The sequence below is a fragment of the Leptodactylus fuscus genome, chromosome 7 (assembly GCF_031893055.1).
Source record: "Leptodactylus fuscus isolate aLepFus1 chromosome 7, aLepFus1.hap2, whole genome shotgun sequence".
NCBI lineage: Eukaryota > Metazoa > Chordata > Amphibia > Anura > Leptodactylidae > Leptodactylus > Leptodactylus fuscus.
In genome coordinates, this window is record NC_134271.1 from 86,473,112 (window position 1) to 86,545,200 (window position 72,089).

Genomic DNA, 72,089 nt, shown 5'->3' on the forward strand with positions numbered 1-72,089 from the left:
AGTTATTATTCTTATTAATATCAGGCATTTGGGGTTATTAATTTAGTTTCAGTAACTCCATGTGCCTCACATTAATAGCAGTTAACCCCATCATGTCCGTCATATTAACCCGTGTGCCCCATATAAGGGTTACTAATATGTGAGACACATGAGGGTACTAATGAAGGACCTTAATTATGAAGATACTTAATTATTACCTCCATATGTCCCACATATCATTAACTCTTATGTGAGGCACACAGGGGGTTAATGTGAGGGACATGATGAGGTTAACTGCTATTACTATGATCCCCATGGAGTTACTAAGCTGCAATGCACATGACCAGACTTTTTATCTGCAATGGTGGATTTTTCCCCCTCGGCTTATACTCGAGTGAATAAGTTTTCCCAGTTTTTTGTGGTAAAATTAGGGGCCTCGGCTTATATTCGGGTCGGCTTATACTCGAGTGTATATGGTAATTCAGAGCAAAAAAACAAACAAACAAACAAAAAAAAAAAACTAAAGTGTCGATCCAAAAAAAGTAGTCCAACAATGTTTCAACAACCAGAACATAACTTTATTGGAGATATATTCAGCTACAGTTATTACAAAAACTATTAAAAGTATTTGTGATCCATAAGGTGCAGACTGCAAATTCCTGCAGTACGATTACAGTATGAAAGTCATTGAGACAGCTGCAGCATGTGACACTGACAATTTCACGTCCAGATTACAATTTCGCTCTTTTCAACCCTCCCCTTATGCTATTTACAATAGGACTGCCTGCAAATTCTCATTATCTTGCTCAAAAAACATTTCCCGGAGAGTTTGCCGCTGTATAAAGATGACAATGCACAGATTGGCTGGTCTGTGGTTGACCTTTATATAGAATTTTATATTAGAAAAAAAAATCCTCCCCTGGAAAAATGTTGAAAACTTATTAATGCATATATTTGTAATCTAATTTTTTTTTTTTTTTTTTTGCTGCAATTTGTGATCAACCAGAAATCTCAGGAAAGAACTGGTTTACTTCCCCCCAAAAAAAATATAATATGACAAGCGCCACCGGGTTAAACACATAGCAACAAATGCAGATAAAAATACGTAATTTCATGTTCATGTGCACAACCACAAAAAAAAAAAAAAATATCACATTTGAAAAAGGAATGTTACATATATAGGGTTTGCATTTTTTTTTTCCTTTTTTTCCTTTTTTTTTTTTTGCACGAATGGAAAAAAAAAATCACGACATTCAGAATTTAATAACACAATAACCAGATGTTTTAGTGAACAAAAATATGCCACAAACCAGGGGAAATACACAACATTACATAATGTACTGGGTTGTTTGCTGTGCAAGAATATGACACAATGCAGGCATAAAAATGATCCTATTTACTGATCAAAATGACAGCGAAATCCAAACCATATTATTCCCCCCTCCCTGTTAAGCATATAGTCATTCTGAAATGAGGTAAAGCACGGTACCAAGTGCAAGGCTTATTTGTGCTACATAAAACAAAAAACAGCATAAAGAATTTAAAAAAAAAAAAAAAGCTTTAAAAACACACATATATGCAGCATAGTTAGGTCTAGTCAAAATACAGTATTGTAAATCTAAGATGGTCAAAAAATATACACTTTACCAAATAACATCTTCAGAATGCTGTTGGGTCAGTTACTTATTCACGGATGTAACAAAAGGCTTCTATGTATTTTTTTTTTTTCTTGCAATGAAATTGTTTAAATATATTTTTCATCCCTTTCCCCTGAAAACCTAAGAACTGCGATCGCTACACAGCTTGAATAGAAAAGGGCACAAAATAAGGTTTGCAAAAACACTGAAGTGTTCACAAAAAATAAATAGATAGAATGTAATAGAAGGGATGAGGGAAAAAATGTAAAGATTTTTCTTAACCCGTTTGAATTCGAGACAATCCTTTATGTAAATCTAAATTTACTTTTTTTTTTTTTTTATACAACTGCTATACAAGTAATAAAAAAAAATTCTCAAGAATGGGCATTGTTTTGTGCAAGATAGATTTTAATCTACTGAAATTTTCCTTATTAGGATTTTTTTTTAATTATTACAGAAATATCTGTATAATCTCCCAATTTTGTACTTTTACAGTACAGTTATACTTTTAGTATTGATATTTTCTTAATTTGTCAAATTAGGTATTTAGGATTGCTCTGTAAAAGGTGGATCTTTGAAGAAAAAGTTACTCATGAGTGTCTTCAATTTTGGCACCTGGGAAAAAGTACTGGTAAAGCAAAAAAAAAAAATGAAAATGAAAAAAAAAAACTTCAGTATAAAAAGAAATTAGGCTTAAAAATTTTTGAACAAAATCAGAAAAACCATAAAACCACTGAAAGATTTGCCAAAGAGAGGCAAAATCTGTAAGGCTATGGTTAGCAAGTGTAAGCCTACATTCACATCTGTGCCAGAGACTCAGTTGCAGTGTCTGCCGAAAATGGGAAGAAAAAGTCCTGCACAAAAGACTCACTCCACCACCGGTTTCAGTTTTAAAATGACAGATACCCGACGGACCCCATTATAGACAATGGGGTGTGTTGGGGTCCATGTGTAACCACTATTTTACCGGTTCACCTATAGAGCGCTAAATGTGAACCTAGTGTAATCAGAACACTTAATAAATGCAACATAATCATTCTTATGTCATTCTGAAAATGGTGGTGAAAATAACCTATTCAAAGCAAAAAAAAAAAATTGTGAATAAGCGGGACTTTTCTCCTAGAAAAAAGAAATTGCCTTTTGGATTATAATATACAAGTGACTAAACTACTCTTGGCTTTTATAAAGTAGTTATACACTAAAAAGGTGAATTACACAAACCATATTAAAGAACAGGTTATACACTAACCATATTAAAAGTAAATTCCAAATTTTTAAAAATGAAAAAAAAAAAAGAATAAAAAAAAATTAAAAATTAGAAGGATGACTAAAGAGGGATATCAGTACAGAAAGCAGTATTCTAACATCTAAGATTTTTGTAATATGTGGTGCCACATAAAGCATGTTAGATTTTAAAAAAAGGAAACAAAAAAAAAAAAAAGATCCTATGTTGACAACTGAAGGGCAGCAGATGCATCTCCATTGGTAACAGTCTCCCTTCCCACTTGCCTTAATCTATGCAAAACCCTTTGATTTGTTTCAAGGCTTCAAGCATCAGTAGAAAAGAACAATTGCAGCAAACCTCTGATGATGTGACTGTGGCTGAAAGCATCCCACTTTTTTTCTCTTTTGAAAGAAACACGAGAAACACGTAAAATTAAAGAGGTAATATAGTTACAGTGCAAATAAAAATACGCATTTCAAGCTTAATACATCAACATAGCACCGAGACAAATGAGAAAGCATGCAGGGAAGAGGAAGAAAAAAAAAAAAAAAAAAAAAAGGATAAATGAGGTATTCAAGTGAAGACTGCCTACATAAGATTAGAAATTTAGGCAAAACCCCCAACCCATAATAATAAAAAAAAAAAACAGACATAAAAAAGCCCCCCTCTAAACTAAAAGACATAGTTTTGATGAAATCACTGAAACAGCAGTCTCGTTCAGGTCACAATTTGTTTTTCTTTCGACAAAATCCTGCAAAGTTTTGGTGGCAAATATGAGTGGCAGCAAATACAACTTAACAAAGCAAAGACAGGCAAGGAGACTCTTCCACGTCTTCTCATATGTCAATAAAAAAAAAAAAAAAAGTTACATTGTGACGCCCAACACATCTTGGTATATGCAGCATTCACATGAAGATGTCAGAGGTCAGGAAATCCATCTGGGTGAATAGATTTATTTCCATTCCAATGTTTCTCCCCATGGAAAAATTAATAAAATTCTGTTATAAACTAATTTCCATTGCCACCTTACAAACATGTCGGGGAAGAAGAAAAATAAATTTTACAAGAATTACTGCATTTGCATTGCATCCAGAAATTACTAGACCTGCTTGAATGAACACAAAGGTTTGTTGTCTCTAAGGCAGTAGGAATTATTGTTAGAAATGTTGTGGGGGGATAATTACAAAAAAAAAAAATAACCATCTGTAACGCTCATCCTTTCACTCGCTTTTTGACACAAAATGGTGTCCTTCTATAAGTGCAATGTAAATGGTAAGGTTTTCTTGCATGACACTCAGTGAGGAAAACCTGGGAAATCCCATCAGACCAGATAACCCCAATAAAACTTCTATAAAACCCCAAAAACAAACAAACAGAAAACAGCCCTCAAAATGTGGATAAAATATTTAACGTATGTGAATATATATCTATAGATTTCATTCACAGGTACATAAACTTTTCTTAACTCTTTTCAAGAGCCCAAAATCTGATCTTGAACCCTTTCACCCTAAAGTGGAAATCTTCTAAGACAATATGGAGACCATTTTCATAACTTGCTATATCATGGTTAAAGCACTCTTGTGATTAGACAAAGCAGACGTTGCGACAGGTGACCAGATTGTGTTTGCACGCTATATCTTTCCCTGCGATGCACTGCAGGGTGCTTGCAGAAAGGCCCGGACTGGGGGATCCCTCAAAGCAGGTGTTTGAGTTATGTGCTCCACACTGATATTCTGTGATTGGTTCCTCTGGATGCCATTTGTTTTCATAGGGTTACATATCTGTTTTGTTGATGGGCATTGGCCATGGCAGCGGACAATGAGATCTCTCAGCTGCTCGCGACCTGAGGTTGATTTGCTTTGAGGCTTCTGAGGGCTCGTCTAGCAGCTGCCGATTTGGCAATTCTGTAACTCCTGCCAACCCCTTTGAATTTGCCTTTTCCTACGACTTCCACGGTGACACGTACTTTGCCATCGTAAGTCCTCTCGGCCGGACTAAGAAAGAGAAAATTGATTTAATGGATATCAAAACAAGCCTCATATATTTGGTGCAGAGCTTCATGAAGGATGCTAGCACTCACCTGAATTTGGCAGTCTCCGGCTCCATTTCCAATAATTCTCGAACAGGGGATCGGGGAACATTAGCTGAAAACTTTTCTGTAACAAAAAGGTTATTAATTCAGTAAGTATTTGGAGTCCACAATGCTCCTCAGCTTAAATGTAAAACCTGTTGCAATCACTGGTTAAATATAATATATATATATATATATATATATATATATATATACATACATATACACATATACACACACATACATATATACACACACAAACAAAATTGTTGGTACCCCTCATTTAATGAAAGAAAAACCCACAATGGTCACAGAAATAACTTGAATCTGACAGTAATAATAAATAAAAATTCTATGAAAATGAACAGGTGAAAGTCAGACATTGCTTTTCGCATCAACAGAATTAAAAAAAAATAAAATAAAACTCATGAAAGAGGCCTGGACAGAAATGATGGTTCTCTTGTTGCACAACCTTTTGAGGCAATCGCTACCATCAAAGGATTCATGGGTCAGAGCTCATAGGAGGCCACTTCAGAATAGTCCAATGTTTTCCTCTTAGCCATTCTTGGGTGTTTTTAGCTGTGTGTTTTGGGTCATTATCCTGTTGCAAGACCCATGACCTGTGACTGAGACCAAGCTTTCTGACACTGGGCAGCACATTTCTCTCTAGAATCCCTTGATAGTCTTGAGATATCATTGTGCCCTGCACAGATTCAAGATACCCTGTACCAGATGCAGCAAAGCAGCCCCAGAACATAACAGAGCCTCCTCCATGTTTCATAGTAGAGACAGTGATCGTTTCAAGATATGCTTCATTTTTCCGTAGTGTGAACATTGTGAACATAGAGATAATGAGCCTTGCCAAACAGTTCAATTTTTGTCTCATCTGTCCATAGAACATTCTCCCAGAAGCTTTGTGGCTTGTCAAGAATTATTAATTATTACTTTTGTCAGATTCAAGTTATTTCTGTGACCATTGTGGGTTTTTCTTTCATTAAACGAGGGGTTCCACCAACAACTTAGTGTATGTATGTATGTATGTATGTATATATATATATATATATATATATATATATATATATATATAATATCTATATCTATATATATATCTCTCTATATATATATATATATATATATATATATATATATATATACCATATTTTTTGGACTATAAGACGCAGGTTTTAGAGGAGGAAAATAGGGAAAAAAAATTTTGAAGCAAAAACTGGTAAAATAATTAATATATGGGAGTTGTAGTTTTGCAACAGCTGCAAGGCCACATTAACAGGTGACCCTGCAGCTGTACGGGGATGCATAGAGCGTTTTTTTTGCGGGGCCAGCTGTACTTTTTAGTTATACCATTTTGGGGGATATCTATTGCTTAGATCACCTTGTATTGAAAAAAAAAGAGGAGGTGATTTAGAACTTTTATTTATTTCATATTTTTAAAGCTTTTTTTTTTTTTTTTTTTTAACTATTTTATTCCCCCCCGGGGGCTTGAACCTGCGGTCACTTGATCGCAAGTCCCATAGACGGCAATACAACTGTATTGCCGTCTATGGGACATTCTGTGTATTAGTATTACGGCTGGTCATAGACCCAGCCGCAATACTAATATAGCAGTGACAGGCCTGGGAGCCTCATTAGGCTCCCGGCTGTCACCCGAACAGGTCGGCTCCTGCGATATCGCCGCGCAGGAGCCGGCCTGCAACTTTACAGGTACGGGGCCGGTGGGGACCGGCCCCGGGGGAGAAGAGACCGCTGATACTGACCCGGCATCCGCTGTACTAGAGAAGCGGATGCCGGGGAGGGATAGACGCCGGGGCCTGAGACATCGCTACGATCCTCTCCCCTGCATGAAGCCAGCGGCGGGGGCACGGAGGAGCCCCTGCCGCTGCTGGCTTCATGCGGGGCAGAGGAGCGCAGCGATGTCGCAGGCCCCGGCACCTGTAATGGCGTCTATCACTTACCGGCTTCCGCTTCTCTATTACAGCGGATGCCAGGCGCCACCTTCAGACTATAAGACGCACCCTTCTTTTCCCCAAAAATTTTGGGGAAAAAAAGTGCGTCTTATAGTCCGAAAAATACGGTATATACACATACACACAAATATATTCAGATATTAAAATTAAAATATATTATATAACAAAGGGAAAATCGTTTAATTATTCTTGAAGCTTCCTCACCAGCTAATTTTGTACTGTATCTCCACAATACATGGCCTACAGAGTCACAGCTTACCATATTCTGTTTAATTTGCCAAACTGTACTTCCCCACTTAGAGGAGCCCTGGTCACGCGTTTAGAGGTTTTCTGAGATGATTATGTTGATAAACTATCCTCAGAATAGGACATCAATATCAGATCCAACAACCCCTGCTCACCAGCTGAATAGATAGCAGATTTTGGACAAGTACTACAGTGCCATATGTTGTAAAGCAGCGGTGCTTGGTATTGCAGCTCTACCCCATTCACTTAAACTGGAGTGAGCCGTACACTGGTAAAGTGATGAACAACAGCAAGGTCACTGGCCTATTAAGCAGACGCTGATCTGTGGGGGATCGTGCAGAAAATAAAAATCAATCAATCATTGTCAGGGTCGATAGAGATCTTGAAACTAGAAGTTGGCTCCATCGTATCATAATTTTGTAAGACTGAAATACGTCCTTTAATAGGCATCCTAGAGAAAATTAACCTGACTCCCCATAGACCTGCACATGAGTTTGACCTCCTGTTCATATAAGAAACACTGTGTGCATCAGAGAACTAGAGAGGAGATCAGTCTTCTGGAGACAAGCACTTCCCAATAAAGCAGTCAGTAAGTTACTGAACAGTACACTATATACAGGATCATTTTTAAACAGGTAAATAGAGTTTTCACTGGAGTGATTCTTTATATGTTACTTGCATGAAATATACTTCCGTTGAGAATATATATATATATATATATATATAAATACCTATTAACGGTCTCATCATGGGGTAATACACCTGCCATACAGTTTCCAGGGACATTCCACTGTCCATATAAATCGCTCCCGCAAGGGACTCAAATATATCGCCCATGGCTTTCGGAACCTCAATGTCTTCTTCTTTCTCCTCATCCTCTTCTGATCTTCTCAGCTAGTCATTATAAAAACAGGATGAAAGGTTATTATGGAAGGCAGAGGTTGGTGTTCTTAAGACAATGGCTGCTAGCTGCAAGCTCAACGCTGGGACTTCAGCTCAAGATGGTACAGGTAAAATGGGCACACCACGTTAATATGGTGCAGAAAATGCCATAATGTCCAGAGGTCTATCATTCTATATATATGTCGAATTCTAAAAAAAAACGACCATTAGGGCCCACCCATCATCTACTAACAGAGGGGTGGAGATATTGGGGAAACATGAACTGCATCAAATTCCACACAGGAGATAAATGACTCCATTACCTCGGAGTCCATCCCCTGCATCTCGTTCTTCTCCAGCTGAAACTGCACAAAGTCATCTATGACGTGGAACAACTCTGGAGAGACAGCCTTGAAGTATTTGTGGTAGTCATACTTAACAGCAAGTGACGCAAAAATGGTGTTGTTGACTAGAGCCGAGCGCAGGTCAGTGAGAACTCCTGGGGAGTGCTGGCGGGGGTCTTCATAAAGGTGCTTAGTAATGAGGTAGTCCAAAATTGCATCTCCAAGGAATTCTAAGCGCTGGTAGCAGTCTTAAAGAAAAAAATGAAATGAAAAAATAGCATAGGAAACCATGTTGCTCATATACAGGTAACTTGCAATTTACTGCACACAACAAGAGCCTAACTTAGCGTAACCACTTAGCTTTACTCCTGACAGATAGAAAACATCAGATGGGGAAGGGGAGCAACTACTATTGGTTGGAGTAGGTAAGCTACATATCCTTACTAAGCCAACAACTACCTACAGTATTAGCTTATAAGCAGTTACATACTGGAGCGACGCTGACATGAAGGGTTTGGGGAAGGGCGGCGGGAGCGAGTGTGAAAGGAGGAACACTGGTGCGGGATTTGAGAAGGGGGAAAAGGGGCCCCTAGAAGGTGGGTGTGAGCACATAGACAGATGTACCACAGCTGAGACGCGGGTGCAGGCATATCGTCCACAACAACGACACGCGGACAAAGTCACGGGCAAATGCTAGTTACAATATATATATTCTTGAACATTGAGGCAGTATTATAGTAGTTATTTTCGTGTACATAGGGGGCATTCCCTTACTTACCAGTTATGGTATTGTAGTGGTAGGAGGCATGAGTGAAAGCCTGGAGGAGGTAAGCCTTATTCTTAAATTGATAATTAATTCTCTTTTCAAAATTTTCAAATCCAGATATCAGGTGGTCAAGAGTTTTCTCTGCATCTGGGTGGTCGAACATGCATCTGGGGGGTATTTGCAAATAACCGTACTCTATCCCTTTGCAGGTTGAAAGGTCAGAATTTATTGTCTTATTGTTGCGTTTGCTTAAGTCTACACAGTTGCCATGTTTTTTAATCTCTGGGAGAACTTTTAGACCAAGAGAACAGAGGAAGAGCTGGGCAGCCCGCTCACCGCAGCTTGTCAAGTAGCAGCCCAACAAGGCTTCCACACAATCGGCTATACTCTTATCAGCAATGCACTGCTCAGTGTGCAGGTCATAAGAGATTGACTGCTTCCCAGCATCTACTCCACAGTTTTCTTCAGATGGGTTCCAAAAACCCACCACAAAGTCATCTTCTTCGACAGCTTTGCTGGGATCAAGGTAGCACATGGCATCCCATGAGCTATAATCAAAGTCATCAAGATCGGGTGAGAATTGGGAGTTTTCCAGAGAGCTTTTCTTTGGGGTCCTCCATTCAAAGCTTGGGTCAGGTGCAGAAAAGGTTGAAAGAGGAATCTTCTTCACGAAGGCACCAGACCCCATCAGCATACTGTCAATGAATTTTATGTGCTCCTGGTCATACTCCAGAAAGTCATCATCAAAGTCTGCCTCCTCCTTAGGATTTCTCCACATCAGATCTTCATCCTCTTCATCATCAAAATCATCATCCATCTTTCCATTAGCAGTGACGCTGTCGCTGGCCTGTAGATACATAAAACATGGTTACTAAACAGTGCTGTTTATTTCAGGCATTGGTAACTGAATCTCAAACACAATGTGACATTAACGCACAGCCTGAGACTGTATAGCTGCATTATAGTCAATGGGGACCATCAAGCTTGAATGATGTTTTAGCAGTCTGTTGTTCTGGTCTTTCACTTGTCATCCTGACACTAGTGTGAACCTAGCGTAATATAAATCTCAGACTAAGTAGGAGTTTGACAAAGCGGATCCCCCCCCCCCCCACAATCCCCAATGATCTGCTGTCTGAACAGACTGCATCATCTGGGTGAGAGCTATTCACTAAATTCAAAGAGTGCCATACACTGCATGGGGGCTGTGACAGGTATTGCAGCTTTGCTCTATTTACTTCAGGCATGTCAAACATGCGGCCCTTTACAGGCATATCTGCGGCCCACACAAAAGTCTCAAACTTTGTCCCTAAACTTTAGAGACGAAGTTTGAGACTTTTGTGCGGGCCGCAGATGTACAAGGAAAGTAAGCGGTGGATTGGGGCGGCCCTGCTGGACGCAGCGCTGCTCCAGCGGCCGACCCTCACCCTTCGCAGAGAGCAGGTCTCCCTGCCTGCTCCGCTCTGCCAACTCCTCCCTCCGCTCCGCCCCCATCTCCCTCCACTCCGCCCCCTCCTCCCCACACGCTGGGTGACGTGGCCACGTAATCAGGCCCGCACCCGACGTGTGCCTGCATCCTACACAGTCTCACAAGACCGCTGCGCAGGCTGAAGAGCAGAAGCAGGTAAGCTTCTGCAGAAGAAATAGTGATTTTTCAAGTATTACAGTCTGTAGTGCTCCTATTAACCCCCAAGTGCAAGAATTGCAAGTGGGTGGGAAAAAACAGTCCTCAGGCCCAAGGAAGGGCCAGACATCCAGAAGCCCCCCTCCCCCAGCACCCCCTTCCCCATCACTCCAACACAATAATGGTGTCTGCCAGCTTTAACTGAGGTGCCATTTTACCGGCAATCGTAGGCACCCGGAGCAAAATTCGGGGCCTGCGTGCATTTTTATGGCAGCCGGGAGCCTTGTGAGGCTCCAGCCTGTCATTCTATACTTTCTATTGTAGGCTACTCTACATGCATGCGATGCATGGTATTAGTGATCAGTCCCCTAGGCCCTAGCCATTAGCTGCTGTGTGCGGCCCTCGCAACAACCTCTTGTTACTTATGTGGCCCTCGGGGTACCCTGAGTTTGACATGCCTGATTTACTTGATACAAACTAAACTGCAAGCAAGCCACATAATGAATGAACATGACGTCACAGGTCTATGAAGCGTAGCGGTCTGTTCAAGCAGCTAAGTGATAGGGATCCCTGGTATGCAGCCCCCTTCTACTGGATTTTGATGACCTATTGTAATGAGTAACTCAGGTTATCAGTATTAAAATGCCAAAAACCCTTTTAAGGCTCATTTAGGAGCTCAAACATCTTCCTGCGCTGACCAGCAACATAAGAAATGGTGTTAATGCAATGCCTTCCCCTCCCTAGAAAACCTGAAAGAAGAAAACCACTCAAAAATATGTTAGAAGTATCTTTTTCTTAATCCATTGTGCTATGCTCCTTAGGTATTTGGTCTAATCTGAAAATACGCCTGCTTTCCAGTCCATCATAAATGACGGCAGACTTCACACAATGGAGACTTTCCTGTCAGTTTTCTCCACAGAACGAGATGTAATTAACTTGGGGCAAGTGCTGGACTAACCTGCTCAATACGAGGTGTGGGGTCTCCAGGGGCCACACACGTGTTACATTTCATATTACATGGCCTGTTTTAGCGATTCATACAATATTTTGACTCTTACTCACAGTTTCATTACTTTCCCACTTCTCAGAGGAACTTTTATCCTGGTTCACAACGTATCCAGGAGGGAGCCAATTCACGGGTGGATCAAATATGGACACGACCATACGGCTTGGAGAACCTTTCTTCTTCCCGAGACGGTAAAGATTGCAGTTACTCACCTATGACGAGGGGGACAAACAAAAAACCTCTATTTTTTATTTTTGAAAGGTTCTGTAATTTCTAATACAATTTTGTTAGAACAGCATTTCTTGCTACAATTTTCAGGCATAGCGCCGACCTGCCAATGAACAGTGAACTGTAGCGCAGCACATTCAAGTGCGTCAGGCCAGATGCAGTTCCCTGTATAGTTGGTGGCTACAGCACTAGTGTGTAGGATGAAATTGTGAAGAAGCTGAAGAACTACATTGGTGTTGTGGGAACCTACATTCTCAGGATTTGAAGGGGTCCTAGAGATCTCAGCCAGTCATAGAGTAATAGTATATCCTAGAGATATGCCATCACTACATAAGATGGGTATAATCACTATGGAGTTAGCAAGTACAAGAATTGCTAATCTTTTGTTAATTTGGCATAGACCAGATAACAGAACTATTAGACCACAAAGTAACAGATCAAGAGACTTAGGATATATCTAGGACTCCAATCCATTTGTCTTTTCTACTGCTGTCCTTAGATTACCTAAACTGCTTTATCAGCCTGTAGCCATGGAGAAACAGGTCTGCACACAGTGTGAACAAACAAAACAAGACGACTTTCATCATAATGCATCAAAATGCAAAAAAAAATGATTCACATTTTTGGGAGTCTTGCAGCTTAATAATTAAGAATAACTAACCTTCTTGCTTCTCATATAAGACAGTCGACCCTCATGAGCATCAGGGTAAGTGCAGAAAAGATAGGTGGTGATGGCATGTTTCAAAAAGGAGTCACCCAGCATTTCAAGACGCTCCAGGTTAAACCCATCACTGGCATTAGACAATGTCAAAGCTTGTAGGATAAGACCAGGGTTTGGCCCAAGAGTCTTTGAGGAGTACCCGTTGGAAGTCCCATGTTCGCATTTTACACCTTCTACACTAACCGATGGGCTGGGACTCCCACCTGAGGTAGGTTTGGTAGCGTTATTGTCACTCACAGTACATTCAATGCTCGCTGCGGGCTGGTTCTCATTAGGTATATTCTCAAGGGGAAATGAGGTAGAGGATTGAACAGGTAGTTGTTTGCAGCAAGTTGACAGACTCCGTGGGCAAATGTCACCATCACCATTAGTAAGACCGTTACAGGAGACTCCATTAAACACTTTGAGAACGTCTGACGCATGAGCCGCTTGGAGAATACTGGGAGATTTCAGACAGGGCACAGAATAGTTCACAGACATTTGGTCATGGTTTACTGCAGGGACCTCCAGTTTGGCACCATGGTCAAGGATTGCAGCTGCACCCAGTTTACAGTCGCTTACTGGGTCAGATGTCAAGGAATTGAGGCTCGAGATGAAAGTCTTGCTATCGATGGACCTTTTCCACCCAAAATCCAAGTTGGGATAACTGCAAAAAAGGAGGGAAAAAACCCCAAAACACTAAAATTATTATCGGATCAGTGAGACTTCGGAAACCTTTTTTGAACATCTGATTAAGAGGGATGGAATGCAATCGATATGTCACTTTCATGGTTTACTAAACACTGTGCCATACCATTTGAGTGTGACTGTTCCCACAGGCATGAAAACTAACTGTAAATCCAGGCACAACCACTATCAACTGTATGGTACTGTGGGGCTATTAGACAACACAGGTAATGTGATGTGAACTAAAGCACTGTGGCCCCATGATTTTGGCGATTTGCTGGGAGGCAAGAGTTAGATGCCCATTGATCCAATATAGCTGGATAAACTCAATTCTGTAGAGCTGGGGAAAACCTCTTCAAAATTTAAGCACCAGGCACAGCTGCTCTTACAGAGACATCACTGACTGGATAAAAACTGAAGGGGTCAGAGCACTCACTGTGTTCTGATTGGGGTCAGACATGACACATTGATGGCCTATTTTTGTTTTTATGGAAAATCCCATTTAAGAAATAGCTAGAAACCTTCGCCCAGAAGGATTAGGTAGAGTACAACAATGCATAAAGCCATCTAAGCAAATCTTACCGGAAATCCTCAGGAAGGGATTTCACTCCAACACCAGCATCAATTGCTGTCTGGGCTCTTAGCTCCTCTGCTGTCAGGAGACAATGCAAGCGATACAGAATGCTTGGCAAGCACACCGCTTTCCTCCATAAGGATGCTGGGATGGGATGAATAGCACAGAGCTCTGGAACCAAGATCTTTGCAATAAAAGAAAGGAGAAGCGTTTACTGGAGGTGGTGATTGACGAGACTGCACTTCCATACTTGCAATGCTATGGAAATCTACCTGCTTGTTCTGTAAACTTTCCCACTTAGCTTTCCGCTTTTCTGCACTGCTTAAAGGAAGAGCCTTTCCCTTCTGATTTAGGTGCCGTGGAGTCAGCAGGTTAAGTCTAAAGCAATAAATTAACAAGTTATTTTGCATAACAGTTTACAATATCAGTGAAAGGAAACATTGTTATAACCATGAAGGGCTTCAGTCAGAGGCATTCTCATCTTCTAACGTAATAGCAGCAGACATCACCAATCTATGATCTGTGAGCATCTGAACTTTGGGACCTCAGCTCATCCCAAGAATGCAGGGCTGAGTCACGGTCTAGGTTTATCCTGCACAGCATGCTAGTCACCCACTGTACAAAGAACTGAAGTCCGCCCCATTAGAGTGTAAATAAGAATGCCTCTATTCACTACCAGCAAGGAGACAGAAAACAGACATGCTGAGATTATAGCCACAGAAAGTCACAGATCCCATTGCATCACATCTTGCGTGTTTCACATACCGTGACGAAGTGTGGTCAACGTCCAAGAGTGGCTGGTTGAGGTTTGTCAAGTCGAGGTTGTACTTTGTTTTATAATATTCAGCAAACGTTTCATATTCAGGGGAAGGGAATTTACTGAGTGGAGTCAGGTCAGTGTATACATCAGCAACATAGAAACGGTGAGGCTGGTCAAAATTGCGATATCTAGCAAGTGGAGGAATTTAAAAAAAAACAAAAAAAAAAAACGTTTTGGTTAAAATACATTCTGAAATACAGGACCAGGGACACATAGCATAGTTACAGCACATTTGCCACCATTGAGTCACAGGCAGCTAAACAACTGTGATATACATTACCATATACATGGGATTAAAGTCACATCTACAAACTGCCGAAAAAACTGCAGCACAGAGTGTCCATGGTTTTGAACCCACATGAGACATATTTCTTGGACCGGTTACGTGTTGCCTTACCCTAACGAGATTTTATCAATTACGAAATATGACTTTGCTGCCAGATCAGTGGTTACCACAGCACAATCTTATCCAATGCAATGTAAATCTCATGGTGATGTTACTATAGACTTAATTGTGGTCTCAGCTACATAGCACTAGACAAAATCAAACAGGAAAGGCGTGGGGTCAACACTAAAAATATCAAGCAAAAAAAATAAAATGATGCTATATTTCTGTTGCATTAAATGAGTTCTGGAAGTGTGGTTAGAAAAGCCTTTACATTGTAGAATAACTGTATCTGAATGCAAAGAGATATCTTAGATTAGTGGTATGGGTTTGCTCTAGAGCCACAAGTTGGAGGTCCATAACTTAAAGAGGACCTTTCATGTCCTTGGGCACCTGCGGGTTTATATACTGCTAGAAAGCAGACAGTGGGCTGAGTTCAGCTCACTATTGGCTTTCCCGTTATGTGCCCCTGGTGAAGCGCTATCGGTGCCGTTACCGTAGCTGTTTAGTGTCATAAGGGCGTTTCTGACAGTCTGTGAGGAACACCCCTCCTGACAGTAGAGCCCATATGTAAATTGCCTCAATAGATTTTGAATATGTCAGTTTTTATTCATATGTTAATGAGCTTCCACCGTTCACTGGAAGTGTCTGTTCTATGTGTATGTACAGCAGAGATGAGCCATTAGCACAGCAGCCTCTGCTGTACATACACGTAGAGCAGACAGTACACACAGACACTTCCAGTGAACGGTGGAAGCTCATTAGCATATGAAGAAAAACGAACTAACTCAAAATCTACTGAGGCAATTTACATACAAAAGGTAGGTGTGGAATAGCCTTTCTAAAGGCTATGGAAGGATGTGCTTATCTAAAAATAACTTTTCTCAATGATAGAGCCCCTTTAAGTATCAGCTATACACTGTATGTAAAGAAAAGGAGACGCCTGTAGGATATCTCCTTGGAGAGCTTATGTGGTCATCTGCTGCCTGCATGCACTGCTGCTATGGAGTAGTCAAAGCCTACAGTGGATAGGTTAAAGTTAAAAGCCATTGCATTGGAGTCATTCGGGTCACATGGGACCTCTTTGGACTGTGTAACCGAATACACAAGAGATACACAATACAGTTCATTACAAACAGGCGGCGGGCCTACCTTGGAATGATAACTGCATCCTGGTAGTCTTCTAGTTTGAAAATGAAAGGATTCTCGGCTGAATACTGTGTACTAGGAATGCCAGTACGAGCTTCTGATTTCTCAATATCTTCCACAAACTTAAAATCTATATCCAAAGTGCCGCAGTCATTAACTAAGAGGAGAACACAGATCACAAAGGCATATTATAAGAGTTGTATTAGTTAGTTACCTACTTTACGACAGAGTCATTTTCCCTGGTTCATGACTGAATACATTTTCACATTTTTGGACATATGGTCGCAGGCTCCAGGACCTGGCAACAACTGCATATAGCTACACCCCTACCTCTGCGCTATACTGCAGTACTTCATAGGTTTTACTACTTACATTTCTGCCCTGCTTGTCAGGGATTTCTAACGGCTGGCAAAGAAAAAAGGCTCACTATACAGACACCTGGAAGTGGGAAGAGTGACTGAGTATGTGCGCCCACCAGCTGAAATTGCCTTTTGTATCTCTCTGTAATGCTGCCTCAAATTAAAGGCCTGTAATACCAAACAATAAGCTAGTAGGTGCATCTGTTAGAACTTAATAATGTCCCTGTGCATATCAGGAGCTGAAATGAACACAAATGGCATGAAACACCTAACAACGCAGCTTACCAACATTGAGAGGTAGAACACAATAAGCAGCATCGGCTGCTGTGGGTTTGAATTCTAGTGCAGGTTTCTCAAGACGAAGGATGTGTGAGAATATGTACTGGTGCAGTCGAGTGATGAGCTCAAGTTGCTGCAATGTTAAGGTAAATCCAGACTTCTTTAGCTCAATCGATATCGTCACTTCTCCAGAACGGGTGTAGACAGGGAAGTGTGGAATCTAGAAACAAATAAAATATGCACTTAGGCTAGGCTCACATCTGTGTGCAGGTTTCCGTTCAGAGGTCGTCCTTTCCCCCCTTTGAACAGAAACCTAATCTACATAAAAAAGCGGTTACTTTATGAAATCCGCGGACCCCATAGACTATAATGGGGTCCACAAGGTTTCCGCTCAAAAAGGGTGAAAAACGAGGAGAGGGGAACTGATTTCCCATACGGAGTACAAGCGCTAAATGTGAACCAAGCCTTAGTCTCTACAGAGTACAAGGTACAGAAAACAACACGGTCTTGGACAATTCAATGTTCTGTACATCAATAGATAGCTTTGCTAAGCTTTTGTAATGTGAATGAATGTTTGATTGTTTTTTGTATCAGATAATTGTACAGTGACTGGCCTTTTACCATTCAATTTGCTACTTATAGTCAGTTAGAAAACCCTATATAAAAACAACAATGTACCCCTATTTAGGGAAGTATAGATTTATTAAAGGGAGATCAGATAGCTCAGAATCCTCATCTTTATGGCCAAAGTGAAGGGCAGCTACGAAGAGCACCTCAATCTTTACAGGACCCGTCCTGTCCTCTATCCTACATTACACAGGCAACACAGGATATAAGTGGTAATAATGCTTTATTTACCCTGTGGCATGAAACACTTACTACTAAGTTACATACAGATGAAAGGGGTTACCCACTTTCTACAATATATGTTCTATGCTTAGGATAGACCATCAATATTAGATCTGTGGGGATCTGAAACCTGGGACCCTGCAGACACTAGTACCAAGGTAGTGCGACTTACCACGCTACCTCTGTAGCAGTGATCTTTGGGTGTCCCAGATAGGCCAACGTTTGTAGAAAGCTAACAACCCCTTTTAAGCAGAAAGATGGGGGGGCCTGGCACTGGTGCAGTTTGTAATCAGCATTTTCTTAAGGAACCTTTCTAGCAATTGGGAAGGGGGGTTGTCCAAAGTCAAGAATCCCTTTAACCTCTTGCCTTGATAGGTCGTCTGGTTTTTACCTGAGGTATAGGTTTGGCAGTCAGGATGCCGAAGCATCTAGTTGTGTCTTCAGGGGGGTAGAGCTTACGTCTCCTGAAGTTCAGTTCGTCTGGTAGAGGTGTTGTCAATACCATTCCTATTACATATAGGTAACATGGCTGTCCAGGCTTCGGATAACTGTTTCTCAGACACTCTGGGATCTGTAAAAATAGGCAGAGTCAAAATAAAAAATGTTCTCTACGATTGTATTCATCCATAAGAGGGTTGTGCCACCAAGACCTATATAAAAAGTACACAAGACCCCACTGTTACTACTGCCCACAGCACAGAAATTAAAAGGAGTTTGCTACAAGAAACATTATTAAAGAAAGAACAAGTTATTATGGGGAGGGGAACGTACAGCTTTAGGGTAGCATTGCCTCCTCTTGGTTGAACCTGGTCGGCCTGGGACGCTGGTCTCTTCCTCATCATGTAGATCAAGCTCCTCTTCGTACTTAACTGTTTCCTTACCAACTGGCATTAAATGGTCATCCAGTTCACCTGGAGAAAATAAGTGAACATTTACAAGGCTTTCTTTCACAAGACTGAAATTTAGAAATGATTACTAAATAATGTATAACTCTATTAAATCATTGTTAAAGAAGCATTCTTATTTTATATTTTTATGGCATATCCACTGGAATAAGTGTCTTAAAGCTGTGGATCCCAGAGGTGGGAACAGAATTTCCTGACCCACCATTCTATCTGGAGCTGTAGCTTCTCTCAGTAGTATTCTGTATTTAGAGCTCCCACACAGGGGGAACAGCATCCATCTGACATTTATGGCATATTCTGTGGATACATCATAAATGTCTTAGAATAAAGTATACATAAAAAAAAAAAAAAAAAAAAAAAAAAAAAATTCTACGCTGCACATCTTCAGACATCACTGGACAGGCATGGACACCCTGAATAGTTTGCCGTTTTGTTTAACCAGTCCCTTTCAGTGTTTGACGCAAATTAGGGAATACCAGCCAAGTGGTATGCTGGGGATGGGGTCTTGGTGTACTGTATTTCCTGTATAGCTAGCATACTCTAATTTGCATCAACATCTAAGTAGCTTATATCTTTGGAATGGCTGAATGGATTTGGATACACAAAGCACCAAAATGCTCAGGATGAAAGCTCCAATCATATGATGTATGTCACTGGGCTTTTTAGATGTGCTGACAGCTCCTCTTTAATAGATGTGCAGTCAGCCTGCAGAGCCCGAATCCCCCTAGTAGTATCATAGGGACATTAGGTAGATTCAAAGTGTCATTGTCAAACTGAAAAGTAACAGCTTTGTGCAGACATTAGTAAAATGTCCCTATAACAAGATTACCAGAAAAATGTACAAGTAGTGTTTAATTAATGTACAAGTTTAATAAGGAATTGCCATTCTATATAGAATAGACACCTACCGATCTGATGCAGCATCTTGCAGCATATGAGAGCCACTGCTCGTTCGGCAAGCCTGGCACAGTTCATGGATGGGCCCTGGCATAAACAAGTAGCACAGTGAGAAAAACCAAGTAAATGACTGCATTGAATTTGAGTGGTCTTTGACCCAAATGTTTGTTGTTTAAAGGACAAGAAAGAGGAAAGATCTCACTGGCAAGGAGCCTCATCAGTGACACTCATTTCTTACCAAGTACTTACAACAATGGGAGCTCTGAGCGGGGAGTTGATTGGCAGGTAAAGGGTTGATTGGTAGAGACCGCTGTGCACCTCTCGAGATTTACATTTTGGAGCAAGGTGAGTGAATGGGTCACTGGGCAGCCGGGCACAATACCTGTGTATAGAGGGATGACAGCATGACTGAAAAGTAAAATCTCGGAAAAGGTTAGCCTCTTCACATTGCATTCCCCACCTTGTAGGTTTAAGATATATTATTGATGGATGCGATTGAGATCCGTGGGATCACCTGCAAGTAACGGTTGCGAGTGGTGCCCGCACTGATCATGGTTGTTAGTCACTTAGATACCATGGTCAATTGCAACTGTGCCACTCAAGCCATCGCAATTCATGTGCACCAGCATTTTGGACTCATTTGCTGTACCACACACTATGTCAAAGGGAGTAGGGATCGGTTGCTATGATAGTTAGCCATCACAGATCTTCTATTTTACCCTGCCACAGGTAATAGAAAAGTGGTCTAAATACACAAACACAATATAATGCAATGCAGAAGAAATGCAGTACACTATATAACATCCAATCCATGAAATAGAAAAAAGTATGACAGCGCAGCTTTACAAGGATTTTAGCAAGAATTGTAAAAATAAGAATGTGTTTCTTCTTTTCTTCTCTTCCACTATATGAAATTCCTGGAAAGTGGCTAGCTTGCTGGATTAAGAAGAAAAAAAAAAAAAAAAAGGGGGACACAGCAACACGGATATAGATCTGGGCACTAGGAGGCTGACACTAGGAATAACCAAAGATGTCGGATCCACCTCTTGGCTACACCCTCTCACAAACACTGTGCTAGCCAGTTGGTAACACAGCAGTAGGAGAGAGACACATTTATTACTAAAAAAACAAAAACAAAACAAGCGCACAGAACCTTATGAACCCAAGCTTGCATCGGCAGAGACCACAGAATGGATCTGGTAGAACTTGGTGAAAGTGTGGACAAAGGTCCAGGTGGCAGCCTTGCAGACCTGGCTGTTGGAAACCTGATGCCGAACAGCCCAAGAGGTTCTGACAACTCTCGTCGAATGAGCAGTCACATGGAGAGGCGGTGGCCAACCCTTGAGCCAGTCTGCTATCAGGCAGGCCTAATTCATCTGGAGATTTAAGCCTTGGAAGCAGTCAGGCCCTTGTGAGGTACCTCAAAAGAAAAAAAAGGTGTGTTAACGACAGGAAGGGCCAAGTGAGACAAACAGACCCGGATTGCCCAGACCACATCCAGGCAGTGAAGAAAGTGCTCATGCCTTCGTTAATGTGACAATAAGAAACCACCTTGGGCAGGAAAGACAGTGGCGGACAAAGGACAACCTTGTCCTTGTGGAGAAGAAAAGGAGGTTTCCGGGACAGTGCAGCCATTTCAGAGACCCTGCAGAAGGAAATAACGGCCAATAGGAAGGCAAGAGAGAATGGAATAGGAGAAGGAAAGGCTCAAAGGGAGGAGCCTGAAGCGCCAAAAAGGACGAGATTGAGGTCTTCTGAAAAAAAAATGGAAATGGCAGACACTTGCCGCTTAAGAGAAGACAGACCAAATCCCTGGTGCAGACCAGATTGGAGAAAATCTGGAATCCAGGGGAGAGAAAAGGATAGCTGATCATAGCTCTCATAGGAAGTCATAGCTCTTGAACCACAGCATGTATGCTTTCCACATGCAATGATAGATCTTAGACTGGGGTTTTCAGTACTTGAGTATGGTCTGGATAACAACATCTGTAAAATTGTGAGGTCTTAGGACTTCGGCTTCAATAGCCATACTGTTAAACACAGCTGAAGTAAGGTGTGGAGGAAAAGCAGCCCCTGAGACAGAAGGTCGACTTACTGTGGAAAAAGCCAAGGAGCACCCACCAACAGGAACATGAGATCCATGTACCAGGTCCCTTGGGTCCAATCAGGAGCCACAAGGATGACTGGAACCCCCTTGGTCTTGAGTTTCTTGAGAATCCGAGGGAAAAGAGAAGGAAGAGGAAACAGATACAGAAGGCACAAGACTGAGGAGGAGATCACAAAAGCGGTGGCGGTGATGGTTTGAGGGTCCTAGGCCCTGGCCACGTAGTGGCAGAGTTTTTTGTTTAGATTGGAGGACCCCACCGAGAGCACAACAGGAGAACTTCTGATGAATTAACCAACCAGCGAGGTTGAGCTTTTCTCTGGTTAGCTAGTCTACTTCCCAGTTGTCAACGCCTGGAATATAGAGCACTGACAGGGCCAGGACATGACACACCGCTCAAAGAAGAGAGCAAGAGGCTTATTGCATGGCCGCTCAGTTCCTGATGCAAATTGATCTGGAGGGAGAACTGTAGCTTAGACCACAGGCCCTGAACAGTCAAGGCACCGAAGCCTGCTTCCCAATGGGAAAGACTGGAGTTAGTGGAAATCACCTGCCAACAGAGGGGGAGAAAAGACTTCCCCTGGGGAGGAGAACCACCAAGAAGCTCTCACAAACATGAGGAGTCAGGAGGATCAGGTCGCTGAGGATGGACAAAGACTTGTCCCAGCAGGCCAAAATTGATTATTAGGGAGGACACAAAGTGAATTGAGCATAAAAGGACAGCCTCAAAGGTTGAGACCATCGTGCCCAGGACCCGCATTCAGAACCGAAGTGAAAACCACCAGGCTAAAACTGGCTAGGATAGTGTCTGTGGAGAGAGTACAGCCCAAAGGCGGAGCTAACGTCTTTTGCTTTTCCTGGTCAGCCTCCTACTGGCCCCCAATGAAATTAACAAAAAGATGAAAACTCGCTACAGAAAGGGTTTTAAAAGAGGTGCTGAGTGTAACAAACCTTAAGCTGTTAAAAGTACTAGGTGTGTACAGGTTTTCAGCCCTTGAATACAAGCCATATTCCCATTCCCTTATAGTAAGTATAGATCTTGATAAATGAATAAACTAAGTATGGCATACGGCTGCATTATTTTTAACTCTACAATAAGTTTCTCCTACAAAAAGCTGAGAAAAAAAATAATACTTTAGTCAGTGTAATACATACCGATTAATGTGACCAATGGCGTTGTTTAAGGTAACCCTTGGGCTGCCATCATCTTGCCTTAACACGTATGGCGGGAAGATCCCATCATCATCCACAATGGCATCAGACTCCATGTCCCCACCATCCATAGACTTGGAACATTTATTCCTCAGGATCTGTAATGCAAGTTAATGTGAACCCCTAGAGCTATTCTTTTGGTCTATATACAAGTATTGTTATTTAGGTCATACCTTCTCGATAGCTTTATAAGTTTTCAGATCCTCCTCAAAGCCCTTTATCCTGTCTGTGTCTGCCAACATGATGTAGTTTGAGATGGGGGCCCGGGCACGACCTTTAGATTGAACGTAAGACCTGTACTCTGCTGGAAGGTCAAAGCGCACAACCAAGTTGCATTTTGGGATGTCCACGCCCTCCTCCACGATGCTGGTGGCAATGAGCAGGTTGGTTTCATGAGCTCGGAACTTTCGGAGAACCTAAAAGGGAAGTCAAGGGATTGTTAATGGACTCAATACCATACACATAGATGGAGTGAAAATTTATTGAGATTAAAAACCCATCCTGACCTAGTACTGTCATTGGCCTGGAGAAAGATTTATGCTGCAGTGTTAATATACTCAAAATACTCAGCTGTGTGAGCCAAATGAAAACAATGAATGACTCAATTTATTGACAGCAAGCACAGCTCTTAAAAAAAAGTCGGGAGATGGAGTGAAAAGAGAAAAAAAAAAAAAAAAGTTCCAAGTTACTTTCTTGTCCATTAAGATGACATCAGGGTCTTGCAGCTTAGAAAGTTCATTCCAATCTCCAGCCAGCTTTAGATTTACTTACAAGCAGTAAATGGTGGTATTTAACTGTCAGGGTCAATAAGCTACAAAAGAAGCAGGCTTGACCTGTAATGGTCTAACAAGTGATAGCTCCGGGTCTATAATGGCACATAATTATAACATGGGCTGGAGGGAGTTCAGGCTGTGGAGGGGAACAGACACAAAGCAGACTGAGGACATGGGCTGTGCCATGTAAAAGTGCTTGTCTCTCAATATCAGTAAGGGAGGGGGTACAGCGCTGCCAGTGTTACCTCCTCCTGTTTTCTGAACTCCACTTCCATCTGCTTGTTTCGGGGTTGGTTCTTTCCGATGCCGTGTCCAGTTATGAAGTTACTGCTAATATAAGCCAGCTCAGGGTCCTGTTTCCCGGCCTCCTTTATCAACCTGTTATGGTAGGCAAGAACCATTGGTTAGATGCATCAATATTAAACAATTATTAGACAGCTTCATGGACAGTAAAGGGGACGGGGGAGAGGTAAAAGTGAACCACATCCCCAAAGTCTATTTACATGATATTTGATGCATCGAAGTAGCTGCACATTTTGGGCAATGCCTTAAAACAACACAAAGCAGGCAAGCCATAACTTTTAGATCACCAATAAGTCCTTATAGTCTCAACCATTTCCACGTATACTATAACACTAAGACAACACAGGGTTGGACCTGAGCCCCAACTATTAATCCTCATTTTGTTAATACAAATGCATTGGTCAGGAGCCCCGATCGGTTCCTTAACCAACGCATTTGCATTGACAAAATGAGGCACGGAGCAAAGGACCTGCATAAATTAAACGAATGAGGAGGTCCTTTAGTGCTACAGTAATGATATAGGACACTCCCCCTTCTCTAGCAAGAGATATGAAAGCCAGGGGGCCCCTGCTGCTGCCCTGCATTGAGGAGAGGAAGCTAGAATAAAGTGAAAGTAAAACACACAGGTACATGCTGGGGTTACTATTCCTAGTAATGTCAGGCATTTGGGGTTATTAATTTAGTTTCAGTAACTCCATGTGCCTCACATTAATAGCAGTTAACCCCATCATATCACTCATATTAACCACTTTGTGGCCCATATAAGGGTTACTAATATGTGAGACACATGGGGGTAATAGTAAAGGACCTTAATAGAGATGAGAGAGTAGTATTCGATCGAATACTACTATTCGATCGAATACTCGTATCGGTCGAATACCACGCGGGAAAATTCCATTGAATTCAATGCAAAAACCTCCTCGTGCTCCTCATCCTGCTACTTCCGGAACTTGGATCCAAGGTGTCGAACTTTGGTTTCCATGGAAACTGGAACAACATTCCCATTTTTTCCCATAGACTATTAAAGGATTCGATATTCGAACGAATACTACTCGCTCATCTCTATACCTTAATTATGAAGATACCTAATTATTACCTCCATATGTCCCACATATCAGTAACTCTTATGTGAGGTACACAAGGGGTTAATGTGAGGGACATGATGGGGTTAACTGTTATTACTATGAGGCACATGGAGTTACTAAGATGTAATGCACATGACTATTTTAATTTTTGAAATTCTCCAGTAGCTGCTGCATTTCCCCCCCTCGGCTTATACTCGAGTCAATAAGTTTTCCCAGTTTTTTGTGGTAAAAATTAGTGGACTTGGCTTATATTCGGGTCGACTTATACTCGAGTATATACGGTACCTCTTGTATTGTATTTCTATAAGGTACATGCCAAAAAACCACTGCATGCCATATTTTCCATAGGATGCAGTGTGTATTTGGTGTATGCACCAGAAAGCTCCTGGCATACATGTTAAAAACATATTCACATGCCATTATTTAACAAAGAACAAAAAATGGATCCAATGTCATCCATTGAGCTGGTATAAGTCCATACATCTTTTTAGTGTCAAAATTAGCAAGGTGAAATTATAGAAGAAAATGTGGGTGGGGGGCGTAGGCCCCCTGAATTTACCTATTTAGGACAACTGCTGTATATCTACGCTCTACAAAGATTATCCCACATAAAATGTTGGTAAACGGGGAGGGGAAGCTGGTCTCCGTTTTCTCTTTCTCCTCTATCTCCTCATCTTCATCGTCATCATCCTCAGAATCGCTCCAGGACACATAGTTATCTTGATTGCGGTTGTTGTACCATTCCACACTCTCAAACTGTTGCCGTTCATAGGGCTTGTATTTGCGCAGGATCTCCAGAAGCTTAATAACTTTGGGTGTGACGAATTTTAAGTCGAGGGAGGCGGGGGAGAAATGCTCCTCGCACAGAGCATGTATCTTCCTCAGGATGGTGTCTGTAAAAAGCAGGAATTTCCTATGCAGCTCTTCTTGCTCGTGTTTAATATATTTCTGCAGTTCTCTCACCATCATCCCTGCAACTTTATCAGCGCACCATGGACCCAGGACAAGAAGAACTGCCCGGCAGTCTGTGAGAATCTAGGGGGAAACGCAAACTAGTTACCAAACATACACTACTGACTGGTTATCATAAAGCTATGATATTGGATTAAAAGTTGGAGACATGATCTAGAAGTGCTCTGCATGCTAGGATCTATACCAGCTGCTACAGTGAACCGCACAGGCTCTTATCTAGTAAACGGAAAGTGAAGTCTGACACAATTCTGCTGACAGTAATTCCAGGATCAGCCCCTGCACAGGAGACCTACTACTGATGCAAGTAGCATTTGCTATTTTAATAATATGGACAAAGTATAATTACCAGTGTGAGCAAACAAATGGCACAGAGGAACGCAGGCCTCACATGTAAACTAGAAGTCAGGGTAAAACCCCAACGCTATTGAGCACAAAACAATAATGAAGGAGCAGGAGGTCCGAGTATGTGGGACCATAAAAAGTGTCTTAGGTTAACGGGAGAAGAACAAACAAAGGAACACGCAATGGAAATTACAATCAGGGAAACACATAACAGAGGGAGAGAAGGAAAAGGGAGGGAGTAATAGTTTGAAGGTAGAACAACTAGCAATCTCCTCTAAGGAAGGAGGAAGACAATACAAAACAAGAAGTAGCAAGGTAGCATTGTTTCAGGAAAAGAAAGAAGAGAACTCAGATGATTCCTGGAATTCCAAGGCCGCCAGAGAGCATCAAATTTAGAGGGGTCGGGGGAATTCTCCGCCACCAGACCCTCCACTCTCTTAATAAGGAGAAGCTCCTGAAGAAGTTTCACCAGGGAGGTCACAATAGTGCTCCTCCAGTGCCTGGGAATGACGGTTCTAGCAGCTGTGAGAAAGTGTCTCAGGAGGTCCTTCTCCACCAGAGATCCTGCTAGGGATAACTGAAAGAAGGGCCAGTAGGGAAGTTGCCACAATGGTGCGACCAGACACACATTAGTATACAGGGCGAACACAGCGTCCCAAAAGGGCCCTTGATTTGTATTTGTATTTATGGCAAAAGTTTATGGTATTCAGGAGAAAGTAGCAGGAAATTATACATTGTGCACGGTTGTTCTACACTGGCCCATCTACTTATAGCCTTGTGCCAAGCATTGTTGGTGGCATTTTAGGTAGTGGATAAGGCTGGATCTTGCATGTTCAGACTTTTGTACCTGTTTGGAGATGGATGTTGAATCTCTCTCTTTAGAAAGAATGGGAATGTTGCAGTCATCCAGGAAGTGAAGCGCATCATCCAGTTCAGATAAGAGCCTCTGATAGAGTTCGCTTTTGTCAAGATAGGGGCCACAGTCCAGTACAATTTCACAAGGTTGTGAGGCATACCTTCAACAAGAACACAAGAATAAAGAGAATAAAATTAAATATGAGATAGTTGACAAAAATTCTTTGTAGATTTTTAAAATTTATACCACAGAAAGCTGGTTAAAAAAAGAAAAGAAAAAAAAATCTAATATTGACTAATAACGCAGCTCCCATTGTTTGCAATTTTGTACCCGACTTGTATTGTAATACAAGTAATATACCATAGAGTCTGATGAAGGCAATATAATATGGCCGAAACGTTACTCTACACCTTGTTACATGTGTAAATAAAACACTGGTATTGCAGGACATACACAGTCTGAATTGTGAAGACTTTTCCTTGGTTATACTACTGGAGTGGGACCCTAAAACACTATCAAGTAGTTAAGTTATCTACACCTCACTTTAAGGGCTCGTTCACACGGGGGGGGGGGGGATTTTGGCACAGAGAGTGACGCTGGGAGCCGCATCACTCTCGGGTCAAAACCCACCTGCCTCAACCGTCGCGGTTTCCCCCTCTGGAATCGGCTCAAATGAATGGGCTGACTCCAGAGGTTGCTGCCGCCAGGCGGAAGCCATGGCTCAGCAAGCTGCGGAATCTGCCTGAAGAAAGGGCAGCACGCTAGTGGTCTCCATAGACCACCATTGTATGGAGGCGGATTTTGAGGCGAAATCCGCTGTCAAAATCCGCCTCCTTGCCCCCCGTGTGAACTAGCCATAATAAAGATTGTCATGTTCTGGATATCTTTGCATTGCTCCTCTCTTTTTTTTTTTCTTCTTTTATTATAATCAGCAGCAGAAGGTGGTGGCTTTAATATAGCAACTATTTGGCTGCAAAAACTGGCTTTACACATATTGTCAATCTGTGCAATTTATCCCCTTAGATTCCGCAGGCATTAACAACCACCATGTCTAAACTATTTGACAGAGGGATTGGGTTGTCCTGTATAGGCCTGTCTCCATGATCACAGGCAGAACTTACTAGTCTGCCTGAAATCATAAAATAAAAAAAATCCACAAGAACATGAAGAAAATCAGGGCACTCACCCAAGCAGACGTGAATAAACACGACTCCTTTATTGAATGACCTAAAAAAATCAGTACAGCGGGGAGAGGATGGTAACAAATTACAACAGCGACGATCGTTTCATGCTAAACGCATTGCATCAGGCCTGATGAAACGATCCTTTGTTTCCATCCTCTCCCCGCTGTACTGATTTTTTTAGGTCATTCAATAAAGGAGTCGTTTTTATTCACGTCTGCTTGGGTGAGTGCCCTGATTTTCTTCATGTTCTTGTGGATTTTTCGTGCTATTTTCTATGCAGTGAGCACCACCGACATCATTATGAGCAGTACGTTTGTCTGACATATATTCCTTGCTGATAGCCAAAAAAACTGGTTTAAGAAGTTACCTGCTTTGGAATTTAAGTGGTGCCGCTTATTTTTTTCTCTCACTTTGTGTATTACAAAATAAAAAAAAGTTTGCAAAAATTAACTTTACATTCTACATGTCTGGAAAAAAATGGTGTAATGTTAAATGTAGAAAAGTTAAATTAGGAGTACGCCTAAACCGTGCCAATGAAAATTGCAATTTATTCTACAAAAACCACACTCTTGGACATCTTTGTTGACTGAAAAATGCCTTTTGGAATGCAAGAATTAACAAAAAATGAAATAAATTGCTTGGTCTTAAAAGGCCAGGAAGGTTTTGTAAAAGTTAAAAGGAGTCACAGCAATGCTGCAAGAAATGTCCATGAATACACAAATCCTTTACAAGGAGATGAGGTCATGTATTCTGTGTAGCATTTACCTGTCTAAAACCACCAGATCAGTTGCAGTTTCAGCATTACTCCTCAGAATTTCCTCCAGTTTCTGGATCTTCTCTTTAAGGTCGCGAGGGTCACATTTCCCATTCAGAATGGAGGCGGTCAGCCCCAAGATTCGTGGACACGTCTGGCAACCTTCACAGATCTGTGCATGACAGGAGAAGCAGGATATGAATCATCTTATTGCAGAAAAGATCATAATAAATGCAAGTTATGCCACATGGGCTTACACCCCAACACCCAAGGAAAGATAGAAAAAAGTACTATGACAAATGCACAACTTGAGTTTTTAGCTGCTTTAATACAGCAAATTCACTTTTTCTACAGCAATGCAGCACTGATCAATAAATGCAAAACACACGTATGGTGTCATGAAAACCAAGTGTTAACTTGACCAACAGCACAGATGTATAATAGCACCCTAACTGCTAAGATAAGATAAGATAAAGCCAAACTTCCAGTAGATGTTGTTGGAAAATCTACAGTAAGTGACTTTAAAAATGCCTGGAATAAAAACATGTCTATCCTAAGATAAAATGGTAATAATATAGGGGCAGACTTGATGGACCGTGTGGTCTTTTTCAGCCATCAAAACTTGTATATTTCTAGATTTCTATATCCAGTCAACCTTGTGGATCTAGATAAGACCCTATGAAAGGAGTTGGTGTTATAGTCACAAAGAGAACAATGTATTACACAGGAGCAAGTGGATACATTGCAAGTGGGACATAAAAACCTTTAATACCATTTTAAAAATGCATTTAAAATGACAAAAATATTTAGAAAAAAATAAATTTTTGTGAGCATACACTAAGTGGAAACAAAAAGATCTATGGCATATCTACATGACAGAAATAACCTGAATTAAATGGAAGAGTTAAGGCTGCAGAATAAACGCAAACAAATGAAATGGTCATTAACCACTTCTTGCTGGAGCCATATACCAAACAGATATTTTTTGTTTTAATAACTTCATAAGCAGTAAAACTTTTTTGATGAAGTTTCTATTGGGACTATTATGGAATACATGTGGCCTTTTATTCTATTATTTGGAGGTAAAAAAAGCAAGAAACCCCCCCCCCCCCCCCCCCCGCACACCAAAAAAAATAGGGAATTCAGTAGAGATGAGCGACTACTGTTCGGATCAGCCGATCCAAACAGCACGCTCCATAGAAATGAATGGAAGCACCTGGTACTTCCGCTTTGACGGCAGCCGGCCGCTTAACCCCCTGCATGCCGGCTACGTCCATTCATTTCTATGCGAGCGTGCTGTTCGGATCGGCTGATCCGAACAGTACTCGCTCATCTCTAGAATTCAGCCATTTTTATTTTTAACCCCATTACAGTATTCACCGTATTATGATTTAGAATTAAACAGTCTGGGCATCCTGTGACATGGCAATGCCTGACGCGCTTATTCCCCCCCTCCCCACCCCCTTTTTTTGTGAGGTTGGTGTGGTTTCAAGATCTAGCACCCACACCAGTCAGCAGTTTGAAGCTGGCAGAACTAGTGCAATATAGGGACTCAAAAGCAGATTGAGCATGTGGACTTAAGACGGAGCCAGACTGCTAAACAGTGGTTATCTGTGGACAACACAGGTTATAATGAAGTTCGCCGGATTTACACTTTTTATACTGAAACCAGCAGAGAGAAAAGTCCTCTGTGTAGGACTTCTCTCTTACTATTCTCAGCAGGTTCTGCGGTGGAGTCTCCAATGGAGACTCAGGCACAGATGTAAACCTAGCCTAAAATTAATACCCGTTTCAGACCATGTACTTGGAACCTTAAAGGGGCTCTTTTTGGGAAGTTTTTTTGGGAAGTCGTTTTAAACTAAGCACATCCTTGCATAGCCTTTATAAAGGCCACTCCACACACACCTTTAGTATGTAAATCGCCTCAGTCGTTTTTGAATGAGACATGTTTTTATTCATATGCTAATTAGGCTCCAGCGAGCACCAGAAGTTCTCAGCAAGCACTCCTCTCTCCATGCTGTGTGGTGTATGTGAGAGCAGGGAGATGAATTATCAGCCTGTGCTGTACACACAGGAAAGAGACAGTGCTCGATGAGACTTCTGGTGCTCGCTGGAGGCCAAATAACATGTGGATAAAAACAGGCTCATTCAAAAACTACTGAGGGGATTAACATACAAAAGGTAGGTGTGGAATAGCCTTTCTAAAGGCTATGCAAGTATGTGTTTAGTTAAAAATGACTTTTCCCAAAGACAGAGTCTCTTTAACACATTGATCTGCATACTCAGATGACGGTTCTTGTATTATAGGGACTGTATACAGTACTACACTACTATTGTATACAGAATGGTACAATAGAAGGATGACATACAGTACTGCATGCAGTATATACTGTATGTGATTCTGTAATCAGTATATACTGTATAGCAAGGTATATACTTGGCTGCCCATGGTCTTCCCTTCAAAGTGCTGCTCAACTGTGTTTTGTTTTTTTTTTTTAAACCAAAAACATAGCCACACCTGTCCATAGGCTTCATCTGGTATTTTAGGTCCTAATCACTTCAATGGAGCTGAGCTAGTAATAGACAACTTGCGCAACTCTCTTTTCAGAAAGCAGCCACGTTTTTCTAATCCTGGACAACCCCTGTAAGACGTGACAAGCTTTTCCTCCTACCTTCATGATCTCACGATACGGGTGATCCTGGATGGCAAGGTGGCACTCGTCGAACACCAGGAGGTTGATCTTGGATAGGGACAGACTCTCGCTCTTCAGGACATGGAGGAAGATGTGACATGTCATAACCAGAATCTGAAATAAACCATAAAGAACGTCAAACCTCAGAGATCCCGTCAGGAACCTGCAGACGTCTGGTTTGAATTTCGACGCTCACATGTTTTCAATGATTCCTTTGTAAACTATCTGACAATTCCCATCACGTCCTGTGGCTGACACGCACCAAATTGCTCTTGTGCTAAACGTTTCAGAAGAATGAAGTTTGACAAGTACCCCAGTGAAAACTCAAAGCCATGGACTTAAATTACTGCCCCTTTTATTAGACGCCTTGTAACAACCAGATTTTTTTTTTCCTTTTACAGTTGCTTCTTGGGTAAATGTGTTACCAACACTGCAAAATAAGAGGAGATACTGGACACCCCTCCTCCACTTACAGGCTCTGTAAGGACAGATGTTTTAGCAAAAGGAAATAATCCTATTGCCGTTATGACGGCTGATAAAAGTAAATGTCTGCCTTTGATACAACACGGAAGAACCACCCAAATGACCCTCTCATGGAGGTACAGAGCTTAACTGGTGCCAGCTATAACATGACTCCTCATCGAGTATCAACCCTTAAAGCTATAAAGCCCTGTAAATAAAGGTCCTTGTGTCCTTTAGGACATATTTGCATCTGGAAAAGTTGGGTATCCAAAAACAAAGCAGTTCTATGTGAGGTTGTCACTCAAAGCGGTGCAATGTTGTATGATAAATTTCAGCGCAATTAAGCAATAGTGTCAAAGAAAACAATGACAACCAACAACCAGAGTATATGTCGCCAAGAATAGCTTAAAGATTTTTCTTTTCCATAAGAGAATGACTCTCCAGCCACCCATTCCTTACTAATCTATTGAAGTACGGGACAAACGCAAGACAGCAAGACTACAGAATCGAACTTCGCTGGGCACGTAGATCCGTATAGGAGCAGTATACTTAAAATGGAAAGAAATGTGTGAAATGATTGCAAGAGTAGGCACACCATTTAGAGAGCCGTTCCGTAGGAATCCCGGTTCTTGTCGGTATGCAAATTAGTTCTCTTGCAGCACTGGGGGCGGGCCCCAGCGCTCAAACAGCACTGGGGGCGTCCTCAATGCTGCCAGAGAACTCTCTCCAGCGCCACCTCCATTTTCACCAGGTACGTCCTTTTCATCTGGCGCAGGTCTCAGACTTCTAGGCCTCGGGCCTAGCAGACTGCGCATGCCCACAGGCCACGAGAAAATGGCCGCTTACAATACTGGGTAAGCGGAGAAGACAACGAAAGGTAGGAGACGAATAGCCTTTCTTAAGGCTATTCTGATGTGTTACTTAAAAAAATAAAGTGTATAATAGGATCCCTTTAACATTTTATATAGGCTGAGAAAAGATTATAAAAAAAAAATAAGTAAAAAATTCTCCCCTTTCCCTGATTCTCTGGTGCCTACGAGTGTGTTCTGGTCTTCTTGGTCCAGTATTGACATGTGCCGGAAGTCCCAGCCACACGTGACCACTGAAGAGCCCTGTGATGTTGCAGGTAGTGACAATCTCATGCCCTTCTCTAAGGTCGCCGATTGGCCTCAGCAGTCACAGACCAGAAAGCGTTGGGAGTCACCAGAGCATCGGTGAAAGGGGAGTATGATAATTATTTTTTTTCTTCCACTGTCTCCAGCCTATTTAAAGAATAAATTTAATGTCCATTTTTGCCTGGACAACCCCTTTAAGGATCAAAACATATCTTGTAAGTACAAAGGAAGCTGTACTCATACTAAACATTATCTCCACCCAGGAGTAGGCAGCAGGCTCACAAAGAACCTATTACCTCTGAGGAAGCCTTGTAAAGGGACAATTCTATGTATTCAGAAATGACTTAAGTATAGCAAAGGCTTACCCCTCCGATACAAAAGCTAAACACATGCTCAGACTCTTGAAACTGAATCCTCTTGGGGCGGATGTCGGCTCTATCATGCCTCAGAGCAATTACTTTGCAGTGGAGGCTTACAACAGATAAAGCCTTAATACAGGCAAAGGACTTTCCTTCAAACCAGGTTGGGATATATGCTGAATTTCAACTTTTACAGTTCTTTGGTGAGGGTTAGGTCAGATTGTAAAATGTGTACTAAACCTGTCAAACAAACGTATAGGACAGGGAAGGTCAGGAAGAACATACGACAGGTATCTTACGTATATGGCCACCTGTACCGATAACCCTCAGAGCTCGGGATCTAGGACAGTTCAATGATTTACAAGTCTGGTCTTTCCCTTTAAAAGCTGTCTAAACATTAGGGATACCAAATGGCCATTTTCTAGACTCAAAGATTAAAAGAAAAAAAGAATTCTAATATATGTTCTAATATGAATATTAATTTTATAAAAAATCGTAAAAGACATCAAGATACTAGGACACAAGACATCAAGATACTAGGACATCCATTTTGGCTTCAAACAATTGAAGGAACCTATAGGTACACACCCTATAGCCCCCAAACCTCCCATTGGTCACCATATTAAGACTGTACCTGATGAGCCACAAACTCCTCGTTCCATTTTTCCTTCGACCAACTTTCCACAACTTCTAGGCTGGAATATTCCCCAACCTTCAGATCGGAGTGAGTGCGAACGGCAGACACTTGCTGGGCTACTTGTTTATCTTAGAAAGGTACAAAATATAAGGTTATGGCATTTTATATACGCAAGTAGCTCAGGAAACTTTAAAAAACAAAACAAAACAAAAAAAACACCAAGCGTATTTTGGTGTTTTTTTAGGCTCTGTTCACATTTCCAGCAAGCTTCAGTTTTGAATGATCTGTTCATGATCCATTTTTCATTTGCCTCCAGTCAAGTTTAATTTAGGATGAGAGAAATGCAGCATGCAGAGAAAAAGTTGCAGTACCCCCCCCCCACACACATTAACTATAACGGTATGAAGGATGTGCACAGAAGGCTTCAGTTTGCAAAAAAAGGGCGGGTTCACATCAGCGCCCCGGTCTCCGCTTTCAGGTTTCCGTCTTCTGCTGACAGGAGACAGAAACCTGGCAGATAGTGTCCGCCTGTGAGAATTTTGTGGTCTCCGCGGAAACCGGACACAAAGTCCTGCATGTCAGACTTTGCATCCAGTTAAAAAAAAAACGGTTTCGCCACGGAGACCACAAAACGCTCACGGGCAGACACTTTGCAAACTCATTCAAATGAATGGGTTTGAAAAGTGACTGCCGATTTCCGTCTGCTGTCCAGTTTCTCGGGCAGAACACGGAAACCTGAAAGCAGAGACCGGGCGCAGGTGTGAACCCGCACTGAATCATTTCAGTAGAGTTCAGCCAATACCTAAACCTTGCCAAAAATGTGAAAGAACCTTAGTAATGTAGCCACTGTATCGATTTTGCATGGATTTCCAGTTCTCTGAATGCAGGTCACAATGTAAAGAGTGGAGGATGTCACAATTATGTTCATGGTCCTAACTTCTCAGTTTCAGTGAGCATTGTTCTCCTGCGCTGCCTCGGTACTGGTAAACTGCAGGGGTCTGGTGTGTCCGTACCCACAGATCTAATATTGATGGCCTAATGGATCGAACTAGAAAAACTCACCAAAAAACTACATCAGGAGTGCATGCAATTTTTTCCCTATGCAGTTTTGACTGCATCACAGCTGTATCATGTGAATACACTCTTAACCATTTAAGTACCCAAAGAAGTTTGGTCATTAATGCTGCCAACTTTTTTTCATATTTTCTTTCCTCACTATCTAAAATTCATAATTTTTATTTTTCTGTCAACATTAGATTTGCATGACAAACTGTACTTTTATTACCATTGAGGTACATATAATAGGCTTAGTTTTTTTTGTTTTGTTTTTTTTACAGATTTCACTGCGCAGACAAAATGACCATCTGTTTTCTAGGGGTTAGGACAATAACAAATATTTATATAGTTTTTTCTTTTACTTTCTTAGATTTCTGTGTACAGGGGTGCATAACGCATTTTATTGCAGGGCCAGATGTACTTTTTATTTATTTATTCCATTTTGGGGAATGTCTGATTTTTTGATCATAACATTATATAATAGAAAATAGAATAAATAAAGGTTTGGCACTTTTTTTTTCACACCACTATGGCATCAGAAACAGGGATGTTTAGATTTCTTTTTGTGTAATTTTTTTTCTTTTTGTGTAATTTTTTTTACTCCTGAGGTGACAGTAAGAAGTGTGCAGGCAGGTTGAGGCAGGAAATGCCAGGCAGTGTGTGTGAGTCTATAGCTGGGGCTAGGAGTCCTGCTTTTGTGAGTCTCCTGCTAGGAAGCCATGTTGTTTAGTGGCACCCTACAATGTGATGTGTTGTATTGTGTATGTAGTGATACAGACAATGTGATCTGTTGTATTGTGTATGTAGTAATACAGACAATGTGATGTGTTATATTGTGTATGTAGTGATACAGACAATGTGATGTGTTATATAGTGGAAAGCTATACGTAAATGTGAGTGAGTAGAGTGAGGGCTACTCCTGAGGTGACAGTAAGGAGTGTGCAGGCAGGTTGAGGCAGGAAATGCCAGGCAGTGTGTGTGAGTATAGCTGGGGCTAGGAGTCCTGCTTTTGTGAGTCTCCTGCTAGGAAGCCATGTTGTTTAGTGGCACCAAAAGTAGCCTGTGACTCAATCCTAAGGGAAAACTATGTTTGTGGAAAATTGCACGCAAATCCGTCCAGGCGTTTTAGCGTGATTGAGGAATAAACATCCAAACTCACAAACATCCAAACACACAAACTTTCACACTTACACTCACCGGCCACTTTATTAGGTACACCTGTCCAACTGCTCGTTAACACTTAATTTCTAATCAGCCAATCACATGGTGGCAACTCAGTGCATTTAGGCATGTAGACATGGTCAAGACAATCTCCTGCAGTTCAAACCGAGCATCAGTATGGGGAAGAAAGGTGATTTGAGTGCCTTTGAACGTGGCATGGTTGTTGGTGCCAGAAGGGCTGGTCTGAGTATTTCAGAAACTGCTGATCTACTGGGATTTTCACGCACAACCATCTCTAGGGTTTACAGAGAATGGTCCGAAAAAGAAAAAACATCCAGTCAGCGGCAGTTCTGTGGGCGGAAATGCGTTGTTGATGCCAGAGGTCAGAGGAGAATGGCCAGACTGGTTCGAGCTGATAGAAAGGCAACAGTGACTCAAATAGCCACCCGTTACAACCAAGGTAGCTAGAAGAGCATCTCTGAACGCACAGTACGTCGAACTTTGAGGCAGATGGGCTACAGCAGCAGAAGACCACACCGGGTGCCACTCCTTTCAGCTAAGAACAGGAAACTGAGGCTACAATTTGCACAAGCTCATCGAAATTGGACAATTGAAGATTGGAAAAACGTTGCCTGGTCTGATGAGTCTCGATTTCTGCTGCGACATTCGGATGGTAGGGTCAGAATTTGGCGTCAACAACATGAAAGCATGGATCCATCCTGCCTTGTATCAACGGTTCAGGCTGGTGGTGGTGGTGTCATGGTGTGGGGAATATTTTCTTGGCACTCTTTGGGCCCCTTGGTACCAATTGAGCATCGTTGCAACGCCAAAGCCTACCTGAGTATTGTTGCTGACCATGTCCATCCCTTTATGACCACAATGTACCCAACATCTGATGGCTACTTTCAGCAGGATAATGCACCATGTCATAAAGCTGGAATCATCTCAGACTGGTTTCTTGAACATGACAATGAGTTCACTGTACTCCAATGGCCTCCACAGTCACCAGATCTCAATCCAATAGAGCATCTTTGGGATGTGGTGGAACGGGAGATTCGCATCATGGATGTGCAGCCGACAAATCTGCGGCAACTGTGTGACGCCATCATGTCAATATGGACCAAAATCTCTGAGGAATGCTTCCAGCACCTTGTTGAATCTATGCCACGAAGAATTGAGGCAGTTCTGAAGGCAAAAGGGGGTCCAACCCGTTACTAGCATGGTGTACCTAATAAAGTGGCCGGTGAGTGTATAATATTAGTAGGATTTTATGTTCAAGTAGTTTACACTCGGGGGGGCACCAATACAGACCTGGCATCCGCTGTAATAGAGAGGCGGATGCCGGGGAGTGTAGACGCCGGCACAGGTGCCTGTAACATCGCTATGCTCCTGCTCTGCATGAAGCCAGCAGCGGCAGGAGCGGAATAGCAGCATCGCTCCTGCCGCTGCTGGCTTCATGCAGGGCAGGAGCGTAGCGATGTTGCAGGCACCTGTGCCGGCGTCTACACTCCCCGGTATCCGCCTCTCTATTACAGCGGATGCCGGGTCTGTATTACATTGTAAAGGCTGTATGTCTGATGCCTAAGCATCGGGAGCGCACACGCAGGGCCAGCGGCATAGAAGCGATGACTTCTCGCCGCTGGCTTTGCATATGTAACTCCGCCCACCAATGACGCAACAAAGCCGGAAGACAGAAGAATTTACAGCAGCGAAGACTGGCGAGTATGCAACGTGGGAATACCCATTTAAAGTCCCGATATTTGGCATACTATTACAGCAGATATCAGAAAAGAGTTAAAGCTACGCCATCCTATACTTACCACCAAGCACATATCAAAATTCACCATTAACCACCACCATCAGGAAATTCACCAAGCTCACGTTATACGTTCGTAACGACCCATTGAAATGAATGGGATCTGTTTTGAGCGCTCACATTCTGACACGTGTATACGTGCTAGAATGCGCGCCCGTAAACTCCGTGTGAACTGGCCCTGAGGCTGCAGATAAAGTTGAATCATGATATGCAGCAATCTTCCTACTGAAGTGTCACAGCACCCCTGGGTGCCACAGCACAATGGTTGGGAAACCACTGTCTATACTATAGAGATACATGAAATTAGAAGTTAAACTTTAATATCTAGGGTCCTGTACAGAACAAGCCATGTCCTTAAGGGGCACTCTACTTGCCTCCATGTTGTAGCTATGATGACCGGAAAGAAAGCTACCATTCTTTATACTGCAGCTCGCATTCATAGAACTAGAAAATGCAGCACAATAAAAACAAGGTTTATACCACTGTGACTTATTTTATTATTATGCCAAGTAAAGTTATATTTTAAGACGACCTTTCATCAGATCGGGCACATGCAGTTTTATATACTGCTGGAAAGCTGACAGTGCGCTAAATTCAGCGCACTATCGGCTTTCCCGATCAGTGCCCTGTGTAAAGTGCTATCGGTCCCGGTACCGTAGGGCTTTACAGTCAGAAGGGCGTTTCTGACACTTAGCCAGGGACGTCCTTCTGCCCAGCAGCACCTATCGCGCTGTACTGTGAGAGTGGGGAGGAACGCCCCCTCCCCTCTGCTCACACAGCTCGCCCATAGACGAGTATTATCAGGAGGGGAGGGGGCGTTCCTCCCCAGTCTTAAAGCACAGCGCGATAGGCGCTGCTGGGCAGAAGGGCGTCCCTGGCTAAGTGTCAAAAACGCCCTTCTGACTGTAAAGCGCTACGGTACCGCGACCGATAGCGCTTTACACCAGGCACAGATCGGGAAAGCCGATTCAGCGCACTGTCAGCTTTTCAGCAGTATATAAAACTGCATGTGCCCGATCTGATGAAAGGTCCTCTTTAAAAAAAAAAGGTTTAGAATTTCTCACAAAGTTAGAGATTCACCAACGAATATAATTTTACATTTCACACAGATATAATTTATGCGGTCCACAACATCATGAGGTTATATAGCTGCAGCGGCCAATACAATCCAGTAGCATGTAATAGTATATGGCAATGTCCAGCAAGAACTGGCACCTGAGTATCAGCAGTCACAAAATATATTTTCTTCTGTAACTTGAAGGGGTTTATATGTGTTTAGTGACAATTACCAGAATTGACCAGGAACACTGTTCTCTTGGCGGCTTTATTAAAGTCTCCCCGGATCTGATAGGACAGCTCTTTAGTAAGTAGTACGGCAATGAACGTCTTCCCTGAGCCAGAGTTCAGACACACTATTGTATTGTGGTCTAAAGCTGCTTCCAGCAGCTCCACCTGCAAGAGAATCAAAGGAACATGAACAAATACTTCTCCATAAATCTAGCCATTTATCCATGGCAGAACTAAAAAAGGGTTTCTGGGACTTAGTTGTGAATTATACAATAAACTGTTTATTTTCCTTGACAGTACCGCACTCTGAAAGGAAAGTCCATAGGCTGGTCCAAAGTCATCGTAGTGAGAGAAAGAAGGGCAAAGTCTGGCTTTCTTTTCAGCTTTCCCTTTAGCTCTTTTTGGAGGGAACATGCTAAGTTGGTGCAACTGTGACAACTCCTTTTACGACACCCCAACTACAGCAAATAGAGATCAGGGTGGGAGTGAAGTCCATGAACTTTAATGGGGTATGTCACAAGAAACCCTGCCCTGCAGGTACGTTAGGGTCATATGAATAATCCTGAGGGTTTAGGAGTCCAGCAATACAAGAAGGGATCCAAAATGTATAAAATAAAACTTAGCTTTTAATTAATCCATAAAAAATCAATTATACAAAATTTGACCAATGAAAAATGGATCAGAAACCGCAGTTTCTGTTAGATTCCTAAATCCTCATTCCTCTTAATTTGTCGTGGTCTCCAGCCAAGGAGACTGGAATCCGTGCACCAAAAGTTGGAGTCCTGAATTTATCCAAAGTTGAGATATGCGAGTTGGGCTGTGTTCACATTCTTCTTTTTTTGAATAACTAACCTTGTCTTTCCTTTGTGAAACGATTACCTAGCCAATATGCAAATAAGAGAAACAAGAGCAATGCCATTGCTCTGTGCTGCTGTCCCCCCTCCCTCTAACTGACAAAGTCAGGCAATATATACCTAATCTCGCTTGGCCTTGACACTACTCATTTTCTTGGTGCATGTACAGTAGTGTTGCGCAAACAGTATTCAAAACTATTTGACGAATACCTCACTCCCATAGGAATGCGTGGAAGTGGCCAAACACCAAGGGGTTAAGTGCAATGAATATTTGACGGCCGCTAACACGCATTTCTATGGGAGCGAGGTATTGGACGTATACTATTCGCTCAACACTAATGTACAGTACTGCTGTAATATTTAAGTCCAAGTCACAAGTATTGCACATGCACCAGGAATATAGGCACCGCTGAGGCAGTGTACACCTAATCACGCCTGGCCCTGTCAAGGAGGGAGCGGTGGAGGGCTGGACTGGCAACGCACTCATTGCTCCAAAGATCTTACTTGCATATTGACAAATATCTTAGCAAAGGATTTACAAGGGGAAAACACCATTTGATTCATGTGACCCTAAGCTATTGCTCTGTGGGAATGTACTGATATACTGGGTTTTACTGACAGACTCCCTTCAAACACCAGCCTGCAATATCTTTACAATTTCCTGGGGCAAGCAAACCAGATTGGCTTCCTTATATTAAAATAAAACATCAAAGACTATGGAAGACAATGCTGTGTCTACTCTCCTCCAAAATGCCAGTACACATAATAATGCACAAGAATCTTTATAGACCCCCAATTATACCAATATACAATAGTAAATGTTATTTTATTCTTAAAGACAGTACCTGATATTTCCTAGGGGTGTAAATATTATCATGAATTGCCTCCTGCTGCCAGGGCAATCCAAAGAAAGGGCCCATGGGCGAGGAGGCTGGGGTCAGGAGCTGCAGACCTGCCATGCTGAGGGTCTCTCTATCATCCAGTGACTTAGATCATTGCAGCTGAGGGTCAGCACAGCTTTCTGCAGATACATAATAGGGAAGCAACACACATGAGGACTGAAGGGAATCACACAAGGCTTTTACTCCAGTCCAGTAATCCAGGGATCACATGCTGGGAGATTGTACCTTCTGGTTTATCAGACAAGTGCATAAACGACAATCCAATAGTCTGGAAAACACAGAAACATACAGGAAAAAGTCAAATCTAACAGTCAATTCTGCTTAGAGTATGTTCACATGAAGGAACTTGAAGCGGTCTTGTGCCTCAAAATCAACTCCAAAAACCGGCCATGTGGAACCCTCTGCTGAGCCTTGCATTTCTTATACAGGCGGCTTACAATGAGGCCTCACACTGAGGGGTCAGCTGTCACTTAGCTGTTCAGCAAGACAGAGTGTGCATTTTAGTTTGCTGAAAATGGAAGGTCCACCATCACTGTCCCACGATGGAGTAGGAGGCTGATAAGGGCCAGTTTCTGGAGAGGATTTTCAGGTGGAAGACCACCTTAAATTTCTCTCCAGATTCATCTTGGTGAAGATACCCTAACAGATACCACATACTAGGCTATTGTTGAAAGTTTACAGGACATGAGGGCGAGTTACCCACCTCTTTCTGTATGAGGGGTCACAAAAGAGAAACGTCTTGAAACATTCTGGGACATTGTTATCACTGCAACAACAACAAAAAAAACATCAGAAAAAATATTACTATTTGACAACATTTACTCACTTTAAAATCTATCCCTGAAATAATAAAAGTAGATTCATAGGACACAACACATCTTTATGAGAAGGTTCCTCTATGTGGACGGTCATTTATCTGTCATACACTGCTCAGCGATTCCAAGATGCTGCCAGCAGAATCTGGAGCTCAGCTCTGGAGGAGACTCAAGACACAACGTCACTCCAAATCAGAATAAACCTTCCAGGTGTTTGTCTTTCTATATACAGTGAATCTTATTAGTTTTATTCCTTTATTTTTATACTCTGCCAGAACGCAACACCAATCATGCTATGGAGTCACTCCAGGGCTGCTAGCTGGTAATGGGCTTCACTAGGACTCGTTCACACGGAGCAAGAGGGGGTGGATTTTGGCGCTGATTCCACGTCAGAATCTGCCCCCTCACAACAGAGGTCTAGGTAGACCGCTAGCTTACTTTTTTCTGTGAGTGGCATGTTGCCGCTGATGGAAGAAAGAAGCGAGCTGCCCTTTCTTCAATGAATCAGCCGCTGCGTCCGCCTCGCGACAGCACCCTCCGGACTAGGCCCATTCATTTGGGCCTACTTCAGAGCGGGAAGCCTCGACAGTCGTGGCAGGCGCATTTTGGCCCTATTCTGACGCGGCTTCCCGTGTCAAAATCAGGACCAAAATACGCCTAACCGTGCCCTGTGTGAACTAGCCCTTAGGATAATTATGGCAAAAGAGGGGCACTATACATCACAGCTGAATTAGAGAACTCCAGAGTGGTATGTCAGTGCCAGGGTGTTACCTGAGTAATTCTTTACATCAGCGCCAATTGTGAGCAGTCCCAGAGCTTCCCAGACCCAGTAACCTAGAAGGTAAAATAAATACAAAGGATTTTTGCTTTCCTGTATTCAAGACTTCACAAAAAAAAAAAAAATCTAATGACAATGAGTCTTTTTTTGGCAGGTGGTTTTTCGCCTCAGCTTTGGATACAAAGAGTGCCGGGATACAGAACAATTAGCGTGGGTGGAAAGCTAAAGACACTGAGCGGATTCCATAAGAGCAGCGTGAATAACCAGGCCGCACTGTAACATTAACTGCTTTGTCTCAGTGAACCCTCTTTTTTTTGGTGGGGGGGGCGTTTAATTAGCTGGAGTGCCTAGGCTTCAGACAGGAGGATATCATGTTTGCTTTCCGTCCCGTAACAGCTTGTAAAAGTCCTGATATCACTGCAGTCTGTGAACCGCTATTTGCAAGTTCTAAAAGAAAAATGTCTCACACCGAAGTTAACAGTGAAGTGGAACATTAAAATAAATAGCGAAATAAAAAGAGGTTAATGGGTCTCACAAAACAGACATTTCCGATGAGCAGTCAGAGGGGATTGTGGGTCAGGGGTTTGTCACAAATGCACCACCTTAAAGGGATTTACTACCTAATAATAAACCATTTCTGAAAACCTATCCTTTAAATGTCCTGCTGACACAGCTGCAGGGCTCATTACAGTGTATCTCTATATCAACAAGCATAGAAGCTACGTGAGCTGGACTAGTAAAGTCTTCAATTCCTTTTCTTCAACTGCGTTTAAAAACGGCATTCAGCTTCTTTTGGTAAAGTTGGGTACCAAACACAGCAACTCACAAACTTGGTCACCAAGTCCTTTCCATCTGCATTGGCTGTCATATGTAATATACAGCCAACATCCCGCTGTGTTTCAACAATGTGGGGCTTCATTTTAAGGCTGGGGCCCCAAGTGGGGTAAATGCTGCGATTTGCCTGTGACGAAAACGCTGCGGGGAAAAAAAAATTAAATACATCGCACCGTTTTACAGTCAGGGCAAAGTGGATGGGATTCTAGAGAATCCCATGCCCGCTTTGTGGTAAAAACCAGCGCGGTTTTTGAAATTGCAGCACGTCAATTTTGCCTAGGGAAACACTGGCGGTTTCCCCATAAGTATAATTGAGAGGGAAAGCCTGCAGAAGAAACCTCTGTGAAATTTCTGTCTAAAGCGCTGTGGGAAAAACCGCAATGCATTGCCGCCACGATTTTTCCCGCAACGCTTTTTTGCTGTGGGATGCCCCATGGGGCCTTAGCCTAAAGGAGTTTAATTGTTCGGAGGGAGCTTGGTCAGCCTACTAGCAATACACAAAGATTCCCAGAGGCATGGCCTAACTTGTACTGATGGGTAATAGCGTTTTGGAATATTGGGGAAGATTTACTATGTAAAATGTGACAGCATTCTGGTGCAATTTCCACCAAAAAGACTAACAGTTTTCTGCTACATTGATCAAGTGTTTATAGTCATAAAGGGGTGTAGCTTCACCGGAAGTGGGGATGGCCTAAAGTGTGACACCATGTACCAAACGCTAGAGCAATTTCCAGCCAACCAACACAACACTCACATTTGCATGGACTGTCTGTGTGGTGCAGATCTTTTAGAAATCCCTGGATGAAAAAGTGCTGCAAGACCAACTTTCAACCAGTGATAGTAGTCAACGGGGTCCCCGGGGCTCAGTTTGTGTCCATCATTTTCAGGATTGACTGTTGGCATTTTTTTCCTGGTCCACCAATAAACCAGAAGGGCATAAGACACAGGATACAGTGCAACCATAGACTGCCGGGTCACCCTGTGACTTTGACACTTATGTTAGTTAATGTAGTCACATTGTGACCCCAAATGTCCCACGACCATGACTTCTAGTTACAAAAATATTGAACAGTGTTTGATCTTTTTACGCCTAGAAGTTGCAGCCATGGCACACGAGGGGATCACAAGTCAACATTAAGCAAAGAATTGTAGGGCGACCTAGCAATCTTATCATGTGACAGGAATGGTAGCCGAAGTCACCATTTACCCCTTACCTAATAGGTGGTGTAAGGCTAGAATAGGTTGTATATTAAAGGGCCTCTATCTATCAAAAGCCATTTTTAACTAAGCACATCCTTGCATAGCTTTTAGGAAGGCTATTCCACACCTACCTTTTGTATGTAAACACCTCAGTGGTTTTTGAATTAGCCTGCTTTTATTCATATGCTAATTAGCCTCTTGGTGCACCCCCTGCCGATTCTTTCCTATGTATGTCTACAGCACAGGCTGCTGCTGATGACTTCCTGCTTGCACACAGAGATAGGAAAGCAGAGAGGAGGCTGCTGGGAACTTCCTGAGCTGGCTGGAGCCTAATTAGCATATAAATAAAAATTAGCTCATTCAAAAGCCCCCTTCCCCCATAGATTGTAAGCCCTCGCGGGAAGGGCCCTCTACCCCACTGTGCCAGTCCTTCATTGTTAGTATTATATCTACCTGTATATTTTGTGTATTGTATGTAACCCCCAAATGTAAAGCACCATGGAATTAATGATGCTATATAAATAAACAATAATAATAACTGAGGCAATTTGCATACAAAAGGTAGGTGTGGAATAGCCTTTCTAAAGCCTATGCAAGGATGTGCTTACCTAAAAATGACTTTTCCCAATGATAGAGCCCCTTTAATGTAACAGACTTCCCATCAAGTATCAGACACTATGGTAAATCTGCCTGGCGACATACACAGTACCATTATTCTGTCAGTTGCTGTGCTCAGTCACAATACACTGATAGAATGAAGGATGTAGTCGGAGTTCTTCCTGCTTGTTTGCATCTGTCATCATTTAGATCTTGCCTACTATTGTTTTTATATAGAAGACCTCCTGTGCACAGTATTTTTTATTTAGTTAAAGTACAATAAACAAGACAATTCCTTGTGTTGTTTCAGTCCATTGATCTGATCCTTTGACGACATTAGAAAGTTTGCCCCATTATGTATTATAAAAGGTTACAGCTTCAGATCCCCTAGAAGACTAAAAAAGGGAAAAATGACATATGAAGCCCTATATACAATGAGAGGCCCACAGAGCGATCAGCTGTATAAAGCTGCCCTCTAACTTCAGTAAGTGCTGGGCTGCAGTGATGGTGCCTGGTCGCTATGCAGCTGATCAGGTAGGGGGCACACCTTCACCAATCAGGCATATATGGCCTATCCGGAACAATCCCCTTAAATTATAGGTAGCCCAAAGTACAACCCATCCCATGAAGGATACAGGTACCTCAATAAAACTAAATTGTTACAGGTCTCTAACAAAGCAACACAAAAAACTTTTTTCATAAAAAAAAAAAAATCTTGTTATGCAAAACTATATAAATGTCATCCCGATAAAAGAACTACAGTCAACTTTATTTATAGCCCAGCGTGTAAACATGAAGACACAATGGCAGAATTAAAAACCTTTTCTAACCCTGACTTCTCCTAAAAGATAGTTACTTATCAAATTCCATATATACCCAAACTACGCCAATAATAATGAAAAGTAGCCTGGCAACAAGTCAGTCACTAAACATCTTTGTAGACAGGAAAACTATATTTCTTGGAGTGAAACTATGAATATATCAACAATTGTGAAGGTCCAAACAGACCGATCTCTAAGGGGTTAAAAGAATAGGATGAGAGGAACTTTCCATGACATAGATGTAGTTGTCACCTGGAGTCCTGGGACTGTTACTAGGTGACACAACGGGAAAGTGAGTTCACCCCATGCACATGACCAGATTTTTGGTCCTTATACGGACCTATAGTTACAGATAGGAAATGGACCCACTCAATTCTATGGCATCATACACACCTGTAGTTTTCTGTGTGGAGGCCAAAGGACCAAACTGTAAAGTATGGCACAAGTTGTTCTGCGGTCCGTCTTTACAGCTTGGTCCACCTATTTGAATGTAGGGGCCATGACAACTATTGGCAGCAGACTGATGCCACTTATTACATGTTCCACAGACCAGTACTGCCTACTTGTATTACATTCAGTACATGGCAGCAGCAGGTTTACATAACAGGTAACAATGCACACCAGAAGCTCTAGTATTCTACAGACTGTATGCTTGGCACTAGTGCAGAAAACAATGCCTCACATTGTAACACTCGTCACCCACATACCTGGCAGTGCACCAATCCTCTACCTGGCACCATAGTCCTGCACCACCAGGTGCCACAGAGTGATCTGCCCTAGTATAATGCCATACAGTGATTGGCTCTCTAATAAAGGAGAAGCCAATGGCTGGCACCAGAAGACCTTGCCACCTGGATTCCTATAAATAGCGTGCTGAGCCTTCTGTCTGGCACACTACCAGCACTCCACCACCTGGCCCCTTATTCCTGGCACATGGAGCCTCTGTCAGCTCATTGTGCCGGGGTCCGCGGCCGATACACGCACAGACATAAGAAAGGGTCTTACCCGCGGGGCCAGGCCGGTCTCATGAGACCCCACACTGACCAAGTACGAGGCCGGCCGCCGGGCTCCTCACCCGGACAATGCGGTCCCAGGCTCCCGGGAGATGAAGCGTAGACAGCGGTACAAATCGGGCCCGTCCACCGGCCACCGCCAAGAGCTCGCCGCCTGACGTCACGGTCATGTGATCGCAGTCCGCCGGAAAGGGAGGAGTCTACGGAGGAAGTCATTCAGAGGCGAAAGCGTGGGGAGCGTAAAGTGGGGGTTGCGTCTAGAATGGAGTTGCTCCTGGTAGGTCCTCCCTCCAGCGACTCCAATCTAGTCACCTCACTAGTGAACGGGCTAGAATAGAGTTACTGTAGGGAGGACCTACCAGGAGCAACTCCAATCTAGACAATTCACTAGTGAGGTGACTAGATTGGAGTTGCTGGAGGCAGGAACTACTAGAATCAACTCCAATGTAGACTGTTCAGTACTGAGGTGACTAGAATGGAGTTGCTAATAGGAGCTGCCGCCAGAAACTCCAATCTAGTCACCTCACTACAGGAGCAGCTGCGGTAGAGTGGAGTGTCTATAGGAAGGAGCCAGAACTGGCCAAGAGAGACATTGTATATGTATATGATTATCAATAAGAATACAGGAAATACACATTCCTGGACATAGATACATCCTGTGAAAGTTTGTGTGTTTGGATGTTTGTTACTCAATCACGCAAAACCCGCTCGACCGATTTGGCTGAAAGTTTCCACAAACATAGTTAATACACCCGATTGCGCAATAGGCTACTTTTCGTCACAATAGCACACATACGTTTGTGCCAGGACCCCCACAAAACCCAAACTCACACCACCATCTCTGCAATCTCACACACTTTGGACCATAGCAAGCCACAAAATTCATATTGCCCTCTACAGCCTCGCCCCTAACTCCACACAATCACATATACATATACTTTACCACTTTGCCCCTCACCTTAACGATACTCCAGGAGGTTCTCTTTAACGCTCCGGAGCAGCCATGTTTGCCAACCCCCACCGCTCTGACAATCCGCAACACCGCCCACCCATGTCAATACCCCTAGGAGGTCTAATAAATGCAAAAAAAGTTTAAAAAAAAATATAAAAACAAATAAAAAGGATTAAAAATTCAAATCACCCCCCTTTCCCTAGAACACATATAAAAGTAGTTAAAAACTGTGAAACACATACATGTTAGGTATCCCCGCGTCCGAAATCGCCCGCTCTACAAAGCTATACAAATATTTTTCCTGTTCGGTAAACGCTGTAGCGGGAAAAATGGTCAAAAGTGCCAAACCACCGTTTTTTCACTGTTTTGATTGTGATAAAAATTTTAATAAAAAGTGATCAAAGCAATAACATTTCCCGAAAATGGTAGAACTAAAAAGTACACCCGGTCCCGCAAAAAAAGACGCCCTATACATCCCCGTACACGGACGTATAAAAAAGTTACGGCTGTCGGAATATGACGACTTTTCAAAAAAAAATTTTTAACACAGTTTTGGATTTTTTTAAAAGGTCAAAAAGTAAATAAAACCATATAAATTTGGTATCCCCGGAATCGTAACGAAACACAGAATACAGGGGACATGTCATTTTGGTTGCACAGTGAACGCTGTAAAACCAAAGCCCGTAAGAAAGTCGCAGAAATGCATTTTTTCGTCAAATCCACCCCATTCAGAATTTGTTCCCTGCTTCCCAGTACATTATATAGAATAAACAATGGTGGCATCATGAAGAAAAATTTGTCCCAGGAAAAATTAAGACGTCATATGACTCTGGGAGCGGAGAAATAAAAAAGTTATGGGGTTTAGAAGGAGGGGAGTCAAAAACGAAAATCAAAAAATGCCATCGGCGGGAAAGGGTTAACTTCAAATACTTCTGTCCCAAAGTCACTATGCAAAGTTTCTCAGAACACCATATATATAGCAGCTCAAATACAAATTACCTTCAACACAAAAGTCTCACGTATTCTCAGAATTACAGCAAAAAACAAGATACAAAGTTACATTTCATATCCCACACCTTATACACAGTACGAAAATCTTACCCGCGCCTGTATCTACCCACTTCTACAATCACCGCAGACGAAGTCGCAGGTACCAGCTAGTATATTGTAATTGTGAAATGTTTGTGGGTTTGGATGTTTGGCGGTCAATCACGCAAAACCCGCTCCACCGATTTGGCTGAAATTTTCCACAAACATAGTTACTACACAGGATTGCACAATAGGCTACTTTTCGTCACAATAGCGCACATACGTTTTTCCCAGGACCCCCACAAAACCCAAACTCACATCACTATCTCTGCAATCTCACACACTTTGGACCATAGCAAGCCACAAAATTCATATTACCCTCTACAGCAGAGGTCAGCAACCCCTAGCACACGTGCCAAGAGTGGCACTCCTGCCATATTTCACTGGCACACCAGCAGCACAGGACCTGCAAGAGTTAAATGAAGTCGGAGCGTCCCTTCAGTGCTCTGCTAGAGCTGAGGCATAAGGACACTCCCCTTCTCTCACTGCCCTCCAATGAGAGGGGTGCAGGAAACCCAGGGGGTGGAGCTTAATCGCTCAGGTCTCTGCCTGCTATAGTGATAGCTCCTGCCGTCTGCATCCTGCAAACGTTCCCGAGGAGGAGAGGAAGCTGCTAGCAAAGTGAAGAAACACACAGGTCCCTTCCTGTAGTTCCTATTCTCATTAATGTCAGGCATTTGGGTTTATTAGTTTAGTGTTAGTAACTCCATGTGCCTCACATTAATAGGAATAAACCCCATCATGTCCCTCATATTAACCCCTGTGTGCCTCACATTAATAGGAATAAGCCCCATCATGTCCCTCATATTAACCCCTGTGTGCCCCATATAAAGGTTACTAATATGTGAGACATATGGAGGTACTAATAAAAGACCTCAATAATGAAGATACTTAATTATTACCTCCAAGTCTCTCACATATCAGTAACTCTTACACAAGGGTTAATGTGAAGGACATGATGGGTTAGTAAACTGTCATGCACAGGGCCAGACTTTATGTTGCTTGCTCAAGAGTATCCTGTACCCAAAACTTACATGTACTGGAGGAAAATAACAAATCATACAATGTCGTATATCGAAGTATATTAACCTGAAATACCTCTGTCCCAAAGACACTATGTACAGTTTCTCAGAACACCGTATAGCGGCTGAAATACAAATTACATTCAACACAAAAGTCTCAGAATTACAGCAAAAACAAGAAACAAAGTTACATTTCATATCCCACACCTTATACACACTACTAAAACCTTACCCGCGCCTGTATTTACCCAGTTCTACAATCACCGCAGACGAAGTCGCGGGTACCAGCTAGTATGTAAATATATATATGTGTGTGCATATATATGTGTGCGTGCCTATATATGTGTGTGTGTGCGCATATACTGTATATGTGTTTGTGTGTGTATATATAGATGTGCGCGCATATATATATATGTGTGTGTGCGCACATATATATGCACATATATATGCGCGCACATATATATATGCGCCCCACCCTGTATATGCGCGCACATATACAGGGTGTCCAAAAAATGTATACACATTTTAGCAGCTGATAACTCAATTATATTCTTTCTTTACAGACTGAACCCATTAAACCGAGTGATGGCATACAGACTTGACTTTGAAGAAAGGAAATTTATTCTAAAATGCTACTGGAAGTATGAAAACGCAGTAGAAGTGCAAAGACAATTTAGGAGAGAGTTTAACAAAGAACCACCTACACGAGTTACCATCACTCGAATTAGAGATAAGTTTGAAGCTGATGGAAATGTTCAGGACATCCATAAGAAGCGTTCCAGAAGACTACGCACCTCGACATGCCCCATAAAAGAAGAAAGATGGGGCACCTCCACACTACCATGTGTTATTCTCAGGTACCCAGTAGGTGCAATTGTGTCTGTTAATCGAACCATTTAATTTGAATGTGGCCTCATCACTCCACACAATCTTTGTGAGAAAGTGTGCATCTTCGTTACATCGTTCCAAGTACCATTCACAATACTGTTCGGTCTGGATCATCGTCATTAAGAGCATGGACTAATCTTGGAATGTAACTTCTCCACTGACAACGTTTCATGATGCGATGAACTGATGAGTTTGAAATCCCTACCTCACGACTAGCTTGCCGCAAAGAGTTTCTTGGACTTCGTTGAAACGTTTCCAGTAATCTTTCTTCTTTTATGGGGCATGTCGAGGTACGTGGTCTTCCAGAACGCTTCTTATGGACGTCCTGAACATTTCCATCAGCTTCAAACTTATCTCTAATTCGAGTGATGGTAACTCGTGTAGGTGGTTCTTTGTTAAACTCTCTCCTAAATTGTCTTTGCACTTCTACTGCATTTTCATACTTCCAGTAGCATTTTAGAATAAATTTCCTTTTTTCAAAGTCAAGTCTGTATGCCATCGCTCGGATTAATGGGTTCAGTCTGTAAAGAAAGAATAAATAATTGAGATATCAGCTGCTAAAATGTGTATACATTTTTTTGGGAACCCTGTATATGCGCGCACATATATATATATATATATATATATATATATATATATATATATATTTATACTGTATATATAGATATATATATATATAGGGTGTCCCAAAAAAAAGCGCACGCACATGTGCGTGGGTGTCCCATATATATGCGCTCGCATATGCGAGCGCATATATATGGAACACCCGCGCACGCATTTTTTTGGGACACCCTCTATATATATGCATATATTTATATATATAAATATGCGCGGGTGTCCCATATATATGCGCTCGCACATATGTATACATTTTTTTGGGAACCCTGTATATGCGCGCACATACACTCACCGGCCACTTTATTAGGTACACCTGTCCAACTGCTCGTTAACACTTAATTTCTAATCAGCCAATCACATGGCGGCAACTCAGTGCATTTAGGCATGTAGACGTGGTCAAGACAATCTCCTGCAGTTCAAACCGAGCATCAGTATGGGGAAGAAAGGTGATTTGAGTGCCTTTGAACGTGGCATGGTTGTTGGTGCCAGAAGGGCTGGTCTGAGTATTTCAGAAACTGCCGATCTACTGGGATTTTCACGCACAACCATCTCTCAGGTTTACAGAGAATGGTCCGAAAAAGAAAAAACATCCAGTGAGCGGCAGTTCTGTGGGCGGAAATGCGTTGTTGATGCCAGAGGTCAGAGGAGAATGGCCAGACTGGTTTGAGCTGATAGAAAGGCAACAGTGACTCAAATAGCCACCCGTTACAACCAAGGTAGCCAGAAGAGCATCTCTGAACGCACAGTACGTCGAACTTTGAGGCAGATGGGCTACAGCAGCAGAAGACCACACCGGGTGCCACTCCTTTCAGCTAAAAACAGGAAACTGAGGCTACAATTTGCACAAGCTCATCGAAATTGGACAATTGAAGATTGGAAAAACGTTGCCTGGTCTGATGAGTCTCAATTTCTGCTGCGGCATTCGGATGGTAGGGTCAGAATTTGGCGTCAACAACATGAAAGCATGGATCCATCCTGCCTTGTATCAACGGTTCAGGCTGGTGGTGGTGGTGTCATGGTGTGGGGAATATTTTCTTGGCACTCTTTGGGCCCCTTGGTACCAATTGAGCATCGTTGCAATGCCAAAGCCTACCTGAGTATTGTTGCTGACCATGTCCGTCCCTTTATGACCACAATGTACCCAACATCTGATGGCTACTTTCAGCAGGATAATGCGCCATGTCATAAAGCTGGAATCATCTCAGACTGGTTTCTTGAACATGACAATGAGTTCACTGTACTCCAATGGCCTCCACAGTCACCAGATTTCAATCCAGTAGAGCATCTTTGGGATGTGGTGGAACGGGAGATTCGCATCATGGATGTGCAGCCGACAAATCTGCGGCAACTGTGTGATGCCATCATGTCAATATGGACCAAAATCTCTGAGGAATGCTTCCAGCACCTTGTTGAATCTATGCCACGAAGAATTGAGGCAGTTCTGAAGGCAAAAGGGGGTCCAACCCGTTACTAGCATGGTGTACCTAATAAAGTGGCCGGTGAGTGTATATTTAGTGGGTAGATACAGGCGCGGGTAAGGTTTTCGTACTGTGTATAAGGGATGTGATATGAAATGTAAGTTTGTATCTTGTTTTTGCTTTAATTCTGAGAATACGTGAGACTTTTGTGTTGAAGTTAATTTGTATTTGAGCTGCTATACGGTGTTGTGAGAAACTTTGGTACTATTCCGTTATCGGGCCAGCAGCAGCGCATTTCAGCACCAGCTTTCGGGACAGCAGTTCAGTTCAGCAGCGGGAATTACAATGACATCCGAGGACTGCTGGCCCGATGCTTGTGCCCAGTAGCCAGTACATCAATGACCCCCCCTCCATCTCCTCCTCCTTCCAGTGCTGCCCCCCAGCTCTCCTTACATCTACCCCGTACCCTCTCCCCGCCACATGACTAAGCCGATGCTGGCCCGATGATAGAGGCCGTGCTTGTGTGTAGTAGGCAGTACATCGATCGATGCCCTCATCCTCCTCTTCCTTCCAGTGCTGCCCCCCAGCTCTTCTTACATCTGCCCCGTACCCTCTCCCTGTAATAGGCCTCACCGTAAATCTTGAGCAATGAATGCTACTAGATAGCCGCCGGACGCTGCAGAAAGTTTGTCCCTCCGGCTCGCTGTAGCTCACCGTTCCTATAGTCGGCGTGTTTCTTGTCAGGGCCTGGATTGAGCCCCGGTGTCTTTCCTTTCGGTCTCGGTACTAGCGCTGAGGTGAGGCCTAGTCGTGTGGCGGGGAGAGGGTACGGGGAAGATGTAAGGAGAGCTGGGGGGCAGCACTGGCAGGAGGAGAAGGATGGGGGAGGGGGGTCATCGATGTACTGGTTACTGGGCACAAGCATCGGGCCAGCAGTCCTCGGATGTCATTGTAATTCCCGCTGCTGAACTGCTGTCCCGAAAGCTGCTGCTGAACTGCGCTGCTGCTGGCCCGATAACGGAATAGTACCGAAACTTTACATAGTGACTTTGGGACAGAGGTATTTGAAGTTAACCCTTTCCCGCCGATGGCATTTTTTGATTTTCGTTTTTGACTCCCCTCCTTCTAAACCCCATAACTTTTTTATTTCTCCGCTCCCAGAGCCATATGGGGTCGTAATTTTTGCGGGACAAATTTTTCTTCATGATGCCACCATTAATTATTCTATATAATGTACTGGGAAGCAGGGAAAAATTTCAGAATGGGGTGGATTTCAAGAAAAAATGCATTTCTGCAACTTTCTTACGGGCTTTGGTTTTACAGCGTTCACTGTGCAACCAAAATGACATGTCCCCTGTATTGTGAGTTTCGTTACGATTCCGGGGATACCAAATTTATATGGTTTTAGTTACATTTTGACCCCTTAAAAACAAATCCAAAACTGTTAAAAAAAATTTTTGGGAAAAGTCGCCATATTCCGACAGCCGTAACTTTTTTATACGTGCATGTACGGGGATGTATATGGCGTCTTTTTTTGCGGGGTCGGGTGTACTTTGTAGTTCTACCATTTTCGGGAAATGTTATTGCTTTGATCACTTTTTATTCAAATTTTTATCAGAATCAAAACAGTGAAAAAACGGTGGTTTGGCACTTTTGACCATTTTTCCGGCTACGGCGTTTACCGAACAGGAAAAATATTTGTATAGCTTTGTAGAGCGGGCGATTTCGGACGCGGGGATACCTAACATGTATGTGTTTCACAGTTTTTAACTACTTTTATATGTGTTCTAGGGAAAGGGGGGTGATTTGAATTTTTAATCCTTCTTTTTTTTTGTTTGTAATATTTTTTTACTTTTTTTAAACTTTTTTTTTTGCATTTATTAGACCGCCTAGGGGTATTGACATGGGTGGGCGGTGTCGCGGATTGTCAGAGCGGTGGGGGTTGGCAAACATGACTGCTCCGGAGCGTTAAAGAGAGCCTCCTGGAGTATCGTTAAGGTGAGGGGCAAAGTGGTAAAGTATATGTATATGTGATTGTGTGGGGTTGCTGACCTCTGCTGTAGAGGGTAATATGAATTTTGTGGCTTGCTATGGTCCGTGTGTGAGATTGCAGAGATGGTGATGTGAGTTTGGGGTTTGTGGGGGTCCTGGGAAAAACGTATGTGCGCTATTGTGACGAAAAGTAGCCTATTGCGCAATGGGGTGTATTAACTATGTTTGTGGAAAATTTCAGCCAAATCGGTCGAGCGGGTTTTGCGTGATTGACTAACAAACATCCGAACACACAAACCCACAAACATCCAAACTCACAAACTTTCACATTTATAATATTAATAGGATATATACAGGGTGTCCCAAAAAAATGCGCGCGCACATGTGCGTGGGTGTCCCATATATATGCGCTCGCATATATGCGAGCGCATATATACGGGACACCCACGCACATGTGCGCGCGCATTTTCTTGGGACACCCTATATATATATATATATATATATATATATATATATATATATATATATATATGTGCGCGCATATACAGGGTTCCCAAAAAAATGTATACACATTTTAGCAGCTGATATCTCAATTATTTAATATATATGCGCTCGCATATATATGGGACACCTGCGCACATGAGCGTGCGCATTTTTTTGGGACACCCTCTATATATATGCATATACTTATATATATAAATATGCGCGGGTGTCCCATATATATATGCGCTCGCATATAAATCAAATCAAATCAAAAAAGCTTTATTGGCACGTCCGAATAGATATTTGGCATTGCCAAAGCTAGTAAAGTGTGGGGGGGGGAGTTGGACTCGGGTGGGTGAGTGGTGGGTATGGTGGGGGTGGGGTGGGTGGTTTAGGGTATAACAGTCCGTGGAGTCTCATCTTCCTCTTGCTTGGTGACAGCTGGACACGTATTGGGCAGCTATCTCCACAGTGGCCTCTTCGTCTCCCAGTAGGATGTAGAGTTTCCTCTTCTCGTCTGCAGATATGAAGTCTGGGATGTGGGCAGAGAGTCTTTGGTAGTAGACGGCCCTCACAGCTGAGTATTTGGTGCAGTGTAGCAGGAAGTGGGTCTCGTCTTCTAGGGCCCCCTGGTCACAGTGCTGGCACAGTCTGTTCTCCCGTGGCTTGTACGTCTGCCTGTATCGCCCCGTCTCTATCTCTAGGTTGTGGACGCTCAGTCTGTACCGGCTCAGGGTCTGTCTGTGCTTGGGGTGGCGTATTCTCTCCAGGTAGGTGGCCATGGTGTAGTCCCTTTGTAGGGATTAGTACACGGTGAGTTTCTTGGAGTTATTTATTTTGTTTCTCCATTCTTCAATGTACCGCTCTCTGTTTGCCTCTGTGGTCGCCTTTATTTCGGCCTTGGTTATCATCTGTTGGTGTTTTTGGTTTGGTGGTTGGCTGTTGTTCGGTTGGTGGGTGTCTGGTTTGCTCAGGTGGTTTAGCCAGGCTTGGTGGTGGTAGGAGTCGGGCTTGCTCCCCTGGATGTGTGCCTGGAAAGCTAGCTCCCTCTTCTGTATGGTGAGCCATAGGGGGAGTCTGCCTAGCTCTGCCCTGCATGCCATGTTGGTGGTGTTGCGATGGACATGGAGCAGGTATTTGCAGAACTCCAGATGGAAGTTCTCTGTTGGGCTGGAATCCCACTTTGACTGGTCTGGGTAGGTGGCTGGGCCCCAGACCTCGTATATGCGCTCGCATATATATGCACTCGCATATATATGGGACACCTGCGCACATGTGCGTGCACATTTTTTTGGGACACCCTCTCTATATATGCATATATATGGGACACCCGGGCATATTTATATATATAAATATACGCATATATATATAGAGGGTGTCCCAAAAAAATGCGCGCGCACATGTGCGCAGGTGTCCCATATATATAGGAGCGCATATATATGGGACACCCGCGCACATGTGCGCGCACATTTTTTTGGGACACCCAGTATATATATGCGAGCACCCAGAATATATAAAATATATATATATATATATATATATATATATATATACACACATGAGCACATACAGTATATATATATGGGACACCCGCATGAGCGCATATATATGCGATGTCAGAGCCAGAATGAGTATGAGAGGTCAAAGCAAGAATAAGTATGAGAGATCAGTGCCAGAATCAGTATGAGAGGTTGGAGCCAGAATCAGTCTGAGAGGTCGGAGCCAGAATCAGTCTGAGAGGTCGGAGCCAGAATCAGTCTGAGAGGTCAGAGCCAGAATCAGTATGAGAGGTCAGAGCCAGAATCAGTGTGAGAGGTCAGATCCAGAATTAGTGTGAGAGGTCAGAGCCAGAATCAGTATGAGAGGTCAGAGCCAGAATCAGTATGAGAGGTCAGAGCCAGAATCAGTCTGAAAGGTGAGAGCCATAATAAGTATGAGAAGTCAGAGCCGGAATCAGTATGAGAGGTCAGAGCCGGAATCAGTAAGAGAGGTCAGACCCGGAATCAGTATGAGAGGTCAGAGCCAGAAAGAGTAAAAAAGGTCAGAGCCAAAATCAGTCTGAGAGGTCAGAGCCAGAATCAGTATGAGAGGTCAGAGCCAGAATCAGTATGAGAGGTCAGAGCCAGAATCAGTCTGAGAGGTCAGAGCCGGAATCAGTCTGAGAGTTCAGAGCCAGAATCAGTCTGAGAGGTCAGAGCCAAAAGTAGTATTAGACGTCAGAGCCAGAATCAGTCTGAGAGGTCAGAGCCAGAATCAGTCTGAGAGGTCAGAGCCAGAATCAGTCTGAAAGGTGAGAGCCATAATCAGTATGACAGATCAGAGCCAGAATCAGTATGAGAAGTCAGAGCCGGAATCAGTATGAGAGGTCAGAGCCAGAATCAGTAAAAGAGGTCAGACCCGGAATCAGTATGAGAGGTCAGAGCCAGAAAGAGTAAAAAAGGTCAGAGCCAAAATCAGTCTGAGAGGTCAGAGCCAGAATCAGTCTGAGAGGTCAGAGCCAGAATCAGTATGAGAGGTCAGAGCCAGAATCAGTATGAGAGGCCAGAGCCAGAATCAGACTGAGAGGTCAGAGCCAGAATCAGTCTGAGAGGTCAGAGCCGGAATCAGTCTGAGAGGTCAGAGCCAGAATCAGTCTGAGAGGTCAGAGCCAGAATCGGTCTGAGAAGTCAGAGCCAGAAGTAGTATTAGACGTCAGAGCCAGAATCAGTCTGAGAGGTCAGAGCCAGAATCAGTCTGAGAGGTCAGAGCCAGAATCAGTATGAGAGGTCAGAGCCAGAATCAGTCTGAGAGGTCAGAGCAGCATCAGTATGAGAGGTCAGAGCCAGAATCAGACTGAGAGGTCAGAGCCAGAGTCAGTATGAGAGGTCAGAGCCAGAATCAGTATGAGAGGTCAGAGCCAGAATCAGTCTGAGAGGTCAGAGCCGGAATAAGTCTGAGAGTTCAGAGCCAGAATCAGTCTGAGAGGTCAGAGCCAGAAGTAGTATTAGACGTCAGAGCCAGAATCAGTCTGAGAGGTCAGAGCCAGAATAAGTCTGAGAGGTCAGAGCCAGAATCAGTCTGAAAGGTGAGAGCCATAATCAGTATGACAGATCAGAGCCAGAATCAGTATGAGAAGTCAGAGCCGGAATCAGTATGAGAGGTCAGAGCCAGAATCAGTAAAAGAGGTCAGACCCGGAATCAGTATGAGAGGTCAGAGACAGAATCAGTATGAGAGGCCAGAGCCAGAATCAGTATGAGAGGTCAGAGCCAGAATCAGTATGAGAGGCCAGAGCCAGAATCAGACTGAGAGGTCAGAGCCAGAATCAGTCTGAGAGGTCAGAGCCGGAATCAGTCTGAGAGGTCAGAGCCAGAATCGGTCTGAGAAGTCAGAGCCAGAAGTAGTATTAGACGTCAGAGCCAGAATCAGTCTGAGAGGTCAGAGCCAGAATCAGTATGAGAGGTCAGAGCCAGAATCAGTATGAGAGGTCAGAGCCAGAATCAGTCTGAGAGGTCAGAGCAGAATCAGTATGAGAGGTCAGAGCCAGAATAAGACTGAGAAGTCAGAGCCGGAATCAGTCTGAAAGGTAAGAGCCAGAATCAGTATGAGAGGACAGAGCCGGAATCAGACTGAGAGGTCGGAGCCAGAATCAGTATGAGAAATCAGAGCCAGAATCAGTATGAGAGGTCAGAGCCGGAATCAGTATGAGAAGTCAGAGCCAGAATCAGTAAGAGAGGTCAGAGCCAGAATCAGTATGAGAGGTCAGAGCCAGAAACAGTAAAAAAGGTCAGAGCCAAAATCAGTCTGAGAGGTCAGAGCCAGAAGAAGTATGAGAAGTCAGAGCCAGAAGTAGTATGATCTGTCAGAGCCAGAAGTAGTCTGAAAGGTCAGAGCCAGAATCGGTCTGAGAGTTCAGAGCCAGAATCGGTCTGAGAGTTCAGAGCCAGAATCGGTCTGAAAGTTCAGAGCCAGAATCAGTCTGAGAGGTCAGAGCCAGAATCGGTCTGAAAGGTGAGAGCCATAATCAGTATGACAGATCAGAGCCAGAATCAGTATGAGAAGTCAGAGCCGGAATCAGTATGAGAGGTCAGAGCCAGAATCAGTATGAGAGGTCAGAGCCAGAATCAGTCTGAGAGGTCAGAGCAGAATCAGTATGAGAGGTCAGAGCCAGAATCAGACTGAGAGGTCAGAGCCAGAGTCAGTATGAGAGGTCAGAGCCAGAATCAGACTGAGAGGTCAGAGCCAGAGTCAGTATGAGAGGTCAGAGCCAGAATCGGTCTGAGAGTTCAGAGCCAGAATCAGTCTGAGAAGTCAGAGCCAGAAGTAGTATTAGACGTCAGAGCCAGAATCAGTCTGAGAGGTCAGAGCCAGAATCAGTATGAGAGGTCAGAGCCAGACTCAGTATGAGAGGTCAGAGCCAGAATCAGACTGAGAGGTCAGAGCCAGAATCAGTATGAGAGGTCAGAGCCAGAATCAGACTGAGAGGTCAGAGCCAGAATCAGACTGAGAGGTCAGAGCCAGAATCAGACTGAGAGGTCAGAGCCAGAATCAGTGTGAGAGGTCAGAGCCAGAATCAGTATGACAGGTCAGAACCAGAATCAGAATGAGAGGTCAGAGCCAGAATTAGTATGAGAGGTCAGAACCAGAATCAGTATGAGAGGTGAGAGCCAGAATTAGTCTGAGAGGTCAGAGCCAGAATCGGTCTGAGAGGTCAGAGCCAGAATCGGTCTGAGAGTTCAGAGCCAGAATCGGTCTGATAAGTCAGAGCCACAAGTAGTATTAGAAATCAGAGCCAGAATCAATATGAGAGGTCAGAGCCAGAATCAGTATGAGAGGTCAGAGCCAGAATCAGTATGAGTGGTCAGAGCCGGAATCAGTCTGAGAGGTCAAAGCCAGAAGCAGTATGAGAGGTCAGAGCCAAAATTGGTATGAGAGGTCAGAGCCAGAATCAGTCTGAGAGGTCAGAGCCAGAATCAGACTGAGAGGTCAGAGCCAGAACCGGTATGAGAGGTTAGAGCCAGAACCGGTATGAGAGGTCAGAGCCAGAATCAGTATGAGAGGTCAGAGCCAGAATCAGTATGAGAGATCAGAGTCAGAATCAGTATAAGATATCAGAGCCAGAATCAGTATGAGAGGTCAGAGCTGGAATCAGTATGAGAGGTCAGAGCCGCAATCAGTCTGAAAGGTCAGAGCCAGAAGCAGTATGAGACGTCAGAGCCAGAATTATTCTGAGAGGTCAGAGCCAGAATTAGTATGAGAGGTCAGAGCCAGAATCAGTCTGAAAGGTCAGAGCCAGAATCAGTATGAGAGATCAGAGCCAGAATCAGTATGAGAGGTCAGAGCCAGAATCAGTATTACAGATCAGAGCTAGAATCAGTCTCAGAGGTCAGAGCCAGAATCAGTATGAGAGGACAGAGCCGGAATCAGACTGAATGGTCGGAGCCAAAATCAGTATGAGAGATCAGAGCCAGAATCAGTCTGAGAGGTCAGAGCCAGAATCAGTCTGAAAGGTGAGAGCCATAATCAGTATGACAGATCAGAGCCAGAATCAGTATGAGAAGTCAGAGCCGGAATCAGTATGAGAGGTCAGAGCCAGAATCAGTATGAGAGGTCAGAGCCAGAATCAGTCTGAGAGGTCAGAGCCAAAATCGGTCTGAGAGTTCAGAGCCAGAATCGGTCTGAGAGTTCAGAGCCAAAATCAGTCTGAGAAGTCAGAGCCAGAAGTAGTATTAGACGTCAGAGCCAGAATCAGTCTGAGAGGTCAGAGCCAGAATCAGTCTGAGAGGTCAGAGCCAGAATCAGTCTGAAAGGTGAGAGCCATAATCAGTATGACAGAGCAGAGCCAGAATCAGTAAGAGAAGTCAGAGCCGGAATTAGTATGAGAGGTCAGAGCCAGAATCAGTAAGAGAGGTCAGACCCGGAATCAGTATGAGAGGTCAGAGCCAGAAAGAGTAAAAAAAAAGGTCAGAGCCAAAATCAATCTGAGAGATCAGAGCCAGAATCAGTATGAGAGGTCAGAGCCAGAATCAGTCTGAGAGGTCAGAGCCAGAATCAGTATGAGAGGTCAGAGCCAGAATCAGTATGAGAGGTCAGAGCCAGAATCAGTATGAGAGGTCAGAGCCAGAATCAGACTGAGAAGTCAGAGCCAGAATCAGTCTGAAAGGTCAGAGCCAGAATCAGTATGAGATGTCAGAGCCAGAATCAGTATGAGAGATCAGAGCCAGAATCAGTATGAGAGGTCAGAGCCAGAATCAGTATGACAGATCAGAGCTAGAATCAGTCTGAGAGGTCAGAGCCAGAATCAGTATGAGAGGACAGAGCCGGAATCAGACTGAGAGGGCAGAGCCAGAATCAGTCTGAGAGGTCAGAGCCGGAATCAGACTGAGAAGTCAGAGCCGGAATCAGTCTGAGAGGTTAGAGCCGGAATCAGTCTGAGAGGTCAGAGCCAGAAGCAGTATGAGATGTCAGAGCCAGAATCAGTCTGAGAGGTTAGAGCCAGAATTAGTATGAGAGGTCAGAGCCAGAATCAGTCTGAAAGGTAAGAGCCAGAATCAGTATGAGAGATCAGAGCCAGAATCAGTCTGAGAGGTCGGAGCCAGAATCAGTATAAGAAATCAGAGCCAGAATCAGTATGAGAGGTCAGAGCCGGAATCAGTATGAGAGGTCTGAGCCAGAATCAGTGTGAGAGGTCAGAGCCAGAATCAGTGTGAGAGGTCAGAGCCAGAAACAGTAAAAAAGGTCAGAGCCAAAATCAGTCTGAGAGGTCAAAGCCAGAAGCAGTATGAGAGGTCAGAGCCAGAATCAGTATGAGAGGTCAGAGCCAAAATTAGTATGAGAGGTCAGAGCCAGAATCAGTCTGAGAGGTCAGAGCCAGAATCAGACTGAGAGGTCAGAGCCAGAACCGGTATGAGAGGTCAGAGCCAGAACCGGTATGAGAGGTCAGAGCCAGAATCGGTATGAGAGGTCAGAGCCAGAATCAGTATGAGAGATCAGAGTCAGAATCAGTATAAGATATCAGAGCCAGAATCAGTATGAGAGGTCAGAGCTGGAATCAGTATGAGAGGTCAGAGCCGCAATCAGTCTGAAAGGTCAGAGCCAGAAGCAGTATGAGACGTCAGAGCCAGAATTATTCTGAGAGGTCAGAGCCAGAATCAGTATTACAGATCAAAGCTAGAATCAGTCTCAGAGGTCAGAGACAGAATCAGTATGAGAGGACAGAGCCGGAATAAGACTGAGAGGTCGGAGCCAGAATCAGTATGAGAGATCAGAGCCAGAATCAGTCTGAGAGGTCAGAGCCAGAATCAGTCTGAAAGGTGAGAGCCATAATCAGTATGACAGATCAGAGCCAGAATCAGTATGAGAAGTCAGAGCCGGAATCAGTATGAGAGGTCAGAGCCAGAATCAGTATGAGAGGTCAGAGCCAGAATCAGTCTGAGAGGTCAGAGCCAAAATCAGTCTGAAAGGTGAGAGCCATAATCAGTATGACAGATCAGAGCCAGAATCAGTATGAGAAGTCAGAGCCGGAATCAGTGTGAGAGGTCAGAGCCAGAAACAGTAAAAAAGGTCAGAGCCAAAATCAGTCTGAGAGGTCAAAGCCAGAAGCAGTATGAGAGGTCAGAGCCAGAACCGGTATGAGAGGTCAGAGCCAGAACCGGTATGAGAGGTCAGAGCCAGAATCGGTATGAGAGGTCAGAGCCAGAATCAGTATGAGAGATCAGAGTCAGAATCAGTATAAGATATCAGAGCCAGAATCAGTATGAGAGGTCAGAGCTGGAATCAGTATGAGAGGTCAGAGCCGCAATCAGTCTGAAAGGTCAGAGCCAGAAGCAGTATGAGACGTCAGAGCCAGAATTATTCTGAGAGGTCAGAGCCAGAATCAGTATTACAGATCAAAGCTAGAATCAGTCTCAGAGGTCAGAGACAGAATCAGTATGAGAGGACAGAGCCGGAATAAGACTGAGAGGTCGGAGCCAGAATCAGTATGAGAGATCAGAGCCAGAATCAGTCTGAGAGGTCAGAGCCAGAATCAGTCTGAAAGGTGAGAGCCATAATCAGTATGACAGATCAGAGCCAGAATCAGTATGAGAAGTCAGAGCCGGAATCAGTATGAGAGGTCAGAGCCAGAATCAGTATGAGAGGTCAGAGCCAGAATCAGTCTGAGAGGTCAGAGCCAAAATCGGTCTGAGAGTTTAGAGCCAGAATCGGTCTGAGAGTTCAGAGCCAGAATCAGTCTGAGAAGTCAGAGCCAGAAGTAGTATTAGACGTCAGAGCCAGAATCAGTCTGACAGGTCAGAGCCAGAATCAGTCTGAGAGGTCAGAGCCAGAATCAGTCTGAAAGGTGAGAGCCATAATCAGTATGACAGATCAGAGCCAGAATCAGTATGAGAAGTCAGAGCCGGAATCAGTATGAGAGGTCAGAGCCAGAATCAGTAAGAGAGGTCAGACCCGGAATCAGTATGAGAGGTCAGAGCCAGAAAGAGTAAAAAAAAGGTCAGAGCCAAAATCAGTCTGAGAGATCAGAGCCAGAATCAGTATGAGAGGTCAGAGCCAGAATCAGTCTGAGAGGTCAGAGCCAGAATCAGTATGAGAGGTCAGAGCCAGAATCAGTATGAGAGGTCAGAGCCAGAATCAGACTGAGAAGTCAGAGCCAGAATCAGTCTGAAAGGTCAGAGCCAGAAATAGTATGAGATGTCAGAACCAGAATCAGTATGAGAGATCAGAGCCAGAATCAGTATGAGAGGTCAGAGCCAGAATCAGTATGACAGATCAGAGCTAGAATCAGTCTGAGAGGTCAGAGCCAGAATCAGTATGAGAGGACAGAGCCGGAATCAGACTGAGAGGTCGGAGCCAGAATCAGTATTAGAGATCAGAGCCAGAATCAGTCTGAGAGGTCAGAGCCAGAATCAGTCTGAAAGTTGAGAGCCATAATCAGTATGACAGATCAGAGCCAGAATCAGTATGAGAAATCAGAGCCGGAATCAGTATGAGAGGTCAGAGCCAGAATCAGTAAAAGATGTCAGACCCGGAATCAGTATAAGAGGTCAGAGCCAGAAAGAGTAAAAAAGGTCAGAGCCAAAATCAGTCTGAGAGGTCAGAGCCAGAATCAGTCTGAGAAATCAGAGCCAGAAGTAGTATTAGACGTCAGAGCCAGAATCAGTCTGAGAGGTCAGAGCCAGAATCAGTATGAGAAGTCAGAGCCGGAATCAGTATGAGAGGTCAGAGCCAGAAAGAGTAAAAAAAGGTCAGAGCCAAAATCAGTCTGAGAGGTCAGAGCCAGAATCAGTATGAGAGGTCAGAGCCGGAATCAGACTGAGAAGTCAGAGCCAGAATCAGTCTGAAAGGTAAGAGCCAGAATCAGTATGAGAGATCAGAGCCAGAATCAGTATGAGAGATCAGAGCCAGAATCAGTCTGAGAGGTCAGAGCCAGAATCAGACTGAGAGGTGAGAGCCATAATCAGTATGAGAAATCAGAGCCAGAATCAGTATGAGAGGTCAGAGCCGGAATCAGTATGAGAGGTCAGAGCCAGAATCAGTAAGAGAGGCCAGAGCCAGAATCAGTATGAGAGGTCAGAGCCAGAAACAGTAAAAAAGGTCAGAGCCAAAATCAGTCTGAGAGGTCAGAGCCAGAAGAAGTATGAGAAGTCAGAGCCAGAAGTAGTATGATCTGTCAGAGCCAGAAGTAGTCTGAAAGGTCAGAGCCAGAATCGGTCTGAGAGTTCAGAGCCAGAATCGGTCTGAGAGTTCAGAGCCAGAATCAGTCTGAAAGGTGAGAGCCATAATCAGTATGACAGATCAGAGCCAGAATCAGTATGAGAAGTCAGAGCCGGAATCAGTATGAGAGGTCAGAGCCAGAATCAGTAAGAGAGGTCAGACCCGGAATCAGTATGAGAGGTCAGAGCCAGAAAGAGTAAAAAAGGTCAGAGCCAAAATCAGTCTGAGAGGTCAGAGCCAGAATCAGTATGAGAGGTCAGAGCCAGAATCAGTATGAGAGGTCAGAGCCAGAATCAGTATGAGAGGTCAGAGCCAGAATCAGACTGAGAGGTCAGAGCCAGAATCAGTCTGAAAGGTCAGAGCCAGAATCAGTCTGAGAGGTCAGAGCCAGAATCGGTCTGAGAGTTCAGAGCCAGAATCAGTCTGAGAAGTCAGAGCCAAAAGTAGTATTAGACGTCAGAGCCAGAATTAGTCTGAGAGGTCAGAGCCAGAATCAGTATGAGAAGTCAGAGCCAGAAGTAGTATTAGACGTCAGAGCCAGAATCAGTCTGAGAGGTCAGAGCCAGAATCAGTCTGAGAGGTCAGAGCCAGAATCAGTATGAGAGGTCAGAGCCAGAATCAGTCTGAGAGGTCAGAGCCAGAATCAGTATGAGAGGTCAGAGCCAGAATCAGACTGAGAGGGCAGAGCCAGAATCAGTCTGAGAGGTCAGAGCCGGAATCAGACTGAGAGGTGAGAGCCATAATCAGTATGAGAGGTCAGAGCCGGAATCAGTCTGAGAGGTTAGAGCCGGAATCAGTCTGAGAGGTCAGAGCCAGAAGCAGTATGAGATGTCAGAGCCAGAATCAGTCTGAGAGGTTAGAGCCAGAATTAGTATGAGAGGTCAGAGCCAGAATCAGTCTGAGAGGTCAGAGCCAGAATCAGTATGAGAGATCAGAGCCAGAATCAGTATGAGAGGACAGAGCCGGAATCAGACTGAGAGGTCGGAGCCAGAATCAGTATGAGAGGTCAGAGCCAGAATCAGTCTGAGAGGTGAGAGCCATAATCAGTATGAGAGGTCAGAGCCAGAAACAGTAAAAAAGGTCAGAGCCAAAATCAGTCTGAGAGGTCAGAGCCAGAATCAGTCTGAGAGGTAGGAGCCAGAATCAGTATAAGAAATCAGAGCCAGAATCAGTATGAGAGGTCAGAGCCGGAATCAGTATGAGAGGTCAGAGCCAGAATCAGTAAGAGAGGTCAGAGCCAGAAACAGTAAAAAAGGTCAGAGCCAAAATCAGTCTGAGAGGTCAGAGCCAGAAGAAGTATGAGAAGTCAGAGCCAGAAGTAGTATGATCTGTCAGAGCCAGAAGTAGTCTGAAAGGTCAGAGCCAGAATCGGTCTGAGAGTTCAGAGCCAGAATCGGTCCGAGAGTTCAGATCCAGAATCAGTCTAAGAAGTCAGAGCCAGAAGTAGTATTAGACGTCAGAGCCAGAATCAGTCTGAGAGGTCAGAGCCAGAATCAGTCTGAGAGGTCAGAGCCAGAATCAGTCTGAAAGGTGAGAGCCATAATCAGTATGACAGATCAGAGCCAGAATCAGTATGAGAAGTCAGAGCCGGAATCAGTATGAGAGGTCAGACCCGGAATCAGTATGAGAGGTCAGAGCCAGAAAGAGTAAAAAAAGGTCAGAGCCAAAATCAGTCTGAGAGGTCAGAGCCAGAATCAGTATGAGAGGTCAGAGCCAGAATCAGTATGAGAGGTCAGAGCCAGAATCAGTATGAGAGGTCAGAGCCATAATCAGTATAAGAGGTCAGAGCCAGAATCAGACTGAGAGGTCAGAGCCAGAATCAGTCTGAGAGGTCAGAGCCAGAATCAGTCTGAAAGGTGAGAGCCATAATCAGTATGACAGATCAGAGCCAGAAAGAGTAAAAAAGGTCAGAGCAAAAATCAGTCTGAGAGGTCAGAGCCAGAATCAGTATGAGAGGTCAAAGCCAAAATCAGTCTGAGAGGTCAGAGCCGGAATCAGTCTGAGAGGTCAGAGCCAGAATCAATCTGAGAGGTCAGAGCCAGAATCAGTATGAGAGGTCAGAGCCAGAATCAGTCTGAGAGGTCAGAGCCAGAATCAGTATGAGAGGTCAGAGCCAGAATCAGACTGAAAGGTCAGAGCCAGAATCAGTCTGAGAGGTCAGAGCCGGAATCAGACTGAGAAGTCACAGCCGGAATCAGTCTGAGAGGTCAGAGCCGGAATCAGTCTGAGAGGTCAGAGCCAGAGGCAGTATGAGATGTCAGAGCCAGAATCAGTCTGAGGGGTCAGAGCCAGAATTAGTATGAGAGGTCAGAGCCAGAATCAGTCTGAAAGGTAAGAGCCAGAATCAGTATGAGAGATCAGAGCCAGAATCAGTCTGAGAGGTCAGAGCCAGAATCAGTATGAGAGGTCAGAGCCAGAATCAGTCTGAGAGGTCAGAGCCGGAATCAGTCTGAGAGTTCAGAGCCAGAATCAGTCTGAGAGGTCAGAGCCAGAAGTAGTATTAGACGTCAGAGCCAGAATCAGTCTGAGAGGTCAGAGCCAGAATCAGTATGAGAGGTCAGAGCCAGAATCAGTCTGAGAGGTCAGAGCCAAAATCGGTCTGAGAGTTCAGAGCCAGAATCGGTCTGAGAGTTCAGAGCCAGAATCAGTCTGAGAAGTCAGAGCCAGAAGTAGTATTAGACGTCAGAGCCAGAATCAGTCTGAGAGGTCAGAGCCAGAATCAGTCTGAGAGGCCAGAGCCAGAATCAGTCTGAAAGGTGAGAGCCGTAATCAGTATGACAGATCAGAGCCAGAATCAGTATGAGAAGTCAGAGCCGGAATCAGTATGAGAGGTCAGAGCCAGAATCAGTAAGAGAGGTCAGAGCCAGAATCAGTATGAGAGGTCAGAGCCAGAATCAGTATGAGAGATCAGAGCCAGAATCAGTATGAAAGGTCAGAGCCAGAATCAGTATGACAGATCAGAGCTAGAATCAGTCTGAGAGGTCAGAGCCAGAATCAGTATGAGAGGACAGAGCCGGAATCAGACTGAGAGGTCGGAGCCTGAATCAGAATGAGAGGTCAGAGCCAGAATCAGTCTGAAAGTTGAGAGCCATAATCAGTATGACAGATCAGAGCCAGAATCAGTATGAGAAGTCAGAGCCGGAATCAGTATGAGAGGTCAGAGCCAGAATCAGTAAGAGATGTCAGACCCGGAATCAGTATAAGAGGTCAGAGCCAGAAAGAGTAAAAAAGGTCAGAGCCAAAATCAGTCTGAGAGGTCAGAGCCAGAATCAGTATAAGAGGTGAGAGCCATAATCAGTATAAGAGGTCAGAGCCAGAAAGAGTAAAAAAGGTCAGAGCCAAAATCAGTCTGAGAGGTCAGAGCCAGAATCAGTCTGAGAGGTCGGAGCCAGAATCAGTATAAGAAATCAGAGCCAGAATCAGTATGAGAGGTCAGAGCCGGAATCAGTATGAGAGGTCAGAGCCAGAATCAGTAAGAGAGGTCAGAGCCAGAATCAGTATGAGAGGTCAGAGCCAGAAACAGTAAAAAAGGTCAGAGCCAAAATCAGTCTGAGAGGTCAAAGCCAGAAGCAGTATGAGAGGTCAGAGCCAGAATCAGTATGAGAGGTCAGAGCCAAAATTAGTATGAGAGGTCAGAGCCAGAATCAGTCTGAGAGGTCAGAGCCAGAATCAGACTGAGAGGTCAGAGCCAGAACCGGTATGAGAGGTCAGAGCCAGAACCGGTATGAGAGGTCAGAGCCAGAATCAGTATGAGAGGTCAGAGCAAGAATCAGTATGAGAGATCAGAGTCAGAATCAGTATAAGATATCAGAGCCAGAATCAGTATGAGAGGTCAGAGCTGGAATCAGTATGAGAGGTCAGAGCCGCAATCAGTCTGAAAGGTCAGAGCCAGACGCAGTATGAGACGTCAGAGCCAGAATTATTCTGAGAGGTCAGAGCCAGAATCAGTATTACAGATCAGAGCTAGAATCAGTCTCAGAGGTCAGAGCCAGAATCAGTATGAGAGGACAGAACCGGAATCAGACTGAGAGGTCGGAGCCATAATCAGTATGAGAGATCAGAGCCAGAATCAGTCTGAGAGGTCAGAGCCAGAATCAGTCTGAAAGGTGAGAGCCATAATCAGTATTACAGATCAGAGCTAGAATCAGTCTCAGAGGTCAGAGCCAGAATCAGTATGAGAGGACAGAGCCGGAATCAGACTGAGAGGTCGGAGCCATAATCAGTATGAGAGATCAGAGCCAGAATCAGTATGAGAGGTCAGAGCCAGAATCAGTCTGAGAGGTCAGAGCCAAAATCGGTCTGAGAGTTCAGAGCCAGAATCGGTCTGAGAGTTCAGAGCCAGAATCAGTCTGAGAAGTCAGAGCCAGAAGTAGTATTAGACGTCAGAGCCAGAATCAGTCTGAGAAGTCAGAGCCAGAATCAGTCTGAAAGGTGAGAGCCATAATCAGTATGACAGATCAGAGCCAGAATCAGTATGAGAAGTCAGAGCCGGAATCAGTATGAGAGGTCAGAGCCAGAATCAGTAAGAGAGGTCAGACCCGGAATCAGTATGAGAGGTCAGAGCCAGAAAGAGTAAAAAAAAGGTCAGAGCCAAAATCAGTCTGAGAGATCAGAGCCAGAATCAGTATGAGAGGTCAGAGCCAGAATCAGTAAGAGATGTCAGACCCGGAATCAGTATAAGAGGTCAGAGCCAGAAAGAGTAAAAAAGGTCAGAGCCAAAATCAGTCTGAGAGGTCAGAGCCAGAATCAGTCTGAGAAGTCAGAGCCAGAAGTAGTATTAGACGTCAGAGCCAGAATCAGTCTGAGAGGTCAGAGCCAGAATCAGTCTGAAAGGTGAGAGCCATAATCAGTATGACAGATCAGAGCCAGAATCAGTATGAGAGGTCAGAGCCAGAATCAGTATGAGAGGTCAGAGCCAGAATCAGTCTGAGAGGTCATGCCAGAATCAGTATGAGAGGACAGAGCCGGAATCAGACTGAGAGGTCGGAGCCATAATCAGTATGAGAGATCAGAGCCAGAATCAGTCTGAGAGGTCAGAGCCAGAATCAGTCTGAAAGGTGAGAGCCATAATCAGTATGACAGATCAGAGCCAGAATCAGTATGAGAGGTCAGAGCCAGAATCAGTCTGAGAGGTCAGAGCCAAAATCGGTCTGAGAGTTCAGAGCCAGAATCGGTCTGAGAGTTCAGAGCCAGAATCAGTCTGAGAAGTCAGAGCCAGAAGTAGTATTAGACGTCAGAGCCAGAATCAGTCTGAGAGGTCAGAGCCAGAATCAGTATGAAAGGTCAGAGCCAGAATCAGACTGAGAAGTCAGAGCCAGAATTAGTCTGAAAGGTCAGAGCAAGAATCAGTATGAGATGTCAGAGCCAGAATCAGTATGAGAGGTCAGAGCCAGAATCAGTATGAGAGATCAGAGCCAGAATCAGTATGAGAGGTCAGAGCCAGAATCAGTATGAGAGGTCAGAGCCAGAATCAGTATGAGAGGTCAGAGCCAGAATCAGTATGAGAAGTCAGAGCCGGAATCAGTATGAGATGTCAGACCCGGAATCAGTATAAGAGGTCAGAGCCAGATAGAGTAAAAAAGGTCAGAGCCAAAATCAGTCTGAGAGGTCAGAGCCAGAATCAGTCTGAGAGGTCAGAGCCAGAATCAGTATGAGAGGTCAGAGCCAGAATCAGTCTGAGAGGTCAGAGCCAGAATCAGTATGAGAGGTCAGAGCCAGAATCAGTCTGAGAGGTCAGAGCCAGAATCAGTCTGAGAGGGCAGAGCCAGAATCAGTCTAAGAGGTCAGAGCTGGAATCAGACTGTGAAGTCAGAGCCGGAATCAGTCTGAGAGGTTAGAGCCGGAATCAGTCTGAGAGGTCAGAGCCAGAAGCAGTATGAGATGTCAGAGCCAGAATCAGTCTGAGAGGTTAGAGCCAGAATTAGTATGAGAGGTCAGAGCCAGAATCAGTCTGAAAGGTAAGAGCCAGAATCAGTATGAGAGATCAGAGCCAGAATCAGTCTGAGAGGTCAGAGCCAGAATCAGTCTGAAAGGTGAGAGCCATAATCAGTATGACAGATCAGAGCCAGAATCAGTATGAGAAGTCAGAGCCAGAATCAGTAAGAGATGTCAGACCCGGAATCAGTATAAGAGGTCAGAGCCAGAAAGAGTAAAAAAGGTCAGAGCCAAAATCAGTCTCAGAGGTCAGAGCCAGAATCAGTCTGAGAAGTCAGAGCCAGAAGTAGTATTAGACGTCAGAGCCAGAATCAGTCTGAGAGGTCAGAGCCAGAATCAGTCTGAGAGGTCAGAGCCAGAATCAGTATGAGAGGTCAGAGCCAGAATCAGTCTGAGAGGTCAGAGCCAGAATCAGTATGAGAGGTCAGA

General features: G+C 43.6%; 1 protein-coding gene across 6 annotated transcripts; it reads right to left on the reverse strand.

Moving 5' to 3' along the window:
• Nucleotides 1-3,028: 3,028 nt before the first annotated feature.
• DICER1 (dicer 1, ribonuclease III) lies at nucleotides 3,029-47,741 on the reverse strand. 6 transcript variants are annotated; one of them, XM_075282439.1, is made up of 29 exons: nucleotides 43,105-43,139; nucleotides 42,222-42,284; nucleotides 41,744-41,786; nucleotides 41,462-41,637; nucleotides 39,765-39,927; nucleotides 34,440-34,570; nucleotides 31,849-31,983; nucleotides 29,188-29,348; nucleotides 27,230-27,398; nucleotides 25,628-26,103; nucleotides 23,926-24,058; nucleotides 23,081-23,323; nucleotides 22,851-23,005; nucleotides 19,841-19,973; nucleotides 19,603-19,678; nucleotides 18,561-18,700; nucleotides 18,181-18,360; nucleotides 16,947-17,160; nucleotides 16,306-16,459; nucleotides 14,714-14,896; nucleotides 14,221-14,326; nucleotides 13,957-14,132; nucleotides 12,649-13,354; nucleotides 11,816-11,971; nucleotides 9,145-9,979; nucleotides 8,346-8,614; nucleotides 7,872-8,034; nucleotides 4,922-4,997; nucleotides 3,029-4,835 (listed from the first exon to the last, which is right to left on the reverse strand). In XM_075282439.1, exons 4-29 carry the CDS (start codon nucleotides 41,573-41,575, stop codon nucleotides 4,670-4,672), a joined length of 5,613 nt encoding a protein of 1,870 aa, XP_075138540.1. In that variant the 5' UTR covers nucleotides 41,576-41,637; nucleotides 41,744-41,786; nucleotides 42,222-42,284; nucleotides 43,105-43,139; the 3' UTR covers nucleotides 3,029-4,669. The 6 variants fall into 6 exon arrangements, 5 of the variants coding, with proteins under 5 accessions (XP_075138540.1, XP_075138542.1, XP_075138541.1 ...); XM_075282441.1 differs by lacking the exons at nucleotides 41,744-41,786; nucleotides 43,105-43,139 and adding an exon at nucleotides 47,569-47,741; XM_075282440.1 differs by lacking the exon at nucleotides 43,105-43,139 and adding an exon at nucleotides 47,569-47,741 and having other exon boundaries at nucleotides 41,462-41,786.
• Between the last annotated feature and the right edge of the window lie 24,348 nt (nucleotides 47,742-72,089).

Coding starts and splice junctions, on each gene's coding strand:
- DICER1 (XM_075282441.1), bottom strand. CDS start 41,575: ATGGCAGGTCTGCAGCTCCTGACCCCAGCCTCCTCGCCCATGGGCCCT. Junction 34,571..39,764: donor AGTGTTCCTGGTCAATTCTG/GTAATTGTCACT, acceptor TACCTTTCTAAG/ATAAACAAGTAGCCCAGCAA. Junction 14,327..14,713: donor GTTGACCACACTTCGTCACG/GTATGTGAAACA, acceptor TTATTGCTTTAG/ACTTAACCTGCTGACTCCAC.